At 43.3% G+C, this 72,089-nt stretch overlaps 3 protein-coding genes and 1 long non-coding RNA gene across 23 annotated transcripts; 3 read left to right on the plus strand and 1 right to left on the minus strand.

Moving 5' to 3' along the window:
• Window positions 1–1,388: 1,388 nt before the first annotated feature.
• On the minus strand, window positions 1,389–7,929 carry LOC109775075 (uncharacterized). Of its 6 annotated transcripts, XR_012184081.1 has the most exons (9): window positions 7,528–7,929; window positions 7,234–7,319; window positions 6,588–6,740; window positions 5,894–6,137; window positions 5,695–5,804; window positions 5,354–5,432; window positions 4,742–4,888; window positions 3,273–3,405; window positions 1,389–1,735 (listed from the first exon to the last, which is right to left on the minus strand). It is a non-coding gene; the product is annotated as an uncharacterized lncRNA (long non-coding RNA). The 6 variants fall into 6 exon arrangements; XR_012184080.1 differs by lacking the exon at window positions 7,234–7,319 and having other exon boundaries at window positions 5,695–5,819; window positions 7,528–7,912; XR_012184082.1 differs by lacking the exons at window positions 4,742–4,888; window positions 7,234–7,319 and adding an exon at window positions 2,395–2,479 and having other exon boundaries at window positions 1,551–1,735; window positions 5,695–5,819; window positions 7,528–7,912.
• Window positions 7,930–39,579: 31,650 nt separating this feature from the next.
• LOC120963848 (uncharacterized) lies at window positions 39,580–40,260 on the plus strand. Its single transcript, XM_040388352.1, has 3 exons — window positions 39,580–39,765; window positions 39,854–39,929; window positions 40,019–40,260. The coding sequence occupies exons 1-3, from the start codon at window positions 39,656–39,658 to the stop codon at window positions 40,148–40,150; spliced, it is 318 nt and encodes a 105-aa protein (XP_040244286.1). The 5' UTR covers window positions 39,580–39,655; the 3' UTR covers window positions 40,151–40,260.
• A 925-nt stretch (window positions 40,261–41,185) lies between these two features.
• On the plus strand, window positions 41,186–43,993 carry LOC141022556 (protein FAR-RED IMPAIRED RESPONSE 1-like). The gene is made up of 7 exons (XM_073498816.1): window positions 41,186–41,255; window positions 41,439–41,581; window positions 41,675–41,813; window positions 42,282–42,365; window positions 42,447–42,907; window positions 43,002–43,091; window positions 43,373–43,993. The coding sequence occupies exons 1-7, from the start codon at window positions 41,186–41,188 to the stop codon at window positions 43,991–43,993; spliced, it is 1,608 nt and encodes a 535-aa protein (XP_073354917.1).
• A 5,888-nt stretch (window positions 43,994–49,881) lies between these two features.
• On the plus strand, window positions 49,882–51,960 carry LOC109775077 (uncharacterized). 15 transcript variants are annotated; one of them, XR_012184084.1, is made up of 6 exons: window positions 49,893–50,183; window positions 50,291–50,373; window positions 50,497–50,541; window positions 50,633–50,804; window positions 50,883–50,992; window positions 51,592–51,960. XR_012184084.1 is itself a non-coding variant. In XM_040388879.3 (5 exons), exons 1-5 carry the CDS (start codon window positions 50,031–50,033, stop codon window positions 51,596–51,598), a joined length of 333 nt encoding a protein of 110 aa, XP_040244813.1. In that variant the 5' UTR covers window positions 49,882–50,030; the 3' UTR covers window positions 51,599–51,960. The 15 variants fall into 15 exon arrangements, 6 of the variants coding, with proteins under 6 accessions (XP_040244813.1, XP_040244812.1, XP_040244814.1 ...); XR_012184085.1 differs by having other exon boundaries at window positions 50,883–50,966; XR_012184086.1 differs by having other exon boundaries at window positions 50,883–50,955.
• The last annotated feature ends 20,129 nt before the right edge of the window (window positions 51,961–72,089 follow it).

The raw sequence follows: 72,089 nt of genomic DNA on the forward strand, positions 1-72,089 counted from the left end.
ACACCGCCCCGCCCGGCTCCGTCCGCCACCGCCCCGGCCGCACGCCGCTCCACCGCTCTCCGATGGCGCCGAAGAAGACGCCGAAGGGCAAGTCGGGCTTCTTCGGCGTGAGGCAGAAGCCCTCCGGCAACTGGGGTGTGGAGTTCTCCGACGCCGGAAGGCGTTGGTGGATCGGCACGTACCCCTCCGCCCACGAGGCCGCGCGTGCCTACGACGTGGCGGTGTGGCGTGCCGAGAGGCCTCGGTCGCACCTCAACTTTCCAGAGATCGAGAGTCGGGCGGAAGCGGAGATGCTTGTGCCGCAGGCATCGACATGAAGGAGATCACGACGAAGAAGAAGAAGACAAAGAAGTCGTCGGTTGTCGTCAGTGCTGGCGAGACCGATGAGGAGGCGATGGCGAGGTTTGCTCGGGAGCATCCGGAGTACGTCCAGGCCGAGATGGAGTACTACTGAAAGCGTGAGGTGGAGCAGAAGAAGAAGGGGCCGAAGAAGGAGGATGGAGTACTACTGGAAGCGTGAGGTGGAGCAGAAGAAGAAGGGGCCGAAGAAGGAGGATGAGGCCGGTCCCTCAACGGTGATCCCCATCGAGTCCTCTTCCGAGGAGGACTGGGCAGACTTCTCGGAGGAGGAAGAGGAGGGGGGGTGCGACGACCCGACGAAGGAGGAGTTCTGGGAGCAGTTCCGTAGCTCCGATGAGGAGTACTTTATCTAGTAGTTTGAATAAGTAGTAGTTGAAGTTGATGTATGAAACTATGTTGAATTTGATGTTTGAACTATGTTGAATTGACTAGTAGTATGTCGTTTTACATCTTCATTTTGGACCATCTATTGGAGTTGCTCTTTTGGACCATCTGTTGGAGTTGAGCTTTTTTCGGAGCTCCAAAACGCACTTTTTGACGGTCCAAATTTTACATCTCCGGTTTTGGACCGCCAAATTTTGGACCATCTATTGGAGATGCTCTAAGCATAATTTTGAATACGGCAAGACGGATCATGTTGTTTTCCTGTCTGAAAAACAGAGTACTCGTACTGACTGAAGATTGCGTTTGAACTGAGCTATTTATTATTACTATAAACTTTACTCTATCAATATTGGATTGATCTCATGGAACATTTTGAACTGATTCAAGATGAACACATAGAGTTTTTTTAATAAGGGAATGAACACGTGAACTTACATAAGTGAATTTTTTTAGATTCTTTCCTAACATTTTCTGCTGGCATACAAACTGGCATGCCTTTTTTAGCTAAACTTTTGTTATTTTAGAATCTTTGGTCAAATGGCCAAACAAATACCATTTGACATAACAACTTCTGCTCGCAACCATGTACGATGGAGGTATAACAGGGTATCAAGACATGCACATAGTCACCGTGACAATAAACAGAACTGAAAGAGCAAGAAATACTCGTTTTCCGGAGAGATCACAAGCTCACAATCATTCCAACTAGCACTAAGGACCAGCAGCGCGAGTAACCTGAACCCATGGGTGAGTTCATAACTGCAGCTTTTGGACAGTGATACTTGAGCGTCTCAGAGAAACATCCAAGTGAAAACGTCAATTAGAATCAGAAAAAAAACACCCCATACCAGTACAACATATGAGCACACGCAGGCACACAAACGAAGCCATCATCGTCGTCTGCGGACGCACGCCATGGCTGGGCTTGACTGCTCCAACTTCTGTTAGACAGACCCACCATAGGAGCGATAGCATAAAAGACCATTTTAACCTGAAACCCAATAAACAAACAGCTGAAACTTCCATTTCGTTATGATGAACAAAAGAATATTAAATGGATAAATTGGTGTAATAGCTTCTCGGCAACCTCACATGCTCATTTGCCTGGTTTTCATTTTTTTTAAATAATTGTTCAACGAACCTCCCCGCTTCGTGAGTTTGAACTTATGAATTTATTAGAAGTGAACTTGTGTGAGACTTTTTCTTTGCATAGCGTAGTACCATTTGTTTGTTTAGTTTTTCATACATAGCGAACTGTCATATAATTTTGAGCGAACTTTTTTGTACATTTTAAGTGTGAAAAATGAACTTGTTTCCTACGCTATTGCTGTTTTTGCATGGTCGTCTTACGTTCCTTATGTACTTAAACTGATTAAAGTTTGAAGATTTGAACTTATGTTTTCTTAAGTATCGACTATGCAAAATATATAAATCCATTATTCTTAAGTATAGACAATGACAGAGGAAGAGAGGAAGGGCAGGAGTCAGGGGAGCCAGAGGAAGATCTATAGAAAAATCAAAAGATAAATTTTGATAAGAACGTTACAAGTTTGAAACCATTCAAGAATTAAATTCCTATGGCTAGTAGCTATGCAGGATTTAAGTGAACTCTCAGTAAAAGTAATTTTCGTACTCCACATGTAGTAATACCAGGACTTGCTGTGACATGTGTTCTTTATAGTAAATCGAGGAAAATGAGATGGTAGTCATTCTCTTCATTTTCTTTTTCTCTATCCTGCATTAGTTCAAAAATCCAATACAGGTTTAAGTTCAAAAGAGAATTTCATCCATGCCTTGACTGACTAGCAGTAATTAAATAATCAAAAAAAGTTTTTGCTAACCAGTTTATGTACTATCAATCAGTCCAAATAATCTACTCCCTCTGTCCCATAATATAAGTGTTTGTTACACTAATCTAGTGTCAAAAACGCTCTTATATTATGGGACGGAGGGAGTAGCATTTAGTAACAACTATTAATCAGTTCAACAAATGAGGTTGTTAACGAGCCCATTAACAATAAAAATGAAGTCAGCTAATAACTTACTGGCCGAATCAAATTTTTATGTTTTGAAGCAGCAGGCAATAGTCGGACTGAGGGAGACATCCATGGGGGATATATAGTTGAACTTGCATGATGTGTTAATAAGAGCATAACTTCTGTACTTACTAGACGAGCATGACTTCTGTACTTACTAGACAATACTACGCGAACAAGTATAATGCTATGTGAACTTTTGTGATGGATGACCTTTTAGTTTTTATTATTAGTTGTTGAATAAATATCTAAACCACCAGACTTGGGTGTGGGAACCAAAATTCAGAAGAGCAGCATCTCAACAGGGATTACACTAGCTTTGACATTCTGACAATAGTGAGGGCTCAAATGCCAAGTAATGTACAGTAACTGAAAAGGCATCATTTTTCTGACATTCGGTTCTGAAACTATGTGGACCTAAGTAATTATTGGCAGTCAGAAATGTACAAGTTGCATATGTTTTTGCCTAGTAAATTACGCTACCAAGCTTACCAAGTCAAAACAATTTCTCTTGAGAATAATCTGGTCAGGATCCAAACTTTTTTAGTGACCATGCAGCACAAATTGCAGGTTGCTCCCATCTTTGTTCTCCAAAACAATCAGAGGGACGGATGAAAAAGTAAACCTGTAACAAATAATTTTCATTTCCGTAAGCAAAAACAATCAGGCAAAGACACCGACTTTCAACAAGAAATGTGTAATAGGTGTTTTTTTTCAAACACATGCACACCAAAATTACTGCAGTTTCAACATGTACACTGAAACATATAGGTTTTAGACTTAGAAGTGCCATTGGAGGTTTCAGAAGCTTCATCTAGAGTAGCACATGTAATTCTGCAACTAGAAAAATTATTTATATAGGAAAAGAAACTTATTCTGACAAACTGGATGAGCTAGGAACACAATATTTGTCTTTCAGGCATAAGTACAAACACCCACATGCAGAAATGCTATTAACATTTTCACTCCCCTGCATTAATATTTGTACACAAAGACTTGTAGTCCTGTCAGGAGCATTCGTACTCTTTGAATCTTTTTTTGTTCTCTGTATTTTCATGTGGTTTCTTATATGAACCTTTTCAAAATATGAATTCCTTGTGATGATATCTGCGAGCCTTCTTAGACGATGATGTTGAACTTGCGCTCGATTGCATATGTACTTGAAGGAATTTTTACTACACACCACAATCATCTACTTGTATTCATCATTTACTGCTATGACTAGTTGGAAGGACAGCAGGCCAATCGAGTGGCATGAGTTACTATGGCCCATTACACATAAAATTTGAACTTCTTTTTCTACCAAGAGGGTTGGGGCGTGTTTTTTGTTTTGAACTAGCAGTGGTCTTGGTTTTGAATTTATCTGGTAGCAGTACATTATTTTAGTCAGCTCAATCTTCATCAGTACTAGAATGACTAGACAAGAAGTTTAGATTTGTAGCAGCACACGTACCAAACTTTAGAATTTTTCTTCAACTTTTTTAGGTGATTGCATCAGTACTAGTATGATTGGAAAAATATTTCAGATTTGTAGCAGCACACACATGAAACTTGCAGAATTTTATGGAGGTTTTAGACGATTTGTAGCAGCAGCAGAATCTTCACCACAAAAGAACACATCTACATTACCAATCGCATATAGCAAAACTTAACTTTCTTCGTCTACTGATGTTTTTTACAGAGTGGAGTTATGTTTTCTTATGTACTTGAACTGTTAAAAGTTTTTGAAAATTGCCACTGTCACACTTGTTATACTTGAAAACTTAGCCAGACTAGGCACCCCCCAAATCCTGCACAACAAAGCATGTTATATGTATTTTTCACGAACTGATGATTGTTCACGTACTGAACTAAGAGCACCTAGTTTGTGTTTCAGAAATTAAAATAGACGTCCTGAGCACCTTGTTTCAGGAAATGTTTGTGCTATAATTCAACAGTAGAGAATATAGATAAGCAAACACCTATTTTTTATGGAGTGCCATTTTTGATGGCTTTCACGTGACCAGCGACGCCGGAGGTGACCTCGTGTCTCCTGCTGCTGCAGGTCGACGAGGAACAGGTGCTCGATCCACGGGAAAAAAACATGTGCAAAACATTTTCAAAACCATCTAAGTGCCACAAACCAAAACAACAAAGTTAGCTCTGAATATCCCATCTTCTACCTGTGAACCACAATGAGATACATAACCAGGAGAAATCAAAACATGTGTCATCAGTAGGTTCAACCAGCAGCAATCAAAACCCCCATTCTGGACACAAATCCCCTCAAGACCGAAATGAACTACAGGATAACAATTGAAGACTGGTCCATGGATTATGGTCTTACCAATCTCATAGCCTAAATTCAACATTTAACCAATGAAATGAACACCCGAATGGGTAGCCTCACAACTTGACAAATGCCAAATTTGAGAAAAAATGGTCAGGCATACATCTCCAAGTGATGGAACGAACAATAGAGTGACCAAAATTAACATAGGGTATCTTCTTCACTTCTGTTTTGTTCCAGTGTGCTATCTCTTTTGTTTACAAAGTTACTACAAAATACATTAGCAGGGGCAGAGAATTCATACCTGCAAGATGAAGTGAAAATGCACACTACGATGAACTGAAGAACCACCAGATGTTGAACTGGATATCTGAACCACCAGACTGGGGTGTGGTAACCAAAATTCAGAAGAGTAGAAACTCAATAAGGCACCATAATAAAAATAAGAAAATGAACTGAACAAAAATTAAGAATTGCACTGAACTAAAATCAGAATTCGAACTGAGTGTTTCACAAAAGATAAACTTGTGCATCTGCTTTTTGCTCCCGCACCGGTGTAACAAGTTCAGGATGACATGGATTTGTGTACATATAATAAATGAGTGAGACAAGAAAGAGGGCAGTAAAAGGATTTCGTATTTTCACCTTGAGATGATATCTCTTTTCTGGAGGTCTTGATGGAAAATGCCGTTGTAGGTACCACACAGACACCAACTAAACACCATGCCTTCTCCAATAAGAAACAATGATCCCTCCTTCGAGAGTGTGAACTTAATAACAGTAGTTGAAGTAATAGTTTCAGTTTAATCGTTTTAAGAACCAGCTTCAGTATTTGAATTAGTACCTTTTTAGAGGTGCAGACGCAGCAGGAAAGAAGTTCTTGTGGAGCTCGAGGGAGCGCTGAACGTAGCGCGACAGGGAGAATCGAACTACCCTCTACCAGGAGGTTGACCTGCGGAGGAGCATCCACTGCCCACGGCGAAGCAGAGGTGCGCCAGCGAGTGACGCAGCCTCATTGGAAGTGGGCGGATCCGGGGCCGGTGTGACGTAGCCTCGTTGGATCCAGGTGGCGCGGTGGCCGGAGAAGCCTGTAATGTGCATGAATAGAGGGTGTGTGGAGATGATGTTCTACGCATCACATCTGCTAACAAAATTGAGAGGAAATACTATAGGATGGCCTCAAAAATACTACATTAGGAACTAAACATCAGCTTGTAATTGAACTAACCTAAATTAAACTGAAACTATAACTATTGAACTGATCTGTTTGAATACCAAACAACATCAGCTTATATGTCATCTGTAACTATTGCCCTATTATACCAAATACCAAACAACAAAAATTGGTTCTCATAAGCATTTCAACAAGCACCTATAGACCATCAACTATTCTCCTATAAGTAGCATGGAATCGAATGGAGGAATAGTAGGGCATGAGAAGAAAGAAGTAGCAGCAACACCTCAAGATCCTGCCATTTTTTTGTACATGATGCAACTCCCCTGTCGTTCAGATACAGGAGATCATTGAGTTCACTTACTGGAGATCATTCAGTTCAATTTGTGTACATGCTCGCACCCCACATCAGGCACCAGGCATGCACCAGCACACACGCCACAGCACACACGCAAGTTCTAGTAGGCAACATGGATTATTTTGTTGAATCCATTGAACAGAAGGGAGCTCCTTCGACCTGTAAGATGAACGTAAAAAAGCAAATGAAATTTGTCAAGGTCGAAATGACCACAATCATGTAAAACATGTAAAAATACCGACAAGTTCATGCACAGTAACATTAGAAGTACCCAAAAGAAACCTAAATAGAAGTTTTGTACTTTGAAATACTTCATTTTATTTCCCAAATACTTCATTTGTTTCGAAATATGAACTTCTATATTTATTTTCTTAGAACTTATTATGTTTTCCCTGCAAATTACATGGGTGAGAGCATGGTGCTCTAATTCAATTGCATATATCTGAAACTCCACACGCAACCTGAACTTATGCATAACAGTATGAGTGCAGAATACTGGTAAGCATAAGAAAAAGACATAGAGTGCACATATATATTTTCAAGGTTTCCTTGATGTTCTGCACATTAAAGTTGATGTACTGAAAAGAATGCAAATTTTGAACTGAAAATCAAGTAAAAGCTGAACTCTTATGAAGTTCAAGGTCAAAAGAACCTCCACATCCATCGAACTTCATATCTTGTAGTTCAACTTCTGTAAAAATAGAACTTGTGGTATCCCTCATAAATCAACAAGAAAACCTGCAGAAAAATGTACATGTTCACACTGGCATATCAACAAGCACCTTCAGAGCACAAAGTGTCATATGCCCTTATCTACAGAGAAGGCATCCGTCCATGGCAGAGAAAGCATTGTTCAGAGAAAGATCAATGGCACAGCACGCATACGACCCTAATTCTTCTTAAATTTATCACCCTCTCATCGAGCTCAAGTTGTACCGCAACTCACTCGGATATTTGCTGTAGTAGCGGCCCGCGGCGGATGTCGGAGTAGGACTGCAGCAGAACCTCCTGGATCACGAAGGAGATAACTAGGCAGTGCGGCTCAGGCCATTGTCGGTGGGGATCCAGCGGGGGGCCAGAATCCCGCGCGACGGCGGGGGCTTGGGAGCCAAACGTGGAGCGACGCTGAGCCGGGTGGCCGGGGCAGCAACACGCAGTAGGGATCCGGTTGCCGGGGCGGCAGCGCGATGGGGGGTCGGGTGGCCGGGGTGGCGGTGCGATGGGGGCCGCATGGCCAGGGCGGCAGCGCGGTGCGTGGTCGGGTGGCCTGGGCGGCGGCGCGGTGGTGAGGCCGGGTGGCCTGGGCGATGGCACGGTGGTGAGGCCGGGGCGGCGGCTCGGTGGGGCCAAATTTCGTGTTTTGACACTTTTCCGATAGAAATTCAGGATCTGACCCCGTTTGAAATATTTTCGGGATTTGACCCTTTTGCTACCGCCAAGGTCTCTGACAGTAGGGTTAGACAGCCTACCGCCAGGCGCCCTGGCGGTAGGGTGTGACGGAGGGGACGGCGGTCGTTTGCCTGCGCTGATGTGGATAAGTACCCTACCGTAGGCTGTCTAACCCTACCGCCAGAGGCCCTGGCGGTAGGGTCCTGTGTTTTGACGTGTAAACTTTCTGTAACGGTATATGCAAGGACCCTGGCGGTAGGTTCACCCTACCGCCATGGGGGATGGCGGTAGGATGTCTAACCCTACCGCCAGGCACCCTGGCGGTAGGGTCCTCTGTTTTGTTGTTTCAAATTCATTTGGTTGCTTGTTTTCAAATTCAATATGACAGCAATATCACATCAAGTTTCACAAAAAACGACTACAATATCAAATTTTTTAAACAATTTAACTTGGGCATCACATAGATCCATATTAAGATAACTTGAAGTGCATATATCCATATTAAGATCCAAATTTCAAACGAAATTCAACTAATCAGTAAACGGAGTTCCACATAATAGCAAACACATAGATCCACAAATAGCAAACACATAGTTCCACGTAGTTTCACAACCACTAGACAAGTTCAACCAAACTACAAGAGCCAACTATCGAAGAGCATAATCACTTGCTCCTTCCTCTCTTGGAGGTACGGTCCTCGTTGTTCTTTGAACGAAGCTCTTCAGTCTTCTTGGGCCGTCGAGGAAGCGGTCTCTGAAAAGGGTCCGGACTCAGCAAATCCTTCTTCTTCGGATTCCTCTTCGGCAGCAGCTGAGATGCTTGAGATGATTGAGTTGTTGGAGGTCCATAATCTTCATCGTACTCCTCCTCCCCGTTGCTCTCATCCTCCCCCTCCTCCATTTCTTCATGTGTGGCCTGCTCCTCCTCCTCCTCCTCTTCCTCAACCAACCTAGACGACGAGGGAGCATGGCTCGATGAGGCGATGTGACCCTGTGTGGCTACAGGCCGATAAGCTTCAACCGACCCGGCTCCAGCACACCCAAGCAGCCCTACCAGCTTGCGACAACGCTTCACGAACTTCTGCACTCACAATGAAACAAGGGCATAATAAGTATCACGTTTATGATTTCAAGTGAAGAAGATGCATCTGTTCCGAGGAGGCTGAAATTGTACCTTCATCGTCCCCCTCATTTTGTTCTCGGATTGTACGCTCCTGGGGATATCACCTAGTGCATCTGAGGCTTCAAAGATGCATCTGTTCAGCTCACCAGACTGCAATGACATAAGTCAGTCACGATGACGAATGAAATAGTTTCAAGACAACCGTCGGTTCAAACTTACCACTCTGTTGATGAGGGGGCAAACTCCCTAAATCCACTGTGCATGTCTCTGATGCCGGTATGGTAGGCCGCTTCCTCGGGGTCATCCCTCTCCAGCTCCGTGATGTCTTCCGCCGTCCACCGAGGCCTGAGACGAAGACGGTGCTTCTGGCCATCATCGTACCACTTCATGTGTCGGTTCAGGTAAACATCCCAGTTAGTCACCTTCCTCTCCACGTCTTTCCGGTACCTCCGTTGGTTCCATTCCGTCACATGAGTTTCATGCTTCTCTCCCCAGTTTGTGATCGACTGGTTCTTCTGCCGGCTCATCCTGCAAGGCATTAGCAACAAGAAACATCATAATAAATTCGAACGCAATGAAATCATGGGCTCGAAGAACAAGCGCGGGCACTCACAAGTGGAGCGCGTGGCCGCCGGTATCGGTGGGCTGGCCCGGTGGGGTATGTTGAAAAATCCCAAACTGCGTTGCCACGCGTTGTGGCAAGTGCCACTCGACGGTGTACACACAGATCATGGGCACGATGCACCGCCAAAGACCTCTGTCCGCATCACACATCACATTCAGATCGAAGTCCCACTCTCGGTCATGATACGGCCACCAGTTTACCTATTACATATACATTGGTAAGTTCCCACTCTCGGTCAAAAGTGGAATCAAAGACAAAGGTGTTGAGCGAGTTCATATACCTGCGTATGCGTCAAAGCGTCCAACTCGTTGGTGTAGGTCTTGTACGAAGTCTTGTTTAGGCCCGTGTAGAGTTTGACAACGTCCCACTCGTAAGCTACGGTGGGGTGTCGAGCCTCGTCGCCGTCTTCGCTATAGGCACCCCATGGGCGTCTTGGCAGCTTCTCAGGACGCCCCACCGGCAGATGCTCCCACATCCAAATGGAGAAGGCCCAGACAAAGCCACCCATATTGGACTTGTCTCCCGTCCTCTGCCTTGCGTCGTCAAGCTGCAACAAATCAAATGAGGATCAGATATAACAAAATGTCATGGACATACTTTCGTAGGTAGGCAATTAGATACTCTCTTACCGAACGGTATAGGTAGGCGAGAGATGCGGTCCTCCAACTGTACCCTGCATCCCAGTCGGCTAGGAAGAACAGATAGGACCAGTTGGCAGAGTTCCCGGATGCGTCTGGAAACACGACCTCCGTGAGAAGATACCACAGGTAGGCCCTCGCGTACCACTCCACAGTCGCATCGTTTGCGCCTTCGGGGCATGTCTTCCGGTGCTCCGAGAGCCAGATCAACGGCACACCGGATGTACGGTTGCTCTTGGCACCGGGGCAGTCGCCGATGAGGGTGGTGACCCTCTCCTGGCAGTTGGTCCTCTCCACTCGACCGGTGAGTGCATGACCCTCGATCGGCATGGCAGTGATCATCTCCCAGTCCTCGAGGGTCACCGTCATCTCCCCGCATGGCAGATGGAAAGAATGGGTCTCCGGTCACCACCGGTCAATCAGAGCTGTGAGAGCTGCGTGGACAAGCGTCGGCGGCTGACGCTTGAATTGCAACACGAAACCCAACAGCCGGGCTCTCTTGAAGAACGGCGCGTAGCGATCGTCGTAGTCCATATGCCCATCAACCCCGTGACCCCTCATGCGCAGTGGCTGGAGCGTCTGTCAAAAAGTGAACGCCCAAAGTTAGGAAATCATTTTCATCAATCCAAAAACTTTGATCAAAATTTCATTCATATCACTTACCTCTCCGTTCTCTATGAACCGGGCACGATGACCCTTGTCGAATGGCCAGACCAGCATGGAGTACCGTGGGCCGATGTTGTCCGCAAGAGGTGGCCGCCTTAATAAAATTTCATAAACAAAAACATCGTAAGCACATCATATCAAAATCATATCACCATGCATCATATCACAAAAAAAATCATAGCATATCACCATGCATCATATCACCATGCATCATGTCACCATGATGGATCAAATCATATCAACATTACTCATATCAAAAAAAAATTCCATCCCCTCTTTAATCACATCAACATGCATCATATCAGAAAAAAAATCCTCCAACAATAATCTTCAATGTATTATCTCCAAACAACATCTTCATATCATCATATCAACATGCGTCATCACTCCAACATGCATCATATCATCATATTTTTAAACAAAAAAATCCTCCAACATGCATCATATCATCATATTTGTAAACAAAAAATTCCTCCAACATCTTCATATCATCATATCAACATGCATCATCAACCTACAATCAATTACTCCCACATGCATTACATCATAATTTTTTTACCAAAAAAATGTATGAACTAGGGTTCATCTTCACACTAACATATGAACTATTGATTAGAGTTCATATCCAATACCACTAGTTACTAAAGAACTAAGAACTACAACTACAATCAATCTTAGGTGAAAAAAATCCAATCTAAAGTTCAAAAATATGAGGGATTTCAAGCAAATAATGCGTCGAATCGGAAGCAAGTTTGCAAAAACTAATTGGAGGGATCGGAGGAGCTTACGATTCTCTCTTCGGGGCCATCTCGATCCGCCAAAATGGTGAAGAATCGGTGAAGATCCGAGGGGGGGAGTGGAGGAGAAGAGAGGGAGAGAGGGGCGACTTGGGGCGACTTGGGGGGAGAAACTGCCGACGGGGGGAGGGGGAGGGGTGGGAAGATGGCAAGGGGCGCGAGGTCTCGGGCGGAATAACTGCCCGGACCCTACCGCCAGGGGTCCTGGCGGTAGGGATAGACAGGCTACCGCCAGGTCCCCTGGCGGTAGGGTGCGATGGAGGGGAACGGTGGCCGTCAAAGCGTGCTGACGTGGATAAGTACCCTACCGCCAGGGGACCTGGCGGTAGGATGTATAACCCTACCGCCAGGGCCTCTGGCGGTAGGAAAAAGGGTCAAATCCCGAATTTTTTTAGAACCGGGGTCAGATGCTAAAATTGTTTGCAAAAAGGGTCAAAACACGAAATTTTGCCGCTCGGTGGTGAGTCCGGGTCGAAGAAGTGTCAGGAAGTGAGGATCTTGCTGTGGGTATAGGGAGTTGATTGACGAAAGTACCTTTCTACACCCAGGAGAAAATGCTCCTGGTGTGAACAGTAACATCAAATAAATAGAAAAATAATTCAAAAAATTCTGAAATTTTTTTGTGACATACTTTCACAAATGTTTGTGGTGCACGCAAAATTTCATCACGAAATCACTTTCGTGGAAGTCGTGGCGAAAAAACAAAATCAAAGCTCCAAAATTCTTTTGTAAGTAAATCTTTGCAGAGCATCGATTTTGATTTTTTACCACGCCTTCCACCAATGTGATTTTGCGATGAAAATTTGCATGCACAACAAACGTTCGTGAAAGTATGCCACAAAAAAATTCAGAATTTTCTGAAATTTTTTCGAATTTTTTTGATTTTACTGTTCACCCAGGAGCATTTGCTCCTGGGTGTAGAAACTCCACGTCCGTTGATTAGGCTTTTTTGGGTTCGGGAATTTGTGATCGCGCTATATATACAGCTGATAGTAACAGAATAATATTCTGTTATTAGTAACAGAATAGCCCTGTCATATATATATATATATATATATATATATATATATATATATATATATATATATATATATATATATATATATATAGGACAAATTTTCCCTACTACCGGGTGTAGTTACTCCCACTTTTGTTTCATACGTTCTAGGTAGTATCTATCATATCGGAGAGTATGTATGCGTAGTATGTACTATAATAATGTTTAGGTAGTATATATACTACTTTTTTGGTAATATGTATCATATTTTGTGCATACTCTATTTCACGTACAAATATGTATGTATTTTACAAATACAATAAAATCGCAAGCTCACTTGCAATTTTTTCATATAACTCAATTTGGAGTATTTTAAATATAGTATATGAACATACTAAAAATAATAACGTAGAGTATATACTACCACATGGTAGTATATAAGAAATGGGTGTAGCTACACCCGGTAGTAGGATGCATTTTTCCTATATATATATATATATATATATATATATATAGGACAAATGTTTCCTACAAGTAGTGGTAGTTACCACCACTTGCGTTTTGTATGTTGTATGTGTTGGGGAACGTAGCAGAAATTTAAAATTTTCTACGCATCACCAAGATCAATCTATGGAGTTTACTAGCAACGAGAGGAAAGGAGTGCATCTACATACCCTTGTAGATCGCGAGCGGAAGCGTTCAAGAGAACGGAGTTGATGGAGTCGTACTCGTCGTGATCCAAATCACCGATGATCCTAGCGCCGAACGGACGGCACCCCCGCGTTCAACACACGTACGGAGCAACGACGTCTCCTCCTTCTTGATCCAGCAAGGGGGGAGGAGAGGTTGATGGAGATCCAGCAGCACGACGGCGTGGTGGTGGAAGTAGCGGGGATCCCGGTAGGGCTTCGCCAAGCACTAACGGGAGGGAGAGGTGTCACGGGAGGGAGAGGGAGGCGCCAGGGGCTTAGGTTTCGCTGCCCTCCCTTCCCCCCACTATATATAGGGCCAAGGGAGAGGGGGGGCAGCCTTGGCCCTTCCTCCAAGGAAGGGTGCGGCCAGGGAGGAGTCCTTCCCCCCCAAGGCACCTCGGAGGTGCCTTCCCCCTTTAGGACTCTCCCTTTTCCTTATCTCTTGGCGCATGGGCCTCTTGGGGCGGGTGCCCTTGGCCCATATAGGCCAAGGCGCACCCCTACAGCCCATGTGGCCCCCCGGGGCTGGTGGACCCCCTTGGTGGACCCCCGGACCCCTTTCGGCACTCCCGGTACAATACCGATAAAGTGCGAAACTTTTCCGGCGACCAAAATAAGACTTCCCATATATAAATCTTTACCTCCGGACCATTCCAGAACTCCTCGTGACGTCCGGGATCTCATCCGGGACTCCGAACAACTTTCGGGTTACCGCATACTAATATCTCTATAACCCTAGCGTCACCGAACCTTAAGTGTGTAGACCCTACGGGTTCGGGAGACACGCAGACATGACCGAGACGACTCTCCGGTCAATAACCAACAGCGGGATCTGGATACCCATGTTGGCTCCCACATGCTCCTCGATGATCTCATCGGATGAACCACGATGTCGAGGATTCAATCAATCCCGTATATAATTCCCTTTGTCTATCGGTATGTTACTTGCCCGAGATTCGATCATCGGTATCCCGATACCTTGTTCAATCTCGTTACCGGCAAGTCTCTTTACTCGTTCCGTAACACATCATCCCGTGATCAACTCCTTGGTCACATTGTGCACATTATGATGATGTCCTACCGAGTGGGCCCAGAGATACCTCTCCGTTTACACGGAGTGACAAATCCCAGTCTCGATTCGTGCCAACCCAACAGACACTTTCGGAGATACCTGTAGTGCACCTTTATAGCCACCCAGTTACGTTGTGACGTTTGGTACACCCAAAGCATTCCTACGGTATCCGGGAGTTGCACAATCTCATGGTCTAAGGAACTGATACTTGACATTAGAAAAGCTTTGAGCAAACGAACTACACGATCTTGTGCTAGGCTTAGGATTGGGTCTCGTCCATCACATCATTCTCCTAATGATGTGATCCCGTTATCAACGACATCCAATGTCCATGGTCAGGAAACCGTAACCATCTATTGATCAACGAGCTAGTCAACTAGAGGCTTACTAGGGACATGGTGTTGTCTATGTATCCACACATGTATCTGAGTTTCCTATCAATACAATTCTAGCATGGATAATAAAAAATTATCACGAACAAGGAAATATAATAATAACCTATTTATTATTGCCTCTAGGGCATATTTCCAATAGTCTCCCACTTGCACTAGAGTCAATAATCTAGTCCAGATCACCATGTGATTAACACTCATAGGTCACATCACCATGTGACCAACATCCAAAGAGTTTACTAGAGTCAACAATCTAGTTCACATCACTATGTGATTAACACTCAATGAGTTCTGGTTTGATCATGTTATGCTTGTGAGAGAGGTTATTAGTCAACGGGTCTGAACCTTTCAGATCCGTGTGTGCTTTACGAATATCTATGTCATCTTGTGGATGCTACCACACGCTACTTGGAGCCATTTCAAGTATCTGCTCTACTATACGAATCCGGTTTACTACTCAGAGCCATCCGGATTAGTGTCAAAGTTCGCATCGACGTAACCCTTTACGACGAACTCCTTTTCACTTCCATAATCGAGAAAATTCCTTAGTCCACTAGATACTAAGGATAAGTTCGACCGCTGTCATGTGATCCATTCCCGGATCACTATTGTACCCCTTGACCAACTCATGGCAAGGCACACTACATGTGCGGTACACAGCATAGCATACTATAGAGCCTACGTCTAAAGCATAGGGGACGACCTTCGTCCTTTCTCTCTCTTCTGCTGTGGTCAGGTCTTGAGTCTTACTCAATGCTCACACCTTGTAACACAGCCAAGAACTCCTTCTTTGCTGATCTATTTTGAACTCTTTCAAAATCATGTCAAGGTGTGCGTTCTTTGAAAGTATCATCAGGCGTCTTGATCTATCTCTATAGATCTTGATGCCCAATATGTAAGCAGCTTTATCCAGGTCTTCCTTTGAAAAACTCCTTTCAAACAACCCTTTATGCTTTCCAGAAATTTTACATCATTTCGGATCAACAATATGTCATTCACATATACTTATCAGAAATGCTGTAGCGCTCCCACTCACTTTATTGTAAATACAAGTTTCTAACAAACTTTGTATAAACCCAAAAACTTTGATCACTCCATCAAAGCGTATATTCTGACTCCGAGATGCTTGCTCTAGTCCATGGAAGGATCGCTGGAGCTAGCATACCTTTTAGCATCCTTAGGATCGACAAAACCTTTCTGATTGTATCACATACAACCTTTCCTTACGAAAACTGGTAAGGAAACTTGTTTTTGACATCCATCTGCCAGATTTCATAAATGCAGCTAATGCTAACATGATTCCAACGGACTTAAGCATCGCTACGGATGAGAAAACCTCATCGTAGTCAACTCCTTGAACTTGTGAAAATACTCTTTGCCACAAGTCGAGCTTCATAGACGGTAACCTTACCATCCACATTCGTCTTCTTCTTAAAGATCCATTTATCTCGGATTTCATGGCTTCTAACCATTTGTCGGAATATGGGCCCACCATCGCTTCTCCATAGCTCGTAGGTTCATTGTTGTCTAGCAACATGACTTCCAAGACAGGATCACGCACTACTCTGAAGTAGTACGCATCCTCGTCGTCCTGCGAGGTTTGGCAGTGACTTGATCCGAAGTTTCATGATCACTATCATAAGCTTCCACTTCAATTGGTGTAGGTGCCACAGGAACAACTTCCTGTGCCCTGCTACACACTAGTTGAAGTGACGGTTCAATAACCTTATCAAGTCTCCACCATCCTCCCACTCAATTCTTTCGAGAGAAACTTTTCCTCGAGAAAGGACCTGTTTCTAGAAGCAATTACTTTTGCTTCCAGATCTGAAATAGGAGGTATGCCCAACTGTTTTGGGTATTCTATGAAGATGCATTTATCCGCTTTGGGTTCGAGCTTATCAGCCTGAAACTTTTTCACATAAGCATCGCAGCCCCAAACTTTTAAGAAACGACAACTTAGGTTTCTCTAAACGGTGTCGTCTCAACGAAATTGCGTGGTGCCCCCTTTTAAAGTGAATGCGGTTGTCTCTAATGCCTAACCCATAAACGATAGTGGTAATTCGATAAGAGACATCATGGTATGCACCATATCCAATAGGGTGTAGTTATGATGTTCGGACACACCATCACACTATGGTGTTCCAGGCGGTATTAATTGTGAAACACTTTCCACAATGTCTTAATTGTGTGTCAAACTCGTAACTCAGATACTCATCTCTATGATCATATCACAGACATTTTATCCTCTTGTCACGACGATCTTCAACTTCACTCTGAAATTACTTGAACCTTTCAATAATTCAGACTTGTGTTTCATCAAGTAAATACACTCAGCATCTACTCAAATCATCTGTGAAGTAAGAACATAACGATATCCACTGCATGCCTCAACACTCATTGGACTGCATACATCAAAATGTATTACTTCCAATAAGTTGCTCTCTTGTTCCATCTCACTGAAAACGAGGCCTTTCAGTCATCTTGCCCATGTGGTATGATTTGCATGTCTCAAGTGATTCAAAATCAAGTGAGTACAAACGATCCATTTGCATGGATTTTCTTCATGCACATATACCAATAGACATGGTTCGCATGTCTCAATCTTTTCAAAAACGAGTGAGTCCAAAGATCCATCTACATGGAGCTTCTTCATGTGTTCTATACCAATATGACTCAAATGGCAGTGCCACAAGTATGTGGAGCTATCATTACTATTTTATATCTTTTGGCACGAACATGTGTATCACTATGATCGAGATTCATTTTAGGTGCAAGACCATTGAAGGTATTATTCAAATAAACAGAGTAACCATTATTCTCCTTAAATGAATAACCGTATTGCGATAAACATAATCCAATCATGCTCAACGCAAACACCAAATCTCGATGGTAGAGGGAGCATGCGATGCTTGATCACATCAACCTTGGAAACACTTCCAACACATATCGTCATCTCACCTTTAGCTAGTCTCCGTTTATTCAGCAGCTTTTATTTCGAGTTACTAACACTTAGCAACCGAACCGGTATCTAATACCCTGGTGCTGCTAGGAGTACTAGTAAAGTACACATTCATATAACGTATATCCAATATACTTCTGTCGACCTTGCCTGCCTTCTCATCTACCAAATATCTAGGGTAGTACTGCTTCAGTGACCGTTCCTCTCATTACAGAAGCACTTAGTCTCGGGTTTGGGTTCAACCTTGGGATTCTTCACTAGAGCAGCAAACGACTTGCTGTTTCATGAAGTATCCCTTTTGCCCTTGCCCTTCTTAAACTAGTGGTTTTACTAACCATCAACAATTGATGCTCCTTCTTGATTTCTACTCTCGCGGTGTCAAACATCGCGAATAGCTCAAGGATCATCATAACTATCCCTGATATGTTATAGTTCATCACGAAGCTCTACTAGCTTGGTGGCAGTGACTATGGAGAACTATCACTATCTCATCTGGGAGATTAACTCCCACTCGATTCAAGCGATTGTGGTACTCAGACAATCTGAGCACATGCTCAACGATTGAGCTTTTCTCCCTTAGTTTGCAGGCTTAAGAAACTTGTCAGAGGTCTCATACCTCTTGACGTGGGCACTAGTCCGAAATCCCAATTTCAGTCTTCGGAACATCTCATATGTTCTGCGATGTTTCAAAAACGTCTTTGGTGCCACAATTCTAAACCATTAGCATTACGCACTGAACTATCACGTAGTCATCAAAACGTGTATGTCAGATGTTTCGCAACATCTACAGACGACGCTGAGGTTCAGCACACCGAGCGGTGCATTGAGGACATAAGCCTTCTGTGCAGCAATGAGGACAATCCTCAGTTTACGGACCCAGTCTGCATAATTGCTACTACCAACTTTCAACTAAATTTTCTCTAGGAACATATCTTAACCAGTAGAACTAAAGCGCAAGTTATGACAAAATTTGCAAAGACCTTTTGACTATGTTCATGATAATGAAGTTCATCTGATTATTTAATGAACTCCCACTCAGATAGACATCCCTCTAGTCATCTAAGTGATACATGATCCGAGTCAAACTAGGCCGTGTCCGATCATCACGTGAGACGGACTAGTCATCATCGGTGAACATCTCCATGTTGATCGTATCTACTATACGACTCATGTTCGACCTTTTGGTCTCTTGTGTTCCGAGGCCATGTCTGTACATGCTAGGCTCGTCAAGTCAACCTAAGTGTTTTGCATGTGTTCCGAGGCCATGTCTGTACATGCTAGGCTCGTCAACACCCGTTGTATTCGAACATTAGAATCTATCACACCCGATCATCACGTGGTGCTTCGAAACAACGAACCTTCGCAACGGTGCACAGTTAGGGGGAACACTTCTCTTGAAATTTTAGTGAGGGATCATCTTACTTACTACCGTCGTTCTAAGCAAATAAGATGCATAACATGATAAACATCACATGCAATCAAATAGTGACATGATATGGCCAATATCATTTTGCTCCTTTGATCTCCATCTTCGGGGCACCATGATCATCTTTGTCACCGGCATGACACCATGATCTCCATCATCATGATCTCCATCATTGTGTCTTCATGAAGTTGTCACGCCAACGATTACTTCTACTTCTATGGCTAACGCGCTTAGCAATAAAGTAAAGTAATTTACATGGCGTTATTCAATGACACACAGGTCATACAAAAAATAAAGACAACTCCTATGGCTCCTGCCGGTTGTCATACTCATCGACATGCAAGTCGTGATTCCTATTACAAGAATATGATCAATCTCATACATCACATATATCATTCATCACATCTTCTGGCCATATCACATCACATAGCACATGCTGCAAAAACAAGTTAGACGTCCTCTAATTGTTGTTGCAAGTTTTTTTTACGTGGCTTGTATAGGTTTCTAGCAAGAACGTTTCTTACCTACGTAAAACCACAACGTGATATGCCAATTTCTATTTACCCTTCATAAGGACCCTTTTCATCGAATCCGTTCCGACTAAAGTGGGAGAGACAGACACCCGCTAGCCACCTTATGCAACTAGTGCATGTCAGTCGGTGGAACCTGTCTCACGTAAGCGTACGTGTAAGGTCGGTCCGGGCCGCTTCATCCCACAATGCCGCCGAAACAAGATAAGACTAGTAGCGGCAAGAAGAATTGGCAACATCTACGCCCACAACTACTTTGTGTTCTACTCGTGCATAGAAACTACGCATAGACCTAGCTCATGATGCCACTGTTGGGGAACGTAGCAGAAAATCAAAATTTTCTACGCATCACCAAGATCAATCTATGGAGTTTACTAGCAACGAGAGGAAAGGAGTGCATCTACATACCCTTGTAGATCGCGAGCGGAAGCGTTCAAGAGAACAGGGTTGATGGAGTCGTACTCGTCATGATCCAAATCACCGATGATCCTAGCGCCGAACGGACGGCACCTCCGCGTTCAACACACGTACGGAGCAGCGACGTCTCCTCCTTCTTGATCCAGCAAGGGGGAGGAGAGGTTGATGGAGATCCAGCAGCACGACGGCGTGGTGGTGGAAGTAGCGGGGATCCCGGTAGGGCTTCGCCAAGCACTAACGGGAGGGAGAGGTGTCACGGGAGGGAGAGGGAGGCGCCAGGGGCTTAGGTTTCGCTGCCCTCCCTTCCCCCCACTATATATAGGGCCAAGGGAGAGGGGGGGCGCAGCCTTGGCCCTTCCTCCAAGGAAGGGTGCGGCTAGGGAGGAGTCCTTCCCCCCCAAGGCACCTCGGAGGTGCCTTCCCCCTTTAGGACTCTCCCTTTTCCTTATCTCTTGGCGCATGGGCCTCTTGGGGCTGGTGCCCTTGGCCCATATAGGCCAAGGCGCACCCCCTACAGCCCATGTGGACCCCCGGGGCTGGTGGACCCCCTTGGTGGACCCCCGGACCCCTTTCGGCACTCCCGGTACAATACCGATAAAGTGCGAAACTTTTCCGGCGACCAAAATAAGACTTCCCATATATAAATCTTTACCTCCGGACCATTCCGGAACTCCTCGTGACGTCCGGGATCTCATCCGGTACTCCGAACAACTTTCGGGTTACTGCATACTAATATCTCTATAACCCTAGCGTCACCGAACCTTAAGTGTGTAGACCCTACGGGTTCGGGAGACACGCAGACATGACCGAGACGACTCTCCGGTCAATAACCAACAGCGGGATCTGGATACCCATGTTGGCTCCCACATGCTCCTCGATGATCTCATCGGATGAACCACGATGTCGAGGATTCAATCAATCCCGTATACAATTCCCTTTGTCTATCGGTATGTTACTTGCCCGAGATTCGATCATCGGTATCCCGATACCTTGTTCAATCTCGTTACCGGCAAGTCTCTTTACTCGTTCCGTAACACATCATCCCGTGATCAACTCCTTGGTCACATTGTGCACATTATGATGATGTCCTACCGAGTGGGCCCAGAGATACCTCTCCGTTTACACGGAGTGACAAATCCCAGTCTCGATTCGTGCCAACCCAACAGACACTTTCGGAGATACCTGTAGTGCACCTTTATAGCCACCCAGTTACGTTGTGACGTTTGGTACACCCAAAGCATTCCTACGGTATCCGGGAGTTGCACAATCTCATGGTCTAAGGAACTGATACTTGACATTAGAAAAGCTTTGAGCAAACGAACTACACGATCTTGTGCTAGGCTTAGGATTGGGTCTCGTCCATCACATCATTCTCCTAATGATGTGATCCCGTTATCAACGACATCCAATGTCCATGGTCAGGAAACCGTAACCATCTATTGATCAACGAGCTAGTCAACTAGAGGCTTACTAGGGACATGGTGTTGTCTATGTATCCACACATGTATCTGAGTTTCCTATCAATACAATTCTAGCATGGATAATAAACAATTATCACGAACAAGGAAATATAATAATAACCTATTTATTATTGCCTCTAGGGCATATTTCCAACAGTATGTAGTATCTGTCGAAACCACAACCCGTTAAAATCATTAAATAGATGCTTGGGCACATATATATAATAATAATAACCTATGTATAATAATAACCTATGTATCCACACATATATATAGGTAAATTAACTGGGGCACCTAGGTGCTTGGGCACCTAGGGCATCAGCCGTTAGATCAACTCATCATCCTATCGAGATATATCGGGTTTACAACTGCCCAACCCACAACCCGTTAAAATCATTAAATACATTGGCAAGCTGTAACACCCCGCATGTAACTTGCCATATTTGTAACTCCGACTCTTGCCATTTTCGGCTATGTGATATGATATTCCCTCCGTGGTCGGGTTTTCTTTTTCGTTTTGCATTTTGTCATGTCATGCATTTTCATATCATGTCATCATGTGCATTGCATTTGCATACGTGTTCGTCTCATGCATCCGAACATTTTCCCCGTTGTCCGTTTTGCAATCCGGCGCTCCTATCTCCTCCGGTGCACCCCTCTTGTTTTCTTTCGTGTGCGGGTGTCAAACTTTCTCGGAATGGACCGAGGCTTGCAAAGTGGCCTTATTATACCACCCGGAGACCACCGGTCAAGTTTCGTTCCATTTGGAGGTCATTTGGTACTCCAACGGTTAACCGGGCATCCGCAAAGTCCATTTGAGTGTCCAGCAAGAACCCCCCTCAAAACCAGCCCAAAACCCACCAAACTCTCTTCCATGCTCTAGGTCGTTCGATCACGATCGTGTGGGCGAAAACCGCACCTCATTTGGAGCCTCCTAGCTCCCTCTACCTATTTATATGTGAGGCATCCCGTATACAAACGCAGTCGAAACCCTAGCCTTCGTCCCTCCGCGCGCCGGACCTGTCCGCCCGCGCCGGACGGAACCGCGCCGCCGGCCGCAGCGAATCCCGCTGCGCCACGTGTCCCGCCGCTGCCCGTACCGCGCCCGCCCGCGGCCCTCCCGGCCCATTGCCGCGCCCTCCCGCACGCGCCTCCGCGCGCCGCCAGCCCCGCGCCCGCCGCCGTCTTCCAGCTCGCCGGTCGCCGCCGCCGGCCGCCGTGCCTGCCGGCGCCCGAGCCCGCCAGTGCCCGCGTCGCCGCGCCGCTCGGCACCTCCTCCTCCGCCTCCGCGCCGCCCCCCTCTTCCTCCGCCTCCGCGCCGCCCCCCTCCGGTCTCCTCCTTCCCCGCCGGCCTCCTCTCCTCCTCCTTCGAGCGGAGCCACGGCGAGCTCCAACTCCGGCGACGATCGAGCCCGTGGCCGAGCCAGTGCCTCGATCCAGATCCCGATCTGGTACTGTGAGGTCGACTTTTCCCGATTCCAAAATTCTTCCAAGTATTTTTCTTTTACAGCAAGTGCTCATGTTCCTCAGTGCATAACTCCTTGCATGTAGCTCCGATTCGCGCGTGTAATATGTCAAATTGTTCGCCTCATGATGCTCTGCATTTTGTTCAATTGCACCATGTTCATTAAAGGTAATCTTGATGCCCAAATCTCTGTTGCAAGAGGGCTAGTTGCTGTTATCTGCTGGTTCTTATCAGAACTTGGAGATTTGTCATTTTTGTATCATTTAATCTGTGCATCTTATGGGCATGAGCTCTACATGTGTTTTGTTGTATGCCATGCCATCTTTCCAAGGGTGTATTCCATGTATTTTTGTGATCTCTGTGGTGACTAGAACAAGCATGCAAAGTAGGCTCCGTAATGTTTCTGATTTCAGGGACAGTGATTTCTCCAAGTCCTTGTCTGCTGTTATTTTGTTGCCATGTAAACTTGATGCTACAGAGAGATCCATGCATATTTTGGAGATGTTCAGTAAGGATGTTTTGTAGCTATAGTTGTAGTTGATCCATTCCTGCTCTTTTTTGCAATTATGGAGTACCAAAGCATGACTCAATCGTGCTCTACTTTTGCTATAAAATATTTCTGGCAGATTCTTAACATGATATTCATTTTTGCCAAGCTTATTGTAGTTGATCCATACATGCTATGCAATTTTTCTTGCCATGGTTAGCTTCATAAACATGCTATATTGCTGTAGGTATGCTTGGTTTGTCATGCATTGCTATGTAGTGAGTGCATCAAGCTGACAAAGAGGCCTTCATATTATTATTTCTGCCATGCTCTGTTTTCTGCTAAGTCTGAAACCTGATAACGAAAATTGCTATGTTCACATGCTTGCCATCATATCTTCTGGTCCTTTTTGGTTTATGGTCAGTAAGGGACTTTTGTCATATGCATTTAGTAGAACACTGCCATGCCTTGTTTTTCTATGTTAAGTTCCTGTAGCATGTTGATTCCGTGCTCTGAACATTGCTACCTGATGCTGTTTTCTGCCATGTCCAGTTTTTCACTAAGTCTGTGATCCTGTTATGTTTTGCACTTTCGCATGCTTGTTTGAGCTTGATATGTTGTGATCTAGCCGTAGCTCAGTGTTCATCTTTTGTCAAGCATCTCCTGTAGATTACTGTCATATGCTTTTTTGCTATGTTGGAGTGCCGTAGCATTGCTACTTGTTGCATTTTAAGTGCTATCATGCTGTTAATCGCAGATTCGTGTCATTCTTGTTTTGCTTGCCATTTGCAAACCGTGCATCCGTTTCCGGTGATCTTTATATCGATTTCGACCGAAATCATCTCACCTTTCCAGTGGCATTCTTGGTTTGCCAAGTTACTGCATTGTTCATCATTTTCCTTCCGGAGCACGCATATGCATCGCATATCATATCTTGCATATCATACATGTTTTGCATCATGTTGCTTGTGCATTTCTCGTTGTTGATTGTGGTTCCGCTTGTTTGTGTTCTTATCTTGGGTAGAGCCGGGAGACGAGTTCGTGTACGAGGAACCTGTTGAGTACGCTTACGAGGATCAAGCTTTCGACAACGCTGAGAACCTTGCAGGCAAGATGACCACCCCTCGAAATCACTTCTATCTTTGCTTTGCTAGTTGTTCGCTCTATTTCCATGCTACGCTACCTATCACTTGCTATATCATGTCACCCATTTTGCCATGTCAGCCTCTAACCATCCTTTCCTAGCAAACCGTTGTTTGGCTAAGTTACCGCTTTTGCTCAGCCCTTCCTATAGCGTTGCTAGTTGCAGGTGAAGTTGAAGTTGGTTCCATGTTGGAACATGGATATGTTGGGATATCACAATATCTCTTATTTAATTAATGCATCTATATATTTTTGGTGAAGGGTGGAAGGCTCGGCCTTATGCCTGGTGTTTTGTTCCACTCTTGCCGCCCTAGTTTCTGAGATACCGGGTTTATGTTCCTTGAGTTTGCGTTCCTTACGCGGTTGGGTGATTTATGGGACCCCCTTGACAGTTCGCCTTGAATAAAACTCCTCCAGCAAGGCCCAACCTTGGTTTTACCATTTGCTACCTAAGCCTTTTCCCCCGGGTTTTCGCGAGCCCGAGGGTCATCTTTACTTTTAACCCCCCCGGGCCAGTGCTCCTTCGAGTGTTGGTCCGAACTGAGTAGACTGCGGGGCCCCCTCCTGGAAACTCGAGGTCTGGTTTTACTCGTAGGATGTCTCATCCGGTGTGCCCTGAGAACGAGATATGTGCAGCTCCTATCGGGATTTGTCGGCGCATCGGGCGGCTTTGCTGGTCTTGTTTTACCATTGTCGAAATGTCTTGTAAACCGGGATTCCGAGACTGATCGGGTCTTTCCGGGAGAAGGTTTATCCTTCGTTGACCGTGAGAGCTTATGATGGGCTAAGTTGGGACACCCCTGCAGGGTATTATCTTTCGAAAGCCATGCCTGCGGTTATGAGGCAGATGGAATTTGTTAATGTCCGGTTGTAGAGAACTTGTCACTTGACCCAATTAAAATACATCAACTGCGTGTGTAGCCGTGATGGTCTCTTCTCGGCGGAGTCCGGGAAGTGAACACGGTCTGAGTTATGTATGACGTAAGTAGGAGTTCAGGATCACTTCTTGGTCATCGCTAGATGACGACCGTTCTGTTGCTTCTCTTCTCGCTCTCTTTTGCGTAAGCTAGCCACCATATATGCTCATTGCCGCTGCAGCTCCACCTCTTTACAGCTCCCTTTCCTATAAGCTTAAATAGTCTTGATCTCGCGGGTGTGAGATTGCTGAGTCCTCGTGACTCACAGATTCTACCAAAACAGTTGCAGGTGCCGACGATGCCAGTGCAGATGATGGGGTCGATCTCAAGTGGGAGTTCGACGAGGAACGTGGTCGTTACTATGTGTCTTTTCCTGATGATCAGTAGTGGAGCCCAGTTGGGACGATCGGGGATCTAGCATTTCGGGTTGTCTTATTTTCATCTGGATCTTGACCGTAGCCGGTCTATATGTTTGTATTTTGGATGATGTATGAGATATATTTATGTATTGTGTGAAGTGGCGATTGTAAGCCAACTCTTTATCCCATTCTTGTTCATTACATGGGATTGTGTGAAGATGACCATTCTTGCGACAAAACCACTATGCGGTTATGCCTCTAAGTCGTGCCTCGACACGTGGGAGATATAGCCGCATCGTGGGCGTTACAAGTTGGTAATCAGAGCCATCCCCGACTTAGGAGCCCCCTGCTTGATCGAATCGCTGGCGTTGTTGAGTCTAGAACAAAATGTTTTGAGTCTTAGGATTATATATATCGGAGAGTAGGATTCTTTGTACTCCTCAGTCCCTTCGTCGCTCTGGTGAGGTCTCCTGACGTAGAAGTTTTGACTATTCTCTCCTCAAATTTCACTAAAAAAAATTTTAGGATCACGCGGGTATCTTGGAATCGTTCCGATGGTTTTGTGACGAGAACATTGTTCTTGGTGCCTCCTGACATTTAGGGGTTGTGGCAGTGTCCCGGGGAGTTGAGCTCCGAGGTGTTGTCGTCACAATTTTATCGTTGCAGTTCTGGAATACCTGAGTTTCGCCGACATCGAAATCTCTTTTATGCAGTTGTTGGTGAGATCACCTCGACGCCACCCAGTACTGGGGCGGGAGTTCGGGAGTATTTCCATAACTTGTATAACTGATGTTTTTCGAAGGTTGAGGTAAACGATTTCCGAAGGTTTCTTGGTTATGTGTTGACGGATGGATACAGTTGGATCTAGGGATTGCTAGTTTGGGTGATATATATTTTGTGTCCCCTGTATCCCCAACACCAGATTGCATAACCAGAAAGTTTCGGGAGTTTATAAGTGGGAATTCTAGTAGCCTTAGGATATCTTTCCGACAGACGCATGATACGAGATTGGGGTTCGACGTCTAGTGGTCCGCCTGTACACGGTTGGTTTTACAGTGGTCTCGTAGTGTCTTAAAGAGTCCATGGCTATGCCGACTCGGGGACGCCTCGTATGTCATGTGCACAGCCTTGTACATGATGGTGCTGTACGATCGAGCCCGTGTGGGCCCCACCACGAAAACTTCAGACGAAATCTCTATCATATGTTTGTTCCGGCTTATTCTGCAAGCCAATACTTTGTTTTATTTTGAATTGTGGTATTCGAGTTGCTTCGAAGTCAGATGTCGATTCCATATTTTTTCCAAGTGGCTTCTCAATTAATGGAAGTGTGATGATTTACTATGGAATTCATTCGTTCATCTTCGTTCGAATGTTTATTGTGAAGACCATATGTTGCAATTTTATCTGTTGATTCTACTTATCTATTTGTCTATCAAGATGCTAACGGATGTCACCCTCTTCAGGACGGCTCCGCCAACGCGTCAGAATCCGGATCGCAATGAAGGGAGTCAAGCGAACCCTCCGCCACCACCTCCACCTTCGGAGGCATGGAAAGCTATCATGGCAGCCACCAACGCCAATGCTCAGATGATTCTGCAACTCTTGCAAGAACGTACTCAAGGGCAAGGCAATCAAGGCAACAATCAGTTTCACTTCGCTACACTCAACCAGTTTCTCGCAAATCAGCCCAAGTCTTTCAGCTACTGTGTCGAGGCCACGGATGCCGATGATTGGCTCGTGGACATCAACAAGCATTTTGAATGTAGCAATGTCAGGCCTGAGGACTATGTCAAGTTCGCTTCTTTTTAGCTCAAGGACCAAGCTGCTGATTGGTATCAACAATACAAAGATTCCAGAGGAGGTCGTGTGATCACTTGGACTGACTTCTGTCGGGACTTCAAAGCGCACCACATTCCACAAAGTGTTGTTGAGAGCAAGCGTGAGGAGTTCCGCAATCTCAAGCAAGGCAACATGTCTGTGTATCAATACAACATCCAGTTTCAGAAACTTGCTTGCTTCGCTAAACAAGACGTTCCTGATGAGAAGAGCATGATTTATCACTTCAGAGGTGGCCTTAAAGAGGATCTGCAGTTAGCTCTCGTTCTTGTTGAGCCTACTCAGTTTGATCAATTCTATAATATGGCACTGAAGCAAGAGGCTGCTCAGCTCAAGTGTGAGGCTTCTAAGAAGAGAGTCAGAGACGCAGTTCGGTCTTCTTCTTCCTCACTTGTGGCAGCTAAGCAACAGAAGTTCTGGTTGCCTCCTCCTCCTCCGTTTCGTCAGCCTTACCAGCAGAAGAACAAAGGTGGCCATGGTTCTTCCAACTCTGGCTATCAGAACAAGTCTCAGAATCAAGCTCCAAAGTCCAATGCACCTTATCACCGTCCACTCTCAGAGGTGACTTGCAACAAGTGTCAGCAGAAAGGTCACTATGCTAACAAGTGCTTCAACCAAAGGCGTCTTCCTCCTCCTCCTCCTGTCAGATCTTCCAGCAATGCAGTGGTCAAGCATAATCCAAAGTTTGCAAAGGTGAACATGATGAATGCAGCTCAAGCGGAGGAATCTACTGATGTGATAATGGGTAATCTCTCAGTTAATGATATTCCTGCAAAAGTTCTTTTTGATACTGGTGCATCGCATTCTTTCTTGTCATACCCATTTGCATCGAAGCACAATGTTGACACAGAGATTTTATCCAAAGTTATGTAAGTTTTTTCTCCGGGAAAGCTTTTGACTTCTAGTTTGGTTGCTCCCGATATTTCCATCAAGATGGGTGACTATAAATTTCTGTCTTCTCCAGTTGTTCTTGGTGACTCGGATATTGATCTAATTCTCGGGATGGACTGGCTTTCTAAGCACAAGGCTCAACTCGATTGTGCTGCCAGGGAAATTCAATTGACACACTCTTCTGAGGATGTGATTATTTTTGCCGCTCATGATGAAACAATTCGGTTTTTCTCTCTCAATGAGAAGGGCGAATTGAATGCCATCTCTCAAATTCCAGTCGTTTGTGAGTATCAAGATGTCTTTCCAGAAGAGCTTCCGGGTATGCCTCCTCATCGGCCAGTTGAGTTCGTTATCGAACTAGAGCCTGGTACTGAACCCGTTTGCAAGCGTCCATACAAGCTTGGACCAAACGAGCTGAAGGAATTGAAGAAACAGCTCGATGAACAAGAGCGTCTGGGTTTGATCAGACCGAGTTCTTCTCCATGGGGTTGTGGGGTTCTTTTTGTCAAGAAGAAGGATGGCACAGACCGACTTTGTGTCGACTACCGTCCATTGAACAAGAAGACAATCAAGAACAAGTATCCACTTCCCAACATCAATGAGCTATTTGAGCAACTCAAAGGTTCTAAAGTATTCTCGAAGCTTGACCTTCGTATGGGTTATCATCAGATTCGCATTCGTGAAGAAGATATTCCCAAGATAGCATTCAGAACGAGCTTTGGTTCTTATGAATATACTGTCGTGTCTTTCGGCCTTGTCAATGCTCCTCCAGTGTTCTCTCGGATGATGAATTTCATCTTCAACCCCTATACCAATGAATTCGTTCTGGTGTATCTCGATGATATCTTGGTCTTCTCCAAGAATAAGAAGGATCATGCCAAACATTTGCGATTGGTGCTCGACAAGCTCAGAGAGTATCAATTCTATGCGAAGTTCTCAAAATGTGAGTTTTGGCTTGATGAAGTTCTTTTCCTTGGTCACATCATCTCTGCCAAGGGCATCGCTGTTAACCCCGAGAAGGTGTCCGCAATTGTGAATTGGGAACCTCCTCAAAATGTCAAGCAGCTCCGCAGTTTTCTTGGTCTTGCAAGCTATTGCCGAAGATTCGTTGAGAATTTCTCTAAGATTGCAAAGCCTCTTTCCAACCTCCTCCAGAAGCATGTGAAGTATGTCTGGTCTCCTGAGTGTGACGTTGCTTTCAACACTCTCAAAGAGAAACTTGTCACAGCTCCTGTCTTGACTCCTCCTGATGAATCCAAGCCGTTTGAAGTTTTCTGTGATGCTTCTCTCCAAGGTCTCGGTGCTGTGTTAATGCAAGAGAAGAAAGTTGTGGCCTATACCTCTCGTCAGTTGAAGCCCAACGAGAAGAACTACCCCACTCACGATCTTGAGTTGGCGGCAGTTGTCCATGCATTAATAACGTGGAGACATCTCTTGTTGGGAAGACAAGTGGACATATTCACCGATCACAAGAGTCTCAAGTATATCTTCACTCAGCCCAATCTCAACCTCAGGCAGACTCGATGGGTCGAAATGAATCAAGAGTACAATCTGAGTATTGAATATACTCCAGGCAAGGCCAATGTCATTGCAGATGCTTTAAGCAGGAAGGCTTATTGCAACAGCTTAATTCTCAAGCCTTTCCAACCGGATCTTTGTGAAGCTTTCCGCAAGCTGAATCTCCAAGTTGTTCCTCAAGGATTTCTTGCCAACCTCATAGTCTCTCCTACTTTGGAAGACCAAATTCTTGAGGCACAACTTCTTGATGCCATGGTGAAGAAGGTGAAACGTGGTATCGACAAGGGTCTTTCCAAATACAAGTGCTATCGCATTGATGACAGAGACACTTTATTCTTCGAGGACCAGATTGTGGTTCCTAAAGGTGATCTAAGGAAAGTCATAATGAACGAGGCGCACAATTCTCTCCTTTCCATTCATCCTGGAAGTACGAAGATGCATCATGACCTCAAGCAGTCATATTGGTGGACTCGAATGAAGCGAGAGATCGCTAAATTTGTGAATGAATGTGATGTCTGCCGAAGGGTGAAAGCAGAACACCAACGACCAGCTGGTCTCCTCCAACCTCTTGCTATCCCAGAGTGGAAGTTTGATCATATCGAAATGGACTTCGTGACTGGATTTCCCAAGTCCAAGCGCGGAAATGATGCTATCTTCGTTGTCATTGACAAGCTTTCTAAAGTGGCTCATTTCCTTCCAATCAGAGAATCCATCACAGCAGCTCAGCTGGCAGAATTATACACCTCCAGAATTGTCTCCTTGCACGGCATTCCACAATTGATTTCTTCAGATCGTGGAAGCATCTTCACCTCTAAGTTCTGGGACTCCTTCCAGAAGGCCATGGGCACAAACATTCGCTTCAACACAGCTTTCCATCCTCAAACTAGTGGCCAAGTCGAGCGAGTCAATCAAATTCTTGAAGATATGCTCAGGGCTTGTGTCATTTCCTTTGGCATGAAATGGGAAGATTGTCTTCCATATGCTGAATTCTCCTACAACAACAGCTTCCAAGCGAGTTCGGGCAAGGCCCCGTTCGAGATTCTCTATGGCAGAAAGTGCCGTACTCCTCTCAATTGGTCAGAGACTAGTGAACGCCAACTTCTTGGCAATGACTTAATCACTGAAGCTGAAGAAATGTGTAAAGTCATCCGTGATAATCTCAAAGCCGCGCAATCGCGCCAGAAGAGTTTCTATGATAGTAAGCACCGTGATGTGGCTTTCGAGATCGGAGACCATGTCTACCTCCGCGTCTCTCCAATGAAAGGCACTCGTCGCTTCGGTATCAAAGGGAAGCTTGCCCCTAGATACGTGGGTCCTTTCAAGATCATTGGCAAAAGAGGCGACCTCGCCTATCAACTTGAGCTTCCTTCCAACTTCGCGAACGTGCACGATGTGTTCCACATGTCACAGCTTCGCAAGTGCTTCAAGACGCCTGAGCGCACTATCAACTTCAAAGAGATTGACCTCCAAGAAGATTTGTCTTATCATGATCACCCCGTTGCTATTCTTGAAGAAACTGAGCGCAAGACTCGCAACAAGTCAATCAAATTCCTGAAAGTGAAGTGGTCGCACCATTCCGACCGGGAAGCCACCTGGGAATGCGAGGACCATCTCCGTTCCGAATATCCGGAGTTCTTTCAGTCCTAGATCTCCGGACGAGATCCTCTCGTAGTGGTGGAGTGTTGTAACACCCCGCATGTAACTTGCCATATTTGTAACTCCGACTCTTGCCATTTTCGGCTATGTGATATGATATTCCCTCCGTGGTCGGGTTTTCTTTTTCGTTTTGCATTTTGTCATGTCATGCATTTTCATATCATGTCATCATGTGCATTGCATTTGCATATGTGTTCGTCTCATGCATCCGAGCATTTTCCCCGTTGTCCGTTTTGCAATCCGGCGCTCCTATCTCCTCCGGTGCACCCCTCTTGTTTTCTTTCGTGTGCGGGTGTCAAACTTTCTCGGAATGGACCGAGGCTTGCAAAATGGCCTTATTATACCACCCGGAGACCACCGGTCAAGTTTCGTTTCATTTGGAGGTCGTTTGGTACTCCAACGGTTAACCGGGCATCCGCAAAGTCCATTTGAGTGTCCAGCAAGAACCCCCCTCAAAACCAGCCCAAAACCCACCAAACTCTCTTCCATGCTCTAGGTCGTTCGATCACGATCGTGTGGGCGAAAACCGCACCTCATTTGGAGCCTCCTAGCTCCCTCTATCTATTTATATGTGAGGCATCCCGTATACAAACGCAGTCGAAACCCTAGTATTCGTCCCTCCGCGCGCCGGACGTGTCCGCCCGTGCCGGACGGAACCGCGCCGCCGGCCGCAGCGAATCCCGCTGCACCACGTGTCCCGCCGCCGCCCGTACCGCGCCGGCCAGCCGGGCCCGCCCGCGGCCCTCCCGGCCCGTCGCCGCGCCATCCCGCACGCGCCTCCGCGCGCCGCCAGCCCCGCGCCCGCCGCCATCTTCCAGCTCGCCGGTCGCCGCCGCCGGCCGCTGTGCCTGCCGGCGCCCGCGTCGCCGCGCCGCCCGGCGCCTCCTCCTCCGCCTCCGTGCCGCCCCCCTCCGGCCTCCTCCTTCCCCGCCGGCCTCCTCTGCTTCTCCTTCGAGCGGAGCCACGGCGAGCTCCAACTCCGGCGATGACCGAGCCCGTGCCCGAGCCAGTGCCTCGATCCAGATCCCGATCTGGTACTGTGAGGTTGACTTTCCCCATTCCAAAATTCTTCTAAGTATTTTTCTTTTACAGCAAGTGTTCATGTTCCTCAGTGCATAACTCCTTGCATGTAGCTCCGATTCGCGCGTGTAATATGTCAAACTGTTCGTCTCGTGATGCTCTTCATTTTTTTCAATTGCACCATGCTTATTAGAGGTCCTCTTGATGCCCAAATCTCTGTTTCAAGAGGGCTAGTTGCTGTTATCTGCTGGTTCTTATCATAACTTGGAGATTTGTCTTTTTTGTATCATTTAATCTGTGCATCTTATGGGCATGAGCTCTACATGTGTTTTGTTGTATGCCATGCCATCTTTCCAAGGGTGTATGCCATATATTTTTGTGATCTCTGTGGTGACTAGAACAAGCATGCAAAGTAGGCTCCGTAATGTTTCTGATTTCAGGGACAGTGATTTCTCCAAGTCCTTGTCTGCTGTTATTTTGTTGCCATGTAAACTTGATGCTACAGAGAGATCCATGCATATTTTGGAGATGTTCAGTAAGGATGTTTCGTAGCTATAGTTGTATTTGATCCATTCCTGCCCTTGTTTGCAATTATGGAGGACCAAAGCATGACTTAATCATGCTCTACTTTTGCTATAAAATATTTCTGGCAGATTCTTAACATGATATTCATTTTTGCCAAGCTTATTGTAGTTGATCCATACATGCTATGCAATTGTTCTTGCCATGGTTAGCTTCATAAACATGCCATCTTGCTGTAGGTATGCTTGGTTTGTCATGCATTGCTCTGTAGTGGGTGCATAAAGCTGACAAAGAGGCCTTCATATTATTATTTCTGCCATGCTCTGTTTTCTGCTAAGTCTGAAACCTGATAACGAAAATTGCTATGTTCACATGCTTGCCATCATATCTTCTGGTCCTTTTTGGTTTATGGTCAGTAAGGGACTTTTGTCATATGCATTTAGCAGAACACTGTCATGCCTTGTTTTGCTATGTTAAGTTCCTGTAACATGTTGATTTCGTGCTCTGAACATTGCTACCTGATGCTGTTTTCTGCCATGTCCAGTTTTTCACCAAGTCTGTGATCCTGTTATCTTTTGCACTTTCGCCATGCTTGTTTGAGCTTGATATGTTGTGATCTAGCCGTAGCTCAGTGTTCATCTTTTGTCAAGCATCTCCTGTAGATTACTGTCATATGCTTTGTTGCTATGTTGGAGTGCCGTAGCATTGCTACTTGTTGCATTTTAAGTGCTATCATGCTGTTAATCGCAGATTCGTGTCATTCTTGTTTTGCTTGCCATTTGCAAACCGTGCATCCGTTTCCGGTGATCTTTATATCGATTTCGACCGAAATCATCTCACCTTTCCAGTGGCATGCTTGGTTTGCCAAGTTACTGCCTTGTTCATCATTTTCCTTCCGGAGCACGCATATGCATCGCATATCATATCTTGCATATCATACATGTTTTGCATCATGTTGCTTGTGCATTTCTCGTTGTTGATTGTGGTTCCGCTTGTTTGTGTTCTTGTCTTGGGTAGAGCCGGGAGACGAGTTCGTGTACGAGGAACCTGTTGAGTATGCTTACGAGGATCAAGCTTTCGACAACGCTGAGAACCTTGGAGGCAAGATGACCACCCCTCGAAATCACTTCTATCTTTGCTTTGCTAGTTGTTCGCTCTATTGCCATGCTACGCTACCTATCACTTGCTATATCATGTCACCCATTTTGCCATGTCAGCCTCTAACCATCCTTTCCTAGCAAACCGTTGTTTGGCTAAGTTACCGCTTTTGCTCAGCCCTTCTTATAGCGTTGCTAGTAGCAGGTGAAGTTGAAGTTGGTTCCATGTTGAAACATGGATATGTTGGGATATCACAATATCTCTTATTTAATTAATGCATCTATATATTTTTGATAAAGGGTGGAAGGCTCGGCCTTATGCCTGGTGTTTTGTTCCACTCTTGCCGCCCTAGTTTCTGAGATACCGGGTTTATGTTCCTTGAGTTTGCGTTCCTTACGCGGTTGGGTGATTTATGGGACCCCCTTGACAGTTCGCCTTGAATAAAACTCCTCCAGCAAGGCCCAACCTTGATTTTACCATTTGCTACCTAAGCCTTTTCCCCCGGGTTTTCGCGAGCCCGAGGGTCATCTTTACTTTTAACCCCCCGGGCCAGTGCTCCTTCGAGTGTTGGTCCGAACTGAGTAGACTGCGGGGCCCCCTCCTGGAAACTCGAGGTCTGGTTTTACTCGTAGGATGTCTCATCCGGTGTGCCCTGAGAACGAGATATGTGCAGCTCCTATCGGGATTTGTCGGCGCATCGGGCGGCTTTGCTGGTCTTGTTTTACCATTGTCGAAATGTCTTGTAAATCGGGATTCCGAGACTGATCGGGTCTTTCCGGGAGAAGGTTTATCCTTCGTTGACCGTGGGAGCTTATGATGGGCTAAGTTGGGACACCCCTGCAGGGTATTATCTTTCGAAAGCCATGCCCGCGGTTATGAGGCAGATGGGAATTTGTTAATGTCCGGTTGTAGAGAACTTGTCACTTGACCCAATTAAAATACATCAACTGCGTGTGTAGCCGTGATGGTCTCTTCTCGGCGAAGTCCGGGAAGTGAACACGGTCTGAGTTATGTATGACGTAAGTAGGAGTTCAGGATCACTTCTTGGTCATCGCTAGATGACAACCGTTCCGTTGCTTCTCTTCTCGCTCTCTTTTGCGTAAGCTAGCCACCATATATGCTCATTGCCGCTGCAGCTCCACCTCTTTACACCTCCCTTTCCTATAAGCTTAAATAGTCTTGATCTCGCGGGTGTGAGATTGCTGAGTCCTCGTGACTCACAGATTCTACCAAAACAGTTGCAGGTGCCGACGATGCCAGTGCAGATGATGGGGTCGATCTCAAGTGGGAGTTCGACGAGGAACGTGGTCGTTACTATGTGTCTTTTCCTGATGATCAGTAGTGGAGCTCAGTTGGGACGATGGGGATCTAGCATTTGGGGTTGTCTTATTTTCATCTGGATCTTGACCGTAGCCGGTCTATATGTTTGTATTTTGGATGATGTATGAGATATATTTATGTATTGTGTGAAGTGGCGATTGTAAGCCAACTCTTTATCCCATTCTTGTTCATTGCATGGGATTGTGTGAAGATGACCCTTCTTGCGACAAAACCACTATGCGGTTATGCCTCTAAGTCGTGCCTCGACACGTGGGAGATATAGCCGCATCGTGGGCGTTACACAAGCACACGAATTTGGACCTTCCATAATATTAAAAATATTTATTAGCCAGTCATGATTCACACCTTTCAAAAATATTGCATGCGGATAAATTAGTACCTATCATAATGTTTCGCATTATTCTGATGCTATTTAATTTGACCGTTTCCAAAAATAAAAGTTGCACTCTAATTTGATTGCTTACCAAAAAAAAGGGCTCATGCACTGCCATAATTTGGCAGAGGAATTAAAGCGGGAGGAAATCAAAGCATCCAGCATGCATTACATACCTATACGTGATCCACTCTCCCTGATTCATTTCCTACATGGCGCACACCCGGTTGATTTGACCTCTCCTTTGTCAGTCTTCCCCAAAAGCATACCCAGATCATCATCGGTCCATCGTTAATCTTCAGACGAGCATACCCAGGTGACGTCCCCCCTTCGTTTAGCTTGGCCATGGTAGCCAGTGTCACCTTCGTGGTCGCCGACTGTGGTCGTTTGCCTCCATCACAGCTATAGCAATTTACATATTTCTTTTCCATTTATAGGTATATTCATGCCTAGGTTACAGAGGTGTGCTACCGCAAGAAGAAAGAAAATTCTTGGGGTTGGTCGTGGCAATATGGCTGCAGCTGCAGACCACGATGACGACTTCATGGAGCCACCGGTCAGGTCGTCATCACTTCCCGTAAAATATGTAGCGTCGGTTTCTAGATGCACACCCATTTCAATTTCGTCCATCGTGAACGATTTTAACGATGAAAAGAAACGCTTAGCCAGGGAGATGAAGTTTGATGGAATTTTGAAACTACCAGAAATCACAAACTCTCGTGAATTTAGTCACAACCTTCTATCTAGGGTATCCACTGAAGATATAGCAATTAGAATGGGTGATGGATCTCTTCTCTACTTCACTGATGGTGATGTTCACAAAGTTCTGGGTATCCCATTCATGGGAAAGGAGTTGCGAATTCCTTCCATGGAAGAAATCAATCACATCAAAAATATAATATGCATCCGACTGAACGTCCCGGAGTTTAAAAAAATCACGAGAACTGTACTAACTGATATTCTAAGCAAGAAACATGAAGCACCAATGTCGGATGATGAAGTTGCTGCCTTCAAGACTGCATTCATTCTACTTGTGATGACCAAATTCCTTGCGCCACAAACTTTGTTGGACAATATATGTCCGAGGTATTTTATGGCGCTCAAGAATTTGGATGACATACATAATTGGAACTGGGCAAGGTATGTCGTTAATGACATTATAGCAGCAGCGCGGGCATTGGCCAACAAGCTCACTGATGAAACAAAAGCCACCTATATAAATGGATGTGTCATATTTCTGCAGGTATTTACATTCTACATTCAGATATTCTACTCTGTACAAACAGCTTGCATGTAATTCCAGTTAATACTTACATTCTACATTCAGATATTCTACTTGGACAACCTGGAATTGGGTCCGCTAAGTCTCAAGCATGATTGCTTCCCACGAATTATGGCGTATGATAAACATGCAATAAAAGTACGAATGAGTATGGACCTCAAAGAGAAGAATCAGTACAAGCCAACCCAGTTTGGGATGATGAAGGTAGAAAACAATCTCATTGTTACATTATAGTGTGCGTATCGTAATGAATTAGGACCTATTTTACATATTTATCTTCATTTTTTATGTCCTTACATGCATTATTTTTCTTGCAGCTACGTCCAAGAAGTGAAGTCTGTTACAACAGACATACAATGGGCATGATGTCGGCTTTTCGAGCTGAAAGTGGCGCTGTCCCATCAGAGATCAATCCTGATAATAGCAAGGTATTTTCATAATTCTCTAGTTATATTCGTTTAGCATACTGTCTGCAATCCAACATGTTGTGTATATATGTTTACAGATAGTTCAACAAGCATTCCTGATTAGGGACAATTTGTGAGATGGAAATATAGATTCCTGCGCCAATGTATTTCGTCAAACTTCTCATGTTCAGCTGCAGCATCCCTCTGGTATTTCCTAAACTTTCATCCACTGATAGCAATTTTAATAAGTAATGGTTAATGTATTTCATTTCAGCTCTAGCTCAGATGCAATTTACGACCAACATACCGACAGCAAATAATCTGCATGCCAAAACATCAACATCAATGGGTACACCAGGTTCAAATGGATCACTCGATTTAAATCGGTCGGTTAAGAGTGAGCAAGAGACGAGCTTGAACCTGAACAAAACATACCCACGTCAATCATTGTGCGATATAGAGCCACCCTCCTTTGATCTCGGCATTGACCTAACACCAGTACAAGAATCAAAGAAAGGTATTACTTACATACATTTTCATTCCTTTATCATTTACATTTCTTAATTACTTTTACTGCATACAGATTCTGCGGACTGCCGTCATCCTATCTCACCACGTTCTATGTCACGTGAGATAGCAGCATGCATCTAGCTGCATTATTCTACAAGACATGTACGTTGAGAACAGCCAAGGAGAACTAAAGCATGTGTGTGGCATAAAACGAGAGTACCCTGAACCCAAACTCTTGGACTTCAGTCTTTCTACCCATAACAAACCTCAGCGTCAGCGTTTCAAGTATTCTATTAACTCTCCATATGGTGACGCGGCCACTGTACATTCTTGTCCGGAACACATGATGAATGTATTAGTTAACTGGATTAAGAACTATCAGACTGAAGATGTATCCAGGTATTTCAACTTCATATTTTTTTGGTCCATACCCAAAACCTCTGAAGTTCGCAATGTTTACTAATTATCCCCTACATCTAGCTCTACTTGGGTAGCTCATGTCAAGCCAACCGCGATCAAACTAACGGGGACAGACATCCATAATTTCATTGAAGGCAATGACAGAGTTGAGTATCCAACTGTGAGTCTTTACACTAGAAGGCTCATTCAACTGGATTTTGAGATGTATGGGGAAACTGACGCTTATGGAAGGCGCCACTTTATTGAGCCTGATTTTGGGGTTAGTTATGTTGTTATCCTGCTCCGCATATATGAATTTATTACCCAAACTTTTATTTACATAAGACTTTTGCAGGTTCATGCAATAGCTGGTGGAGACTATTGGAACCCGGAATTGTTTCGACAACAGTTCACTGGTCCGCACCTCAAGTACAACGTCTCCAAGTGTGAAAATGTAAGAGTACAAATTTTGCTAAGCTACATTAGTGTGCTTTGTCTAACGGACGGGTATATGGTCACTGCAGATTCATGTTTCCCTATGCGATATTAAACACTGGTCTTGTTATACATTCAACTTGCATCGAAGAGTTATTTACATCCTTGACTCTAGTAAGCCTGAAAAGAGCGAGGATGTTAGGCAATACAGTAGACATACTTGGATTGTACCTATGTTGGCTTCTGCCATGCAACAATGCTTGTCCCTGTTCTTCAGTGACTGGAAAGAAGATGTAACTACATGGGCTTATAAGGAACCTGTTGTGCCTACACACCGGTTTGAGTAAGAATTTCCTCTGCCTAACCTTACGTCTCATGATAATTCAAGATTTTACTGTTTTAATTACTACCGGTTACATCTAATTGTGCAGGGTTGAGAGTGGTGTTTATACTTTGGAGTTCATGAAGAATTGGAAGGGGACAGACGTCGCCAAAGAGCTCAATTCAGTAAGCCATCCATAATTTTTCTTAAAACATTTTCAATAAAAAAACTGTCATCCATGTGTTGCCTTACTTAGTTCCTATCGTCAACACAGGCTTGCATTGACAAGGTTAGGGCCAACATTCTACTGGACATTCTTACCATCAGAGATAATGTAGCGGCACTTCCAGATTTCGTCAAACAACTTGTGAGGCAATACGAGGATGGAGTAGTCGTGAAGAAATGAAGACTGTCTTATTACCTTTATTTCATAATTTACATAATTATATCGAACTTGTTGTCACTTTCAGAAAAAGTATTGACCATTCTGTGTAATAAATACGACAATTTGCTTCATTTTATGTTCAATCTCTTCATAGGTTCCCTTGGGTATCATGTTGTCGGTTCATATTCCCACGGACCTGTCCTGGGATTGTACTTTTTAGCGCCGACAGTTAAAATTCATACACGATGCTTCATACAAATTAGACTACAATTTTCTCCTCTGTTCTGGATTTATACTTCAACTCATTTGGGTTTCCCATACTCCAATGAGATCAAAAACGAATATTACCTTCAGTTCCATACATACACTAAACCTTCTCTTCTAATACACAGCCGTCAAAAAATATCAAAGCAAAATGGCGCCACATTGATCATGGCGGGCTCAAATGGTAGCAACTGATCCAGTGTTGAGTTGACGGATCCATGAAAGCGGCGACCACCTTACTGACTACTATTTTACATTATTCTGCTTGAGTAACCAACATCCACACCAACGTCCCTTCGAATTATAAAAAACGAGTACTCACACTGCCATCGTACATTCATTGTCATTGTACATAACCAATATCGACACCTTCTATAGTGGTCACAGTAGTCAGTTCAATTTTTAACATAAAATGTCAGGCAAAGTATCATAGCAAACATCAATTTTAATATAGATTCAGCGACGATTCTTTAACTAGGTGTCTTGCAATTAAGAAGCAATCTAAAATCGTCCGTAAAAATGGAAGCAGAGCAAGTGCTTGTGCACTGCCTTGTACGTTGTACCACTACTAGTGAATGCAACAAATCGCTAATTCCTAGTAATTAGCTAGGCAATGAATCACACCATAACTAAGAGTTAATAACCCGAATCAGTTACTGATCATGGCTAGTGGAGTCTCCTATCTCACGTATAGGTATTTAAAAGGAGAACCCCTCCTTCCCAAACACACCATTTCACAACGAAACACCATAGTCTGAAGCGCAAACCTAATGACCACTCCTTCTGAAGGAGATGTCGCTGGTGGCACGGAAGGATGTTCTTCACTGGATTGTTCTAATCAAGGCAGGACTACCAGTGGCAGGTCATTTCTGATACTACTATACTCATCTTCCCTACGTAATAGACATATTAGTCATTTTTGTTCTAGAAACTTGTACTCAGTGCTGATTCATTATATATTTTATAATTAGTGATGACTCCGGAACTGCGCTGGTTACTATTCCACCAGAATATTGCGATGCAACGATTATGGATCCTTTTTTAGGCCAGGTATTCCATGAAGACACGGATGCCTTCCAGTTTTATAACATGTACGCGTTGAGAAACGGGTTTGGTATAAGAATTCGTAAACAAGTCAAAAATGTTGCTGGTGACACTACTTACATCGAATTTGTATGCTCATGCGAGGTATGTACTACTTATCGTTTATCGCTCAAACTAAAATAATTCATGATTGTGGGATCATTCAATTTTTCTGTTGTCTTGTATTTCCTTTCTCAGGGCAAGCCATCTAAGGGGGTTCAAAAATCTGTGAAGAGAGGTTGCGGTGCCATGATGCGCATACACAGACATGAAGAACATAAGTGGATCATCACAGAACTCCGGCAAGAACACAATCACCCCCTTACAACCAGCACAGGTATGACCCGCAACTGGAAATCACATAACAAAATCGGTGAGGGCACCAAGCGCATTATGAAAGATATGATGGAAAACAACAGCACCACAACTCAAATGTATGGATATATAGCCGGGATTGCCGGAGGAGCATCGATGCTTCCTTTCACTAGGACGTATTTTCAAAGTGTTAAATAATCAATCCGAATTGAAGAAAGTACAGATGACATCAAGAAGACATTACGGCTATTTGTAGAAATGCAAAAATCAAGCAAATATTTCTTTTATGCTGTCGATGTTGGAAAGAATGGAAAGATAAAAAATGTTTTCTGGTCGCATGCTTGGTCTAAGGATAGTTACAAGCACTTTGGTGACGTGGTCACATTTGATACTACCTACCAAAAATATATATATGGTATGCCTTTTGGTCTTTTTGTGGGTGTAAACAATCACTTCCAGACTGTCATCTTTGGTTGCGGACTGGTTATAGAAGAATCAGAGGATGCCTTCAAGTGGTTATTTAGTACTTTTCTTAAAGCTGTCGAAGATAAGCATCCAGTTGGAATTCTCACAGGTTTACTCTCCACATACCCTTACAGCACTTTTCCATTTTCTTTTCTTAAAACATTCTAATTATTTTGTACAAATAATACAGACCAGAACAGGGCCATGGAACTTGCCATCAAAGCTGTACTCCCTAACACAATCCATAGGTGGTGTAAATGGCACATTTTTTACAAAGCCAAAGAACATATTGGTCCTAATCTTTACAGCAAGACATCTGATTTCAAGGACAAGTTCCATAGAGTTCTTAATCATACAAGGACCATAGATGAGTTTGAAGGTGCTTGGAACTCACTTATTGCTGAGTATGATCTCCATAGCAACACCTGGCTACAAGATGTGTGGGATAAACGTGATCGCTGGGCACCACCATACTTCAAAGATTTTTTCTTCGCAAAGATGACAACAACGCAACACAGCGAGTGCATGAATCATGTGCTCAAAGCCTACGTTTCACCATCATCAACCATGCATAACTTCGTTAAACAATACGATAAGTTTATTGCTGATAGGATTGCGGCTGAGGACACACTTGAGTTCGACACTTCGAAGGTACATTTATATTATAATACAAATATACCTTTTCCTTTTTCTAAATGAGATTCATTACCATACCTCATGCCGTTGCCACTTCTCATATTCGCAGGATGCAAGGCAGCCGAGATGTGGATCACCAATAGAGAGGAAAGCTGCTAAAGTTTACACAGACACCATGTTTGCGAAGTTCAGCGACCAGGTATACATGAGTGCGTCTTACTTTGTCCAAGAAATCAGAGATGATGGCACATACATAACAGTTTACATGGAATGTGATACGAGGGAAAACTGGAGTAAGTTGGAGTTTCCAGTTCATGTAAAGAAAGATGAAGAGGAGTACAGATGTATTTGTAGGTTATTTGAACACATGGGCATATTATGCTCACACATAATCAGGGTATGCACAATGGACCCTTTCAGTACTAGTCTTCTTTTTCCAAGGAAATTAGAGTCAAATTATATTATTCATTTTTGTTTCAGGTTATGATGCATATTGGGTGCCGGAATCTTCCAGACAAATACATCAAGAAAAGATGGACGAGCAATGCCCGAGAAGGAAATAAAAGCAGATTCAACATGCATGCTGCTGCTTCGAGGACTCACCGGCATACCCTGTTATTCGAAGCTTGCATGGACCTATCGTCCAAAGGTGATGCATCAGTTGATGCATACCATGTTGCAATGAGGAAAATTACTGAAGCTTTACAGGAGATCCGTTTGATGCCAACCCAAGAAGATGCTACGGCTATACTTCAAGTCCACACAACATCTACACATTTATCTGCGGAATCAGATGATGAGTGTGCCAATGAAATGGAAGACGAGGACATCTTGGAAGCTCAACTTCATGACGATGTGCTTCCACCAAACCGACGCAAGAAGCAAGGACGTCCAAGGACAGCAAGGCTCAAATCTGCTGCCGAAGGTGGTGTACGTACAAAACGAAAATGTTCATTCTGCCAAGAGAAAGGACACTACAGAACTGGTTGTCCTCAAAACCCAGAGAATTTGACAAAGTCAAAGATTAATAAAGTCTGCAAGAAGTGCCAGCTTCCTGGCCACAACACCTCTACATGTGGCGATCCTCCTTTACATACTTGATACGTTTCAGCACAAGTGTAATAGTTTTCTTACAAAATTTCCTTCATTTTATTGAAGCATGTACTGTTCGTCCTTAATAATAACAGTACCAAGATATTTATGATTTCCCATTCATTTTGTTTTTTGCATAACACTAAGCAATGGTCGTGTTATTCTACTGTCGTCCTCACTACCAACTGTTTAATGAGTTTAAAACCCAGGTTGCATGGCAAACTTGTGTTCTGACTGAGTATCATCCTCTTGTCTGTTGCCATACCTTGCTCATGTTTGTCGATACAAGTTTAATACCCAGTTCAATAGTCTGATAGTCTTACTTCCGACTTATTTCTAATTCCGACTGAGTATCATTTCGGTTTCATTATTTCAAAAAAAATGTACATTAATTAGAGGCGCATATTTGGAAGGTATTTCAATTCCTAGTTATACCATTTCCATATTACACACGTCCCGCAAAAATTTTGGAAGGTATCTGACGGGAAATCAGTTCGGTTTAATTTTGCAAAAATTGACTGACCATTGATGACAGCCACATTTTCGGAAGATGATACCCTTTCCATGTTATACCCTTTCCAAAAAAATGGATAATTTCGGTTCGTTTTTTCCAAAATGATAGACCACTATTGCACAAGCCACGCCATGCAAATTTCTTGGCAAGGTATTCAATTCGCATGCATCATTTATTTCTGGAAAGTTCGTATGGGGTATGAATTACAAACAGACATATGGAAACTAATTTCTTACCGATGGACAATAAAACACAAAAATAAACACCTATTTGTTAACGGGTTGTACCCAATAACAGATCTGACGGCATCTAGACAAGGTGCCTGGGCACCTAGGTGTCCCAAACTGGCGTCCTATATATATACTATCATGTGGTAGTATATACTCTACTTTATTATTTTTAGTATGTTCATATACTATATCTAAGATACTCCCAAGTGATTTGTATGAAAAAATTGCAAGTGAGCTCGTAATTTTATTGTATTTGTGAAATACGTACATATTTGTACGTGAAATAGAGTATGCGCAAAATATGATATATACTATCAAAAAAGTAGTATATATACTACCTAAACATTGTTATATACTACATACTACGCGTACATAATCTCCGATATGATAGATACTACCTAGAACGTATGAAACAAAAGTGGGAGTAACTACACCCGGTAATAGGGAAAATTTGTCATATATATATATATATAGGACAACACTGTTCTGATCCTGGGATCAGAATAGTTATTTGGATCACAGCTGCCTTATATAGGGCCGATCGATGGTTCCTCAGATCTGAAAACAAAAACCGAACCCCACCTCCCACTCTTCCCACCTCTCGGCCCCCATCCCCGACCCACATCCCCACGACGCAACGCCTCGTCCCCGCGCGGTCGGCGCCCTACATCCCCTCCTCCCCAAACGGTGGCGCGACCTCCTCCCCAACGGCGGCGCGGCCTCCTCCCCGATGGCGGCGGGCCTCCTCCCCTCCTCCCCAACGGTGGCGCGACCCCCTTCCCTCCTCCCCAACGACGGCGCAGCCCCGGAACCACCGCGTGCTTTCACCGGTCTTCCCTGGATCCCGAGCGCCATCGCCGGTCCCCGGATCCCACGAGAGCAGTCGCCGCCTTCCTCCCCCTGAATCCACCGTAGTGGTGGCCTCTCTCCCCCTAAATCCATCGCGGCGGCGACCCCCTCCCTGTGGATCCACCTCGGTGGTGGCCTACCTCCCCCTGATTCCACCATGGCGGCGGCCTCCTCGGCGGGCCGTCAACCTCACGCGCACCGCTGCCCAAATGCCCGCTCGCTGTTGTCCCGGCTGTAGCGGTGCCCTCCTCCCCATGGGCCCATCCACCCCCTTGGCCGCCGATGCGGATCTGACACCTGTGTCCTCCCTGGATCCAGCGTCATCCGAGGGTGCGCGTGAGGGCAGGTTGCGGCAGCGCCCTGGGAAGTTCGCGGGCAACGCCTTGGGCAGGTCATGAGCACTCCCTCTGTCGTTACATGTGCATCGACAAAATCCCCTGCCCGGTTCATCATCCTCGCTGGAGCTATTCTCTCCGGCCTCCTGAATGACGTCGGTCGTCCCGCTCTCAAATCAAGGACCACACGAATCTCCTATCCATCCCCTCTCTACTTATTCTGTAGTTTCTGAAATTTGGTCTCAATTGAAAAAAATGTATTTGGCAGCGACGGCATTGCTGTGACAGATACAATTAGTTTTAAGTCGTCACAAAATGTAATTTTGCAGTCCAATGTGACTCCAGGTTGAAGTTTGATGCTTTTTACGTGATTGTTGTACATTATATCCTACTACAAAATGCATAACAATCCCTGTCCGATTGTACATGACTGTGCAGTCCAAGGTTACTCTCCAGGTTGAAGATTGTAGTAATTCAAAAACCTTTGTATAGTTTCGTGTTGGGTAATTGTAGCAAAGAGGAATGGAGCCTCCAAAAAAAGAGCAAGTGCAGATAAAAAATGGATATGTGCCTAAGGTGCTCGTGGTTATGCCAAAAATGGAAATAAATTATTTTACTATTTCCTTTTATCTCAAACTAATTAACTTCTGTAATTTCTATAAACATGCCTTGCAAAACTATTGCATTAGATGGTATGACATCGAAAGGGAATTTAAGGAAACCTATGTGGTGCCATGTTAATTAGCAAGGAAAGTTCAAGGTGAAAACAGTGGAAAGTTCAACTACTACACGAAATGCGTTTCAGATAAAAATATAAGAAAAAGGAAACAAAAAGCTTAAGAAAGGGTGTTCAAGAAGTTCACATGCTCCTCCTAGCATAGTTCAAAATTCATGTGCGAGACGTCCGTCGTTCATTAAAATGTAAAAAAGGCAACATAAAAACAACATTGTTTTTCCATTTTAAAAAGTGTCACAAATGGCTACGAATATGTAACACCTATCTACATGAAAAACTTGCTGCTATTCATAAGCTTTCCACCAGGTATATTATGTGGTACATCTCGATGAACGGTTTAAAATTTTCATATATATCATTTAAAACACATTTTTATGTATTCAAAAAAATCTTATCTGTTGAAAGAAATTCATAGTGAAAACAACAAGAAGTTTAAGTACTGCAAGGAATGCATTTCAGGTGAGAAATAAAAGTATAGAAAAATAAAAGCTTAAAGGTTTGTTGAAAGAAGTTCAAGTGGTTTGTCCGAGGAAGTTCAAAAATTCTTGCGAGAGAGGTTCACCTTGTATTTTCATGTTCGATTTTTTCCGTATAAAAATCGAACACAATACTTTACTCAAAATATAAAAAGGTGAAGTTCAAATTGAAATAACATAGAAGTTCGGAGTTTATTAAAACCTAGGATTTACCTTTTCAAAAAATAAAAAGCACAACGCCATTTTTTGCACTTTTGAAAACAATCTCATAAACGTAAAAATGGTTGCTAGAAGTTCAAGTGCTCGGCGAGGGAAAGTTCAAAAATTCTTGTGAGAGAGGTTCACCGTGTATTTAGATGTCCAAAATACATAAAAAATATGTTGTTTTTTGTGTTTTAAAATAATTCTCTCAAACCAGAGAGAATTTCAAAGTGATGACAACCTGGAAGTTCACGTACTACATGGTGTGTATTTCATATAGGAAAAATACAAATAAAGTGAAATAGAGTGAAATTCAAACAGACACGCCCAGAAGTTCAACTATTGCACGCAGTGCAAAAAATAGAACATCAAAAAATAGCACGTCAAAAACAGAGTGAAGTTCAAACAGACATGCCCGAGAAGTTCAACTACTTCACGCAGTGCATTTCCATTCACGATGAAGGCAGAAATCATTATCTCGTCGTTTTCTAATTTACTTCAAAACGGCCCGAATATCATTTGTGTAAGTTCAAGTCCTCGGTCGGAGAAAGTTAAAAAACATATTGTGAATGAGATTTGTACAAAAAGAATATCATTTGTGTAACACTAACGAATGGATGAGAAAATTACAAATGAAAATACGTCACAGAAGTTCAACGTGAAAACAGCAGGAAGTTCAACTACTACGCTGAATGAATTTCACAAGAAAAACTTTTAAAACCGTCGCGAGTATGAAAAAATGATCAACACGGGAAAGTTGCGTGTCTACAGCAGCTTTCCATCGGTATATCACTTTCTCAATGCCGGTGAGTGGATGGAGAGCTACGAGTAGTGGATGGAGAGCTACGAGCAAAAAAAGCACGTGAAAAACAGAGCGAAGTTCAAGTAGACATGCCGAGAAGTTCAAGTCTTCACGCGGTACATTTTGGAAGAATCTGTTTCGCGATAAAGGCAGAACGAATGATCCCGCCGTTTTTGAAATTACTTGAAAATGGCTTGGAATCAGAGAAAACCATCAATACAAAAAAGTTTCGCATTTTCCGTAGCTTTTCAACGGCATATTATTTGCCGCATTTCGATAAAGTTTGTAGAAACTACGGCAAAAATATGTTTTTAGCCATTTTCAAAATTGACTTAAAATAATAAGTAATTGGGAGAAACAATATACACCAAAAAGTTTGGCATTTTCCAAGCTTTCCAACGCCGTATCATTTGTTGCATTCGAACGTACGGTTAAAAAACTAGCTCGAAAATACGAATTTGGTGGGATTTGTACCGTTTTCTAAATTACTTTTAAACCGTTCAAAATTAGAAAAAACTTTCAACATGAGAAAGTAGCGAATTTTCATAAGCTTTCCAACGCCATATCACTTGCCTCAATTGGATTAGCCATTTATAAATGACATCGAAAATACGAAATTTTACGATTTTCCAAATTACTTTTTAACCACAGGGAATTAGAAAAAACTTTCATCATGTGGGAGGAGCGGTTTTGCAGCAGTTTTCCAACGCCATATTATTTGCCTCATTCCGATAAACGGTTTAGAAATGCGATCGAAAATACGATTCACGTTTTTTGTATGAAGAAAAAACGGTTTTCAAAACTGCTTTTAAACCGCTTATATTTTGCCAAAAAATTAAATTGGGTGATGATACTGATGTCCATAGCTTTCCAACGGTATATAGCAAGCCCCATTTGGGCAAAGTTGGCGGAAGTTCAACCTAGCATAAAGGGAAGTTAAGGTCGAACAACTCAGGCAGTAAAATTGCAAAAAACGCGAGTTCATCACGACTCGAGTGCAAAATCCAACTATGAGCGAGATTCCTATTTAAAACGGGTATTTAGTTGCTAAAAATCGTTTGCAGATTACACTAACATCATATAGAACACGACTAAGAAGAATAATTCGCGAGGGAAGCCACGGTTGCGAAGATAACCCGAAGGTCGGGTTCGTACAGAGGGAAGTTCAGACGCGTTACTCAGGCAGTTCAGGTTGTGATCAAAATATTATTCTGATCCCGTGATCAAAATAGTGTTATATATATATATATATATATATATATATATATATATATATATATATATATATATATATATATATATATAACATATATATATATATACATATATATATATATATATATATATATATATATATATATATATATAACATATAACGTTCTAAGCGTGAGTGTAGAATAGCTTATTCTACACCTCCTAGTAACGCTATATATAAAATCTAATAAAGCAGTGTATAAAATATAGTAATTAGGAAAATATTTTTTGTACTACATAAGTTTGTAATTTACTTCATTTTTACAAAAATTACTATATTTTACATACCATGTTACCATATTTTATATGTAGCGTTACTGGGGTGTAGAATAAGCTATTTTACACTCACGCTTAGTTTAGTGTTACTATTCTACCCTCACGCTTGGTTTGGCCGGGGTGTAGAAAGCCTATTAGTAACCCAGGGTGAAGAATAATAATTCTTAATTCTTCACCCTGGTCGTTCCATCGAGCCAGATACGCTACGCTAAGCCAAGCCATGGTCCGACCGCCGTAAAATTATATTGACATCGAAGTAATTTTACATTTATTCCGTTGACTTATGGATCCAGCCCACTCCCCACGTCCGTCAGGTTCGAGCAGTTAGAATCTCGACGGCGACCAGAACGAGGTGAGCGGCATCCATCGGGCGATGCCGTGGTGCTTGATGGTTTGGCTCGGGCGGGCGGCGGCGTGGGGCAAGTCCATGGCGGCAAGTCTCCTGCGGTGCTCACCGACCCTGCTCGGTTTCAGTGGCACACCTCCCTGTTTTATTTCAGTGAGGCGATGCGGTGAGCGACGGCAGGTGAGCCGTGAGCGGCAGCCGGTGAACTCGACGTCTTGGTCGTTGCCTCACGGGCGGGGCGACGTGCTGCTTGCCGGCTTGTTGCCTGACTTTGTGGTGGTGGCCAGGCAGGCGATGCGGCGTGGTGTGCGGTGGCCCTCCTGGCGGCGCTGCAGTTGAGTCCAAATCCTTGTTATTGGAACAGGAGGAGGTGAGCAGCTCAATTCTAAATTCCTAATGATTTCCGTTCTGAAATTCAAATCGACTTCTTGTTGCCTTTCGCTTCTTTGTGTTGTTCCCAAATTGCTAATTTGGGGTTCAATTTCTAATTTAGATGTGGAAACCATGTGGTGAGATCAGACATCCTCTGCCCCAAGAGGTAATTTATATTTTACCATTACTGTTGCTTGTGTTTGCATTCGGTCATGTAAACCTTAGATGTTTGCACGCTGGTGGCCGTTGATTCACAGCAGGTGGTGCAGGCGTGTAGCCTCGCAGGTGTTCCTCGGCATCAGGTACATTTGCCGTGGCATGCTTGTTGATGTGATCTGCATCTCCATCTCGTCCTAACACAACAGTGGGCTGCCAGTTCTTCGCCGCCGAATCTCTTCAATTTTGCTTTCTCTCCGTCAATTTACATGAGTATGTGTCAATTTAAACTTATTTGCAGGTGCGATTATGTGGACTCTTGAGTTTTGACCAGATCTAAACTTATTCCAGATTTCGGACTAGTGAAGTTTTCCACCCTGCAACTGTGTAGATATGCTGGAAAAGCAAAGAAAAGGCACACCAAGTAATTAAGATGTAATCCTTGTCATTTTACTGGGCAGGTGCAATCATACTCTTTAAAATGCCGACATTGCGAGAGTAAAATAAAGTATGTTAGGAATATTGTTCTTGAATTGATTCAGTAAAAAAATCCTAGTTTAACTCATGCTTTTGTGTTAAACGACATACACTCATATTAAGGATTGACGTTCTCATTTATCGTAATGTACAAATGATGAGTGTACAATGGCTACTAAGGGTGTATAGGTCTAATTAACAGATCACAGAAAGGAGAGGAGGAAGCTGAGCTCCGCTCTTTCTTCTGTCTAGGAGAAGTTTCTTTTTCCTTTTTAAAGACTGAACCTTATATTGGGTTTGTAGGGAAAATTTCTCTGCCTCTATTGATCGTATCCTATTCAGTAGTATACTACTAGTACCGTGGCATACCAATTATTTGGACAGATCAAAAGGCAAGTTAAAGATCAGTTAGATAAATGCTACTGTCCTCACACATCTCACATCTCATTTGGCTTCCTACATACCTGAACACACATTTATGCAGTCACACATCTCACCTTGATTAGTTTGCAAATTTTGCTTGGATAGGTACTATATACAGTTGTCTTCTCTAACTTGTTATACTCGTTCATTGAATTTACAGTGTTTGAATCCTCCAGAGAATAGAAAGAGGACATTAGCTAGTGTGAAAAATGACAACACAACTTGGACTTGCTTCTATCAACTTGAATGCCGAGATCCAATCATCACAAGCATCTTCATCTGTAACAAACATCAATCCTGTGAGCGTTAGTTCAAGAGCCTGTATTCTATGGTGTAGTAAAAAGATATACGAGAAGTTGTTCCCACTGCTCCTACAAGAAGATTAAGTTGAAGAAGAAAATTTCTTGTTCTGGCTGATGATTATTGCCATTCAATTTACCCGTATTTTTTATTCCATATAATTGTTATGGCTCTGGTGCTTAATTTCCACTGGATTTCTTGTTGTTTTTAAAAGATATATGCTATACATGTCTCTTCCAGTGTCTTTTGTGGATGCATTTCTTAAATTAACTATTTTTGTTATGATGGCATCTCTTAGCTGGAACATCCATGTTCAATTTCAGTTCAAAATTACGAGTTCGTAAGAAGCATGACTGACCTGTAGCATGCACAATCATTCCATATTCAGTGGGCAAAGGCCCAACCTCTGAGTATCTCAAGTCCAACTCATTGCTACTCTATAAAAATTAAGCCTACTGTGAGAAAAAATAATAAAGAGACTACACTAAGTGCAGAAGGAACCTCAAACTAACGCATCACATTGTCAAATATTCCACTGAGAAAATTGTAATATACTGCATCATGTTTACATCTCATTTCATAATAAAAATGTCAGCAAACACAAAGATCAACAAACAGGACACTCCTCTGTGCCTGTATTTTGCAGTCGGTGCTACCGATAAGTGCTCCCCACTTCCCAGGGGCACGGGGAGGAGAAGCACGCCATGCCGTGCCCAGTCCGCCATCGTGAATGCCATCGTGCTCGCGCTCAAGCAGGACTGCATGACGTCGCCGAGAAGCTAGGTGTTCACGCGTTGTGAACATGTCCAACTAAAATTAGCAAGTGACGCCATGGCTGCTTCCCCTGACGTCCACCACGCGCGGAGGCGCCTCCAAGCCAGAATAGTGACGCATCCTCGTTGCATTGCGCGCTTACATGATATTGCTCGCTCACACCGGATCGGCCGGCCGAGCGACAGGGTTAGGTATGATGCGAAACAAAGACTATCGTTTTTATCCAGGAGAGTTGATCATCGAACGCTCTTTTCTCTCAAAATATTGAACAACTAAATCTCATGTGGATAGACATATTTCGGAAGAGGTGTTCTAAAAAAAAGGAAGGATTTAGTAGGATGGATCAACGTGATTTTCATGGTTGAAATTTACTCCAGTACGTTACTCCTATCCCAGCGGCACATCAGCTATTCCTACGTCAAGAACAGTTGTTTCCTTACGGCCACTTCGGCTGGCCGGTTTGTGTTCCTGACCTCCATGACGTAACTTACCCCATAGGCAGTAAAATTACCTCGCACGCTTTTCTGTTTCGTAATGATGCGGGTACGCATTGCTCTTTCCACGTCATAATTTTACCTCGCAAGCCTCTGGTTTCTTATGGTGTGCTCGTGGTGTGACTGGTTCGGCTGGGGTGAGGAATAGCGCGACTATATATAGAGAGAGAGATAGAGAGAGAAACACTATTCTGATCCCAGAATTAGAATAGTTATCTGGATCACGGAGCCCTGTATAGAGGGAGCGACCAGGTTTCCCCGAACTCACGAAACGGTAGCAAAAAAAGAAAAAAAAAATCACTCCCAATCCTATCGCCCCCAACCTCCTACCCCCGCCCCAGATCCCCCTCACCCCGCGCTGCCGCATGATATCCCAGGGGCCCCGACGCCGGGCGGCCTTCCTGGCCGCCCTGCCGCCGCGCTACCTGCCCGGAGGACCCGCTGCCTGGATAGGGGCGCCATTGCCGCAGCTCCGCCTCCTCCCTTCTCCGACCGTCGCCCACCCCTGCTTCGGCGCGCCGCCAGCCCCTCCTCCTTCCGGGAGCGCCGTCAGCCACTCCCTCTCCGCGCGCACGGCCGGCCCCGCCTCCTCCTGGCGCGTCGGCGCCCCGCTGCCTCTCGACGCGCCGCCACCTCTCGTCCTCCCGGTGCGAGGCCGCCGTACCCACCTCCTCCTGGCACTCCGTCGCCCCGCCCCCGGCGCGAGGCTGGCCATCTCCTTCAGGGCGAGGTGGGTTTGGACTTCAGCCCCTCACCGCCGCGCGTCCCCACCCAGAACCCCGCTTGCTCCAGTGCGTCGCCGCTAGTCCCTGCCCTGCACCCCGCCTCCTCCCATGCGCAGCTGCGCGTCCCCGCCCTGAACCCTGCCTCCTCCCAACCGGCTCGACCACTGCAGCAACTGCTGCCAGATCACGCGTGAGGCCCGGCTGCGGCGTCGTCCTGCTCCACCGCCGCCTCGTGGAAGACGACCACCAACTGCCCCCCCCCGCAGATCCTGGACGAAATCCCCTTGCCGGTTCTCCGTGGATGCAACACACTGCGTCACTGTAAAAAAATGGGTGCTCCTTGGTCCATAGATTTTCTCTTGTGTACATGTGTTCCTATGGGACAGAAAAAGAGTGAAGTTCATCCTATCAGAGGTGTGTTGTTCAATTTGTATACTAAAAGAAGGGGAAAACAACATGTGAGCATAAGTGTGTGGGGTGTTGCTCCATTTGTCTTGTACTATTATGCAAAAAAAATTCTTTAAATTTCTATTTGTGAAGGTCAAAATGTTGTGTTTGAGAAGGTCAAGTGTGTTATGTGTATCTCAGCAAGTTCAAAAAATTTAAACACACAAGGGAAAACATGGGAGATTTGCGATTCTTTTAGAACTTCAAGTGACAAATAAATTTAAAAAGAGCACAAACAAAATATAAGCCTACAAAATTCACTTCAAAAACATCAACAAGGTAAAGGATGTTCTCTTTGTTCTCGAGTGCAAAAACAAAAGTTTAAATAAAAAGGGATGCAGTATACGCATTTTCTAAAAAGAAACCAAGAAGTTCGAATTAAACTAACGGAGTAGTCCAATGTTAATAAAAAATTCAGTTTTCTCTCATTATTAAAAAAATAAAACCAAGAAGTTCAAAATTTTAGAACAAAGAAGTTCGAAAAAAATCTTATTTTCCTCATTACTAAAGAATAAAACCAAATAAGTTCAAATTAAAATAACGGACGAGCACTATGCATACAAAAAACTCAGATTCTTCTTGTTTCTAGAAAAAAATGCAAGAAAAAATTGTTCAATGTTTATGTGAAAAATCATTTTTTCCTAAAAATAAAAATAAGAAGTTCAAAATAAAATAACAGAGAAGTTCTAAGTTTATAAAAAATTAGAATAACAGAGCATTCCATTTCCTGTTAAACTGAGAAGTTCTAATTAAACTAACAAAGGAGTTCAATTGTAACAAAAAATTGGATTTTTTCTTCCTAGAAATATAACCAAGAAGTTCAAATTTGAAAAACAAAGCACCAGGATATTTCTATATGAAGAACAAAAAAAGCATAGCCTAGAATAATGTTAACTCTCGAAGTTCATATCTAATAAATTGGACAGTTCGACAAAAATGAGAAAACAAAAAAGAGACACATATGTTTGTACAAAAAAAAGCTCATGGATTTTCCCATCTTTGGAAAATGGATTTTCCTCATTTCTAAAATAATCAAGAAGTTCAAATTTAAAATTTTGATCATTTCACAAATTATACAAAACATGGATTTCCTCGTTTCTAGAAAAACTTAGTTTTCTAAAATTTTAAGACAAAGAAGTCCAATGTTTATTACAAACCCCAAGAAGGTGAAACACAAGAAAAAGCATCTCAACACGAATTTATATAAAAAAGGATTTTATCTGTTAAAAAACCCCTAGAAGTTCAAATCAAAAAAATGGAGTAGTTCGATAGTTATACAAAATTCAGATTTTCCTCATTATTAAGGAATAAAAAAAGAACTTCAACTTTTTTAAAATAGAGCAGTACAAAATTCATAAAAAAGGATTTTCACTGTTACTTACAAAAAAACTCTAGAAGTTCATATTTAAATAAAGGGCCCGGTTCAATATTTATTAGAAAACTAGGATTTTTCCATTACTACAAAGAAATAAACCAAGAAGTCCAAATTACGAAAATAGAGAAGTTCGATATTTATGAAAAAAACTCTAATTTTTCCTTGTTACTAAAGAATAAAAATGACGAAGTTGAAATTAAAAATAGAGGAGTAGTTCGATGTATACGGGAAACTCAAATTATTACCGTTTCTAATAAAAAAATAAAATTATTAAGTTCAATTTACAAAAAAGAAATGTTTGATGCTTATTTAAAAACATATTTCCTTTCTAAGAATATGACTAAGAAGTTGAAATTAAAATAACAGAGAAGTTCGAATTATATAAAAAACTCAGATTTGTTGCAAGAAGTTCACGTGCACCTCCGTGCACGGTTCAAAATTTATATTGCGGGACATCCGACCTCCCATTACATGTTTTGAAATGGCAAAAAATGACATCCGACCTTCAATTGCGTGTAATTCGACATATACAGAAAAATGCGACAGAAGTTCATAGTGAAAACATCGAGAAGTTCAAGTACTGCAAGGAATGCATTTCAGGTGAGAATAAAAGTATAGAAAAATAAAAGCTTAAAAGGTTTGTTGAAAGAAGTTCAAGTGATGTGTCCGGAGAAGTTCAAAAATTCTTGCGAGAGAGGGTCACCTTGTATTTCCATGTTCGATTTTTTCCATATAAAAATCGAATACAATTCTTTACTCAAAAATATAAAAAGGTGAAGTTCAAATTGAAATAACAAAGAAGTTCGGAGTTTATTAAAACCTAGGATTTACGTGTTCAAAAAATAAAAAACACAATGCCTTTTTTTGCACTTTTAAAAACTACGCATAAATGAAAAAAATGGTTGCTAGAAGTTCAAGTGCTCGGCGAGGCTAAGTTCAAAAAAATTTGTGAGAGAGGTTCACCGTGTGTTTAGATGTCCAAAATACATAAAAAGATGTTGTTTGTTGTGTTTTAAAATAATTCACTCAAACCAGAGAGAAGTTCAAAGTGATAACATCCAGAAGTTCACGTACTGCATGGTGTGTGTTCCGTATAAGAAAAATACAATAAAGTGAAACAGAGTGAAGTTCAAATAGACATGCCCCAGAAGTTCAACTACTTCATGCAGTGCAAAAAACAGCACGTCAAAACACAGAGTGAGGTTCAAACAAACATGCCCGTGAAGTTCAACTACTTCACGCAGTGCGTTTCCATTCACAATGAAGGCAGAAATCATGATCTCATCATTTTTCTAATTTACTTCAAAACGACAGGAATATCATTTGTGTAAGTTCAAGTCCTCGGTCGGAGAAAGTTAAAAAATAATTGAGAGAGAGGTTTGTACAAAAAGAATATCATTTGTGTAACACTGACGAAATGGATGAGAAAATTACAAACAAAAATACGTCACAGAAGTTCAACGTGGAAACAGTAGGAAGTTCGACTACTATAGTGAATGAATTTGAGATGAAAAACTTTTAAAATCGTCGCGAGTATGAAAAAATGATCAACACGATAAAGTTGTGTGTTTACATCAGCTTTCCACCGGTATATTACTTGCTCAATTCCGGTGAGTCTTCCGGTGAGTGGATGGAGAGCTACGGGCAAAAAAAGCACGTGAAAAACAGAGTGAAGTTCAAGTAGACATGCCAAGAAGTTCAGATTCTTCACACGGTGCATTTTCGAAGAATCTGTTTCGCGATAATGGCAGAACAAATGATCTCGCTATTTTTGAAATTACATGAAAACGGCTAGGAATCAGATAAACCATCAACATGAAAAAGTTTCGCATTTTCCTTAGCTTTTCAACGGTATATTATTTGCCCCATTCCGATAAAGTTTGTAGAAATTACGGCAAAAATATGTTTTTAGCCATTTTCAAAATAGACTTAAAACTGTAAGGAATTGGGAGAAACAATATATACCAAAAAGTTTCGCATTTCCTCAAGCTTTCCAACGCCATATCATTTGCTACATTCAGACGTAGGTTAAAAATTTAGCTCGACAATACGAACTCGGTGCAGCTTGGACCGTTTTATAAATCACTTTTAAACTGTTCAAAATTAGAAAAAACTTTCAACATGAAAAAGTAGCGCATTTTCATAAGCTTTCCAACGCCATATCATTTGCCTCAATTGTATTAGCCATTTAGAAATGACATCGAAAATACAAACGCGGCTGTTCGGTTTGCAAAATTTTATGATTTTCCAAATTACTCTTTAACCATAGAGAATTAGAGAAAACTTTCAACATGTGGAAGGAGCGGTTTTGCAGCAGCTTTCCAACGCTATATTATTTGCCTCATTCGACAAACGGTTTTAAAATGCGATCAAAAATATGATTCATGTTTTTTGTATGAAGAAAAAACGGTTTGCAAAACTGCTCTTAAACCGCTTACATTTTGCCAAAATTTTAACTTGGGTCTTGATACCGGTGTCCATAGCTTTCCAACGGTATATCACTAGCCCCATTTGGGTAGTGTTGGCCGAAGTTCAACCTAGCATTGGGAGAAGTTCAGGTCGAACAACTCCGGTAGTAAAATTGCAAAAAACGCAATTTCATCACGACCCGAGAGCAAAATCCGCCAACGAGCGAGATTCCTATTTAAAACCGGTATTTAGTTGCTAAAAATATTTTTAGATTACACTAACATCATATAGAACACGACTAACCAGAATAATTCGCGGGGGAAGCCACGATTGCGAAGATAGCCCGAAGGTCGGGTTCGTACAGAGGGAAGTTCAGGCCCGTTACTCAGGAAGTTCAGGTTGTGATCAGAATATTATTCTGATCCCGTGATCAGAATAGTGTTTATGTATATATATATATATATATATATATATATATATATATATATATATATATATATATATATATATATATATATATATATGTATGTATGTATGTATGTATGTATGTATGTATATATATCAATTAGGCTTCAAGTGCGTCCTTGTTGGTGAAAGTGTTATCCAATGGGAATTATATTTTGTATTACTCATGTAGCCTACAAAGTCTGTCGCACAGCCTTGTAACTTCTTACGTCATTTCTAAATTTGTACTAGTCCTCTGTACCGTATATTGCGTTACTCGTACTACTACCTCCCTCCTGGTTTATTGGTCCCCTTCGTAATTTGTGTCAAATTTTGACCATAAATTTCACTAACTAAATGTTAATGCATGCCACAAAAAATTATATCATTTTATTCGTATTTGAACATAGTTTCCAATGGAATAATTTTCGGTGACATGCATTGACATTTTGTTAGTTAAACCTATGGTTAAAATGTGACATTAAATACGACTAGTAAGTACTCATACAGTAGCATTACTAGTATATGTCGGTCAAATTATTCATCATATCCTCACATTGAATTGATGTGACAACATGCTGCGCGTGAGGTGACACAAGAATCCCGGCGGCGTGTTCGGGTATTGTGGACTTCAGATTTGGAGTACTGCCACTTATCTGTCGAAATCTTTCATCATTCACTTAAAACAGTCGATTGATCATATATTGAGTACCATATAACTGGAATTAACCGATGCAACTCCAAGAAGGATTGGTCGGTGCTTCCGGCTGATGTCAAGTTCGATCCCACGGATCAGGAGCTGATCGAGCACCTTGAGGCCAAAGTGAGTGCTGACAGCGCGAGATCTCACCCTCTCATCGATTTGTTCATACCAACCATCGACAGCGAGCACAACATATGCTATACCCATCCTGAGAAACTGCCAGGTAAGACACCGATCGGCCGTCTACTTGCACAAACATATTCCTTTGTTTATAGCTCTATTTTCCTTTTTGGACGCAGACCTAGTGAAGCAATTACAATTTGACAGTTAATAAAAAGTGAAACAAGTGACTGCAACATGCCAAAGATGTTATGAAAATTCCAACTACGTACACTAAAACCTGTATTCGACAATACTGCAGGTATCACACTGAGTGGCCCAAGCAAGCATTTCTTTCAGCGCAATTCCAGGGCGTTCAAAAGGGGCACATGGACATGTTGCAAGATACAGTCGCAGTATGGCATGCACGCGATGTGGCACAAGACCGGCAATACCTTGCCGGTGATGGTCAATGGCCGGTAGACGGGCAGCAAAAAGGTTCTGGTGCTGCACACCAACAAGAACTTCGACCATTCCCGCAATAAAAAAGAACTTCGACCAGGAGAGGACCAACTGGGTGATGCACCAGTACCACCTCGGGGACTTGGAGCAAGAGAAGAAGTGGGAGCTGGTCCTCTGCAAGATTTTCTACCAGACGAACACTAGGGCCAGGACTAAAAAGATTATAAGTTAGTTTGGTATTGGTACTTGTACTACCTTGTCGTCTGCAAGTTGGTATTGTTGTTAACGATCTTTCGGTATGAACTTGGCATTTGCTTCCAACCATCATGCCGAGGGTCGACGTGGATATAAAGCTAAATCATTTGTTTCGAAACGAATTTTCAGGCACCTAATTTTTATTGATGGGTAGCATAAGCACCTGCCATTCGAATTCCCAGTTCTCCAAATTTTTCGAAACAAGTGCATGCAATTATTATCATGATGAAAAAACAATATACCCACTGCATCCCAGTTATCAGTCTGTACTTGCAGAATTCTCTCGTTTATTGAGAAAGTATATTGTTTTTTCAGGTCGAGCAAGTTTCAACTGGGCTGTAGACTGCCCAGGCTTGGTTTTGTTTTTAACAGGCCCAGCCCATGACAACAACGGGGCACAAAAATCTAGCAGCAGGTCTCTATTGGCCTCTGGCCCGCCAGCATTAGTTATATTTTGTCTTACAACATCCGCAGGCAGTTTTTTTACTGAATCAAACACACAACCCAGTTCTATTTTCCTCTTGAAACGCCATGTCCTACTTCCGTTTTCTAATCTCTACCTATAGTTTTACTAGTTCATATGCACGTATCATTATATTGAAAATACATAAAGTTCCATTTTCATATTTACATCCTTATTTTTGTTGTTGTTTTCCCTCCCAGCGCTGATTTTTTTACCACTAGTTTTCCCTTAAACATTGTGTCCCACGTCTTATTTGCTTACAAAAACAAAACGATTTTTTTGGAAAATCAATAAGTTCTTAAAAAAATGTTTATCATTTCGAGATTACAACAGTTCGGACTCCACCAAAATATGCAAAATAAGGTTGAACTTTTTGACCGTTGTCCTGGGCAGAAAATGGGTTGTAATAAATTACTTAAGAATTAGCAAATGGGCTGCAAATTATTAAAAAAATAGCAAATGGGCTCTATGTTGTCTGCCACAGATTTGGAGGCTGACTTGTGGGCCTACTAAGTTCATGCATACACAAGGTTTCTCAAAAAAAAGAAACTTAGTCAACAATTGACTCTACCAGCGCAGACCATTAGATGTCAATCTAACGGCAATCGTGCTTCTTTAGTCTCTGATCTTCCTGCTCCAGCCGCCCAAACCAGTGCCGGCGGAACCGCCTGCACCCACCTCCCGTGGCCGGCTGTGCTGTCGGGCAGGCCTCACGGCCCCACCATACTCGCATCCCTGGCCTGGCTATCCCTCTACTCACCCACACCTCCTGTTATTTTCCGGCGATGGTAGCCGAACCAGTCAACCCTCGTACTCCCCACCGCGTGGGCAGCCACTGCCATGTCTTCCCCGGCTCTGTGTCGTTCCCTTCGTAGGCCTCGCTGTCGTCCTCCGCCCTGGTGCTCTCGGCACGGCATGGTCAACGTGGTCAACGAACGACATCCATCGAAAGTGGACTGTACGTGGAGAGGCTGACAACTGAGTCCACAGCCGCACACAAGGAAATGCCTCCTTATTACGCGCAAAATAATGATTCCTCCACTTGACATCTGGGACCAACCGAAAGGGCCTCTGTATTTCTTGAAAAAAACGTTCCCGCCGCTGACAGCTCGGACCCACCAGCTATATCTTCGCACGCAAGGAAGTGCTTCCTTATTAAGCACAAAAAAATGAATACTCCCCCTGCTAGCTGGGACCCACCATATGGGAGGCTGACTTGTGGGCCTACTAAATTGACGCGGACGGAGGGCTTTGTCAACTTAGTCAATATGAACGATTCTAGCTCCAGTGACCGTACGATGTCCATCCAACGGTCGTAGTGCTTCTTCAACCTCTGGTCTTCTTGCTCCAGCCGCCCAAACCAGCGCCGGTCGTGCCGCGTACTCCTGCCTCCCGTGGCCGGCTGTGATGCCGCGGAGGCCTCACCGCCCCCTACTACTCCCACCGCTAGCAAGGCCATCCCTCTACTCACCCACACCCCCTGTTATTCTGCAGCGACGGCAGCCTCACACCGCAGCTGAACCAGTGAGAACCCTTGTACTCCTCTCCATGTGGGCATCCACTGCCGCGTCTTCCCCGGCTCCGCGTCGTCCCCTTCCTAGGCCTCGCCGTCGTCCACCGCCCTGGTGCTCTCGGCGCGGCGTGGTCAACGTGGTTAAGGAACGACTTCCATTGGAAGAGTACTGTACATGGAGAGGCTGACAGCTGGGTCCATGGCCGTAGCAAGGAAGTGCCTCCTTATTACACAGAAAATAATGATTCCTCCACCTCAGAGCAGGGACCCACCGGACGGGCCACCGTATTTCGTGAAAAAACGTTCCCCCCTGACTGCTGGGACCCACCAGCTACATCTTCACACGCAAGGAAGTGCGTCCATATTACGGGCAAAAAAAATGATTCGCTCCCTGACTGCTGGGACCCACCAGCTACATCTTTGCACGCAAGGAAGTGCCTGATAGTCGGGACCCACCTTGTTGAAGCATACGTAACGTTGTCATTCTGGTCGTGAACGTGTACGTACATACTAGTCGATGTAAAGGCGTGCACGTGTCATAGTAGAGGCCCGCACGTGTCGTAGTAGAGGCGCGCACGTAGCATGTGCACGTATGTATAGTGGCCAGGGTGCAAGAAAGTAAATACGGCCACGTAGTACATTCGGGCGGGGTCTCAAACGCCTACTCGCGCATACGTACGGCCAGGGCTCGTGTACATGGCTGGGTCGGAACGGAGAAACTGCGTAGTTGTCGTGTTCATGGGGAGGCAACCGGCTGGGTCAGAATGGAATGCGTCATCGTGTTCATCGGGAGCCAACCGACTTGGACGGAACTGCCGATGGAAACTAGGCCTGGCGTACCGCAGAACGGAGGAAACGGCCTTGTGTTCGACCGGCCACGGTCGAAACGGGATCCTATTCATCGGGAAGGGTCCAGCGTACCGCAAAACAGAGGAAACAGACTTCTCTTGGTCGAAACGGGGTCCTGTTGATCGGGAGGGGTGGGGCATACCGCAAAACGGAGGAAACAGACTTGTGTTGGAGCGCTACGGTCGAAACAAGGGTCCTGTTCATCGGGAGGGGTGTGGCGTACCGCAAAACGGGACTCCACGGGATACTGTTCATCTCCACCGTCGACCTCCTCCAGCCTCCATGGGCTACTATTCATCCACCGTCGACCTCCTCTAGCCTCCACCTGCGACTGTTCATCCACGGGCTCCCGTTCATCCAGCCTCCACCACGTGCTCCTCCACCGGCTACTGTTCAACCAACCCTCTCCACGGGGTCCATTTCAACCACCCCTCCATGGGCTACTGTTCATCCAGCCCTCCACCAGCTACTGTTCAACCAGCCCTCCACGGGGCCGTCCTGTTCATCCAGCCCTCCACGGTGTCCTGTTCATCCACCCCCCAACCGGCTCGATCGGGGTCCTGTTCATCTAGCGGCAACGGCCTCTACTACCACGGGGTCCTGTTCATCCAACCCCCCCAACAACGCTCCATTGTTCATCCAAGGAAGGAGGCAGCAGGGTTCGGTCGGCTTCAGTTAGCAGCAGTAGCGAAGGAATCACTCGGGTTCAGTTAACAGCAAGGGATCGATCGCTCGGGTTCAGTAACGTAGCTAGTGCAATCGCTCGGGTTTAGTTAGAGCCCAACGCCTCGCTCGGGTTCAGTTAGAGCGCAATGCCTTGCACACACGCATGTACGTACGAGAGAAACGCGCATCGCTCGGCCCCCGACCACCCACCGTAACCGGGAATTCCCCCAATATTTTCCTCGCCCTCGCTTCTACCATGGTTTTTTCCGTCATGGACGGCCCAAAGAATGTCACGCAACTGCGTCTCCAGCCCGCCCAGGACAAAAAGCTCATTTTCTGTCATGATTTTTTTCATAGAAGTAGGAGCCCACCGCATCTATGATGATACCGGGTTTTGTCACAATTATCGTCATAGAAGTGTCATAAGGATGAAAGAAAAAAATTTCGTTCGACCCAAAATGTCACAGATGTGTCTTTTTTTGTAGTGAAAGGAAAGGGGGATCCTATTCCCTCTATTTCCCTAACTCCTCCCCTTTTCCTTTATCCACTTAGGCCGGCCCATATGGGGGCGCACCAGCCCCTTGGGGGCTGGTCTGTCCCGCCCTTGGCCCAATAAGGCCCATATCTTTGCCGGGGGTGCCCGGAACCCCTTCCGGTGACCCGATACGTACCCGGTACCCCCGGAACACTTCCGGTGTCCGGATACTATCGTCCTATATATGAATCTTTACCTCTTGGCCATTTTGAGACTCCTCGTCATGTCCGTGATCTCATCCGGGACCCCCAACAACATTCGGTCACCAAATCACATAACTCATATAATACAAATAGTTATCGAACGTTAAGCGTGCGGACCCTACGGGTTCGAGAACTATGTAGACATGACTGAGACATATCTCCGGTCAATAACCAACAGTAGAACCTGGCTGCTCATATTGGTTCCTACATATTCTACAAAGATCTTTATCGGTCAAACCGCAATGACAACATACATCATTCCCTTTGTCATCGGTATGTTACTTGCCCGAGATTCGATCGTCGGTATCTTCATACCTAGTTCAATCTCGTTACCAGCAAGTCTCTTTACTCGTTCTGTAATAGATCATCCCGCAACTAACTCATTAGTTACATTGCTTGCAAGGCTTATCATGATGTGTATTACCGAGAGGGCCCAGAGATACCCCTCCGATACTCAAAGTGACAAATCCTAATCTCGATCTATGCCAACCCAACAGACACCTTCGGAGATACCTGTAGAGCATCTTTATGATCACCCAGTTACGTTGTGATGTTTGATAGCACACAAGGTATTCCTCCGGTATTCGGGAGTTGGATAATCTCATAGTCAAAGGAATATGTATAAGTCATGAAGAAAGCAATAGCAATAAAACTTAACGATCATTATGCTAAGCTAACGGATGGGTCTTGTCCATCACATCATTCTCCTAATGATGTGATCCCGTTCATCAAATGACAACACATGTCTATGGTAAGGAAACTTAATCATCTTTGATTAACGAGCTAGTCTAGTAGAGGCATACTAGCGACACAATATTTTGTCTATGTATTCACACATGTATCAAGTTTCCGATTACAATTCTAGCATGAATAATAACATTTATCATGATATAAGGAAATAGAAATAACAACTTTATTATTGCCTCTAGGGCATATTTCCTTCAGCCTCCCACTTGCACTAGAGTCAACAATCTAGTTCACATCACCATGTGATTTAACACTAATAGTTCACATCACCATGTGATTTAACACTAATAGTTCACATCACCATGTGATTAACACCCATAGTTCACATCACCATGTGATCAACACCCAAAGGATTTACTAGTCAATAATCTAGTTCACATCATCATGTGATTAACACCCAAAGAGTACTAAGGTGTGATCATGTTTTGCTTGAGAGAGACGTTTAGTCAATGGGTCTGCCACATTCAGATCCATATGTATTTTGCAAATTTCTATGTCCACAATGCCCTGCATGGAGCTACTCTAGCTAATTGCTCCCACTTTCAATATGTATCCAGATTGAGACTTAGAGTTATCCAGATCGGTGTTAAAGCTTGCATCGACGTAACTCTTGACGATGAACTCTTTATCACCTCCATAACCGAGAAATATTTCCTTAGTCTTCTAAGGATAATTTTGACCGCTGTCCAGTGATCTACTCCTGGATCACTATTGTACCCCTTTGCCATACTCATGGCAAGGTACACAATAGGTCTGGTATATAGCATGGCATACTTTATTGAACCTATGGCTGAGGCATAGGGAATGACTTTCATTCTCTCTCTATCTTCTGCCGTGGTCGGGTCTTGAGTCTTACTCAACTTCATACCTTACAACTCAGGCAAGAACTCCTTTGACTGATCCATTTTGAACTCCTTCAAAATCTTATGAAGGTATGCATTCATTGAAAGTCTTATCAAGCGTCTTGATCTATCTTTATAGATCTTGATGCCCAATATGTAACTAGCTACACCGAGGTCTTTCTTTGAAAAACTCCTTTATGCTTTCCAGAAAATTCTACATCATTTCCGATCAACAATATGTCAGAAAGGATGTAGTGCTCCCACTCACTTTCTTGTAAATACAGGCTTCACCGCAAGTCTGTATAAAACTATATGCTTTGATCAACTCATCAAAGCGTATATTCCAACTCCGAGATGCTTGCATGATACGTCTCCAACGTATCCATAATTTTTCATTGTTCCATGCTATTATATTATCTATTTTGGATGTTTAATGGGCCTTATTATACACTTTTATATCATTTTTGGGACTAACCTATTGACCCAGAGCCCGGTGCCAGTTTCTGTTTTTTCCTTGTTTTTGAGTATCGCAGAAAAGGAAAACCAAACGGAGTCCAAATGACCTGAAACTTGACGGAGATTATTTTTGGACCAGAAGAAGCCCACGGAGCATCGAATATGGACCAGAAGAGCTCCGGGCTGCCCACGAGGGTGGAGGGTGTGCCCACCCCCTGGGCACGCCCTCCTGCCTCGTGGACAGCCCGGAGACCCCCCTGACTTGTTCCCGACGCCAAAAATTCCTATAAATACAGAAACCCCCGAAAAATAACCTAGATCGGGAGTTCCGCCGCTGCAAGCCTCTGTAGCCACAAAAAACCAATCGGGACCCTGTTCCGGCACCCTGCCAGAGGGGGGATCCCTCACCGGTGGCCATCTTCATCATCCCGGCGCTCTCCATGACGAGGAGGGAGTAGTTCACCCTCAGGGCTGAGGGTATGTACCAGTAGCTATGTGTTTGATCTCTCTCTCTCTCTCTCTCTCTCTCTCTCTCTCTCTCTCTCTCGTGTTCTTGATTTGGCATGATCTTGATGTACCGCGAGCTTTGCTATTATAGTTGGATCTTGTGATGTTTCTCCCCCTCCACTCTCTTGTAATGGATTGAGTTTTCCCTTTGAAGTTATCTTATCGGATTGAGTCTTTAAGGATTTGAGAAAACTTGATGGATGTCTTGTGTGGGACACCCGTGGTGACAATGGGGTATTCTATGGGTTCACTTGACGTATGTTTTGGTGATCAACTTGCGGGTTCCGTGACCTTGGGAATCTATGCATAGGGGTTGGCACACGTTTTCGTCTTGACTCTCCGGTAGAAATTTTGGGGCACTCTTTGAAGTTCTATGTGTTGGTTGAATAGATGAATATGAGATTGTGTGATGCATATCGTATAATCATACCCAAAGATACTTTTGGTGACATTGGAGTATCTAGGTGACATTAGGGTTTTGGTTGATTTGTATCTTAAGGTGTTATTCTAGTATGAACTCTAGGATAGATCGAACGGAAAGAATAGCTTCATGTTATTTTACTACGGACTCTTGAATAGATCGATCAGAAAGGATAACTTTGAGGTGGTTTCGTACCCTACAATAATCTCTTCGTTTTTTCTCCGCTATTAGTGACTTTGGAGTGACTCTTTGTTGCATGTTGAGGGATAGTTATATGATCCAATTATGTTATTATTGTTGAGAGAACTTGCACTAGTGAAAGTATGAACCCTAGGCCTTGTTTCCTAGCATTGAAATACCGTTTACGCTCACTTTTATTACTTGTTACCTTGCTGTTTTTATAATTTCAGATTACAAATACCCATATCTATCATCCATATTGCACTTGTATCACCATCTCTTCGCCGAACTAGTGCACCTATACAATTTACCATTGTATTGGGTGTGTTGGGGACACAAGGGACTCTTTGTTATTTGGTTGTAGGGTTGCTTGAGAGAGACCATCTTCATCCTATGCCTCCCACGGATTGATAAACCTTAGGTCATCCACTTGAGGGAAATTTGCTACTGTCCTACAAACCTCTGCACTTGGAGGCCCAACAACGTCTACAAGAAGAAGGTTGTGTAGTAGTCGTCAAGCTCTTTTCTGGTGCCGTTGCCGGGGAGGTGAGTGCTTGAAGTATATCTTTAGATCTTGCAATCGAATCTTTTAGTTTCTTGTTTTATCACTAGTTTAGTTTATAAAAGAAAACTACAAAAAATGGAATTGAGGGTACCTCATATGCTTCATCTTTTTAATATCTTTCATGAAAATAAGGATTCCGATAATTGTGCTCAATTGCTAGAGGAAGAATGCATTAAAATGTTTGGCACTAAATCTTTGAATGATGAGCATGATTGCAATGTTGTTAGTATGAACTCTTTTAATATCCATGATGCTAATTGTGATTGCACTAGTCATGATGAAAATGTCTCTTATAAGCATGTCAACTTTTGTGGAATACATAGAGTTTGCAAGTACACACCAAATAGGGAAGATAGATTTTGCAAGAGGCATAAGTACTTAGAAACTAAATGGTTGCAAGAAAGGCTAGATGTTTGTGCTGAAAATTTAAATTTTCTTAGCCGTACTTGTGAACTTTGCAATGAACGTGGTCATTTAACTATCCGATGCAAATTGTTTCATGATCTAATCGTGTCCAAAAATTGTGATGACTTGATTTCCCTTGCACATCATAATGAACTTAGTTTGCTTATGGGTTACGAAGAAATGAAACGTATAACTAAGCATCTTCCAGAATTTGCCCGTTATAAACTTCTTGATTTTGATCTAGAGTAAATTTATATGTATTGTGCGGTGAACTGCATTGAAAATCCTTATATTGCCAATTACATGAAGACAAGAAAAAAAATAGAAGATGAAGAGAATACTAATGAAAGGGAAGAGACTTCCCAATATCCTCCTATTATTTCTTATGATGAATCAGGTAAGGAGGAGGAGCCTTCTATTCAACCGATCTCATTAATAAGGAGCTCCAAAAAGAGGATTAAACCCACACATAATGTGAAGAAGAAAAAGAAAAGACGGAGAAGCAAAGGTGAAAAGGTATCCCTCCCAAATGATGTTACTCATTGTGATGATGATAATTGCTATACTATTGGTGCTATCTGTACTATTAATGATGAGAGTGATTATGCTTATGATATGAAAAGGCCCAAGCTTGGGGATGCTATGTTTGATGATAATGACATGTTTGAGAATATATTTGCTGCAATTAATGTTTGTCCCAAGCTTGGGGATGCTATGTATAATGAAGATGATATTTTTAGTCTCCCAAGTTTTGATGAGCAAATTTATTATGATGATAGCATGCCTCCTATTTATGATGATTATTGTGATGACACTTATGCTATAAAGAGTAGTGATGATTATATTTATAAAACTTGTCATTATTATGATTACCCCTTTTCTGAACATTACTCTTTTAATGTGGAAACAATTTATAGTATTCGAGTCTCTTATGATACTCCCACTATTCCGAATGAAAAGAATTTTGCCTATGTGGAGAGTAATAAAATTTCTATGCTTGTAGATCATGAAAAGAATGCTTTAAGTGATGGTTATATTGTTGAATTCATTCATGGTGCTACTGAAAACTACTATGAGGGAGGAACATATGCTTGTAGGAATTGCAATAATATCAAGTTTCCTCTCTATGTGTTAAAAGTTTTGAAGTTATGCTTGTTTTTCCTTCCTATGCTAGTTGATTATTGTTCCCATAAGTTGTTTGTTCACAAAATCCCTATGCATAGGAAGTGAGTTAGACTTAAATATGCTAGTCATATTCTTCATGATGCTCTCTTTATGTTTCAATTCTTATCTTTTATGTGAGCACCATTGAAATCATCATGCCTAGCTAGGGGCGTTAAACGTTAGCGCTTGTTGGGAGGCAACCCAATTTTATTTTTGTTCCTTACTTTTTGCTCCTGTTTAGTAATAAATAGTTCATCTAGCCTCTGGTTAGATGTGGTTTTATGTTTTAATTAGTGTTTGTGCCAAGTAGAACCTTTGGGAAGATTTGGGTGAAGTCTTTATGATCTTGCTGTAAAAAACAGAAACATTAGCGCTCACGAGAATAGCTGCCTTTTTTTTACCAGAGAGTGCTTTTTAGTTGATTATTTTTGAACCTGATCACTAGACAAATTCCTCACGTCCAGCAATTTATTTCAGAATTTTTTGAGTTCCAGAAGTTTGCGTTTGATACAGATTACCACAGACTGTTCTATTTTTGACAGATTCTGTTTTCTATGTGTTGTTTGCTTATTTTGACGAATCTATGAGTAGTATCGGAGGATATGAACCATAGATAAGTTGGAATACAGTAGATATAACACCAATATAAATAAAGAATGAGTTAATTATAGTACCTCAAAGTGGTGGTTTGCTTTCTTATACTATCGGAGCTCATGAGATTTTCTGTTAAGTTTTCTGTTGTGAAGTTTTCAAGTTTTGGGTAAAGATTCGATGGACTATGGAACAAGAAGTGGAAAAAGCCTAAGCTTGGGGATGCCCAAGGCACTGCAAGGTAATATTCAAGGACAACCAAGAGCCTAAGCTTGGGGTTGCCCCGGAAGGCATCCCCTCTTTCGTCTTCGTCTATTGGTAACTTTACTTGGAGCTATATTTTTATTCACCACATGATATGTGTTTTGCTTGGAGCGTCATTTTATTTTATTTTGTTTTGCTTTCTGTTTGAATAAAATATCAAGATCTGAAATTCTTAAATGTTAGATAGACTTCACATAGTTACATAATTATTCAACTACTCATTGATCTTCACTTATATCTTTCGGAGTAGTTTGTCATTTGCTCTAGTGCTTCACTTATATCTTCTTAGAGCATGGCGGTAGTTTTATTTTGCAGAAATAGATGAACTCTCATGCTTCACTTATATCTTTTTGATAGTCTTTAGAACAGCATGGTAATTTGCTTTAATTGTGAAATTAGTCCCAATATGATATGCATCCAAGATGGGTGTAATAAAAACTTCCACATAAAATGCATTGAATACTATGAGAAGTTTGATACTTGATGATTGTTTTGAGATATGAAGATGGTGATATTAAAGTTGTGCTAGTTGAGTAATTATGGAATTGAGAAATACTTGTGTTAAGGTTTGCAAATCCCGTAGCATGCACGTATGGTGACCGTTGTGTAACAAATTTGAAGCATGAGATGTTATTTGAGTGTCTTCCTTATGAGTGGCAGTCGGGGACGAGCGATGGTCTTTTCCTACCAATCTATCCCCCAAGGAGCATGCGCGTAATACTTGGTTTTTGATGACTTGTAGATTTTTTGCAATAAGTATGTGAGTTCTTTATGACTAATGTTGAGTCCAGGATTATACGCACACTCACCCTTCCATCATTGCTAGTCTCTTCGGTACCATGCATTGCCCTTTCTCACCTTGAGAGTTGGTGCAAACTTCGCCGGTGCATCCAAACCCCGTGATATGATACGCTCTATCACACATAAACCTCCTTATATCTTCCTCAAAACAACCACCATACCTACCCATTATGGCATTTCCATAGCCATTCCGAGATATATTGCCATGCAACTTACCACCGTTTGTTTAGTATGACATGTTTCATTATTGTCATATTGCTATGCATGATCATGTAGTTGACATCGTATTTGAGGCAAAGCCACCATTCATAATTCTTTCATACATGTCACTCTTGATTCATTGCACATCCCGGTACACCGCCGGAGGCATTCATATAGAGTCATATTTTGTTCTAGTATTGAGTTGTAATCATTGAGTTGTAAATAGATAGAAGTGTGATGATCATCATTAATAGAGCATTGTCCCAAATAAAAAAAGGACAAATAAAAAAGAGGCCCAAAAAAAGAGGCCCAAAAAAAGGGACAATGCTACTATCCTTTTTCCACACTTGTGCTTCAAAGTAGCACCATGATCTTTATGATAGAAAGTCTCTTGTTTTGTCACTTTCATATACTAGTGGGAATTTTTCATTATAGAACTTGGCTTGTATATTCCAACAATGGGCTTCCTCAAATGCCCTAGGTCTTCATGAGCATGCAAGTTGGATGCACACCCACTTAGTTTCTTTTGTTGAGCTTTCATACATTTATAGCTCTAGTGCATCAGTTGCATGGCAATCCCTACTCCTCACATTAACATCAATTGATGGGCATCTCCATAGCCCGTTGATTAGCCTCGTTGGTGTGAGACTTTCTCCTTTTTTGTCTTCTTCACATAACCCCCATCATTATTCTATTCCACCATAGTGCTATATCCATGGCTCACGCTCATGTATTGCGTGAAGGTTGAAAAAGTTTGAGACTACTAAAGTGTGAAACAATTGCTTGGCTTGTCATCGG

Source organism: Aegilops tauschii, chromosome 5 (genome assembly GCF_002575655.3).
Source record: "Aegilops tauschii subsp. strangulata cultivar AL8/78 chromosome 5, Aet v6.0, whole genome shotgun sequence".
Taxonomy (NCBI): domain Eukaryota; kingdom Viridiplantae; phylum Streptophyta; class Magnoliopsida; order Poales; family Poaceae; genus Aegilops; species Aegilops tauschii.

Coding starts and splice junctions, on each gene's coding strand:
- LOC120963848 (XM_040388352.1), top strand. CDS start 39,656: ATGTTGGCTTCTGCCATGCAACAATGCTTGTCCCTGTTCTTCAGTGAC. Junction 39,766..39,853: donor GTGCCTACACACCGGTTTGA/GTAAGAATTTCC, acceptor CTAATTGTGCAG/GGTTGAGAGTGGTGTTTATA. Junction 39,930..40,018: donor TCGCCAAAGAGCTCAATTCA/GTAAGCCATCCA, acceptor TCGTCAACACAG/GCTTGCATTGACAAGGTTAG.
- LOC141022556 (XM_073498816.1), top strand. CDS start 41,186: ATGTCGCTGGTGGCACGGAAGGATGTTCTTCACTGGATTGTTCTAATC. Junction 41,582..41,674: donor AATTTGTATGCTCATGCGAG/GTATGTACTACT, acceptor TTCCTTTCTCAG/GGCAAGCCATCTAAGGGGGT. Junction 42,908..43,001: donor TTGAGTTCGACACTTCGAAG/GTACATTTATAT, acceptor TCATATTCGCAG/GATGCAAGGCAGCCGAGATG.
- LOC109775077 (XM_020333831.4), top strand. CDS start 50,031: ATGCCGTGGTGCTTGATGGTTTGGCTCGGGCGGGCGGCGGCGTGGGGC. Junction 50,184..50,290: donor GATGCGGTGAGCGACGGCAG/GTGAGCCGTGAG, acceptor GGTGGTGGCCAG/GCAGGCGATGCGGCGTGGTG. Junction 50,374..50,496: donor TGTTATTGGAACAGGAGGAG/GTGAGCAGCTCA, acceptor TTTCTAATTTAG/ATGTGGAAACCATGTGGTGA.